Raw genomic sequence first — 70,537 nt, 5'->3', positions numbered from 1 at the left:
TCTGGTCCCCCTATTCCTGCACAGCCAGGCAACATGCATTTTTGACTCCCATTCAAAGACAAGAAAACAGTCCAAGAACTTGTTTCTGTTGTTTTATTGGGGAAAACAACTTGGATAGGGTATGGGATTTATGATGCCCAACTTGACTTGATCAATAACGATGAGGGCAACTTCCTTCTCTATGGAATCCAAAAACTTAACATACACTTGACTATATTCCCTCTGGAACCACAACAGTGTCTAAGAACTTGCTTAGTGAAATGTCCCAGAACAAGAGATTAGGTCATAGCTTGCTAGCAAAGCCCCAGAAAGCTTGCTTGATATTACATCTGGCAGCTTTAACCCTTTCTGGCCTTGGGAAAATCAGGAGTATTCACATTGTCCTTGGAAATCCTGTTACCCAGAACAGACGACTGTTCGGGCCTTCTACTGTACAGGTCCTTCTCCGCAAGCCAGGGTGTCGCCCAACCAAGACCATGGGATAGTGCGGATCCCTCAGTACTTCCTCCTCTCTCAGCTGCCAGCCTAGAGGCAGAGTCCCCCTCAGCCTGGAGTCCCCACCTAGGCCACACGACACAACTTCCTCACTCCATCTTCCACCCGATATATATATATACACACTGCATCCAGTGTAGCCTATATCTGACTGCAGGCCATTGGTATACTTTTTCTAATATACTTCTGGTGGTGTACACAGTACACAATACAGTGCACCCCTAGTGCAGTTGCTATTACTTTTCTGGTGGTGTACACAGTACACAATACAGTGCAGCCCTAGTTGCTATTACACTTCCGGTGGTGTACACAATAACGTGCAACCATAGTGCAGTTTCTACTACTTTTCTGATGGTGTATACAATACAGTGCAGTGTGGTTTTGCTAAACAAAATTTACATCATGTCCGGAAGGTCACCAAGGAGAGGCAAACACTCACAGGCCACTAAAAGAGGGCAAGCAGGCTCTGTGTCTACAGTCAACAGTGCTGGTCGTGGACACGGTGCATCCTCTGCACGTGGCCGTGAGGCACGCTTGTCCTTTTTTTCTGTAGCTGGCCGTGTTATTGAGTCACAACATGCAGAAGAGTTGGTGGAATGAATAACAAAGCCATCCTCATCCTCTGTCACCCAGGCTCAGAGTAGTTTGCCTGCCAATGCAGTTACCAAAGTGGCCTATTCCATCGGCTCCTTGTCAAAAGTCAGTCCTTCCCTAGCCCCACCATCATGCACAGAAGAGTCCCCCGAATTATTCGACCACCACCAAAGGCCCAATTTTTCTGCCCCTGTTTAATAGGGGTGTGTAATTACAATTTTTGTTCTAATATTTCACAGCAGGGCCCGTTCCTGTGCCCACCAAGAGTAACTGTGAGGCTTTACAGTGTTGTGTCACCACCACCACCTAAGACCCAATTTTTCTGCCCCTGTTTAACAGTGACATGTAATTAAAATTTTTGGTCTAATATTTCACAGCAGGGCACATCCCTGCACCCACCAAGAGTAACGATGAGGCTTTACAGTGTTGTGCCACCACCACCACTGCCTAAGGCACAATTTTTCTGCCCCTGTTTAACAGGGGTGTGTAATTACAATTTTTAATTTAATATTTCACAGCAGGGGCCGTTCCTGCACTCAACAAGAATATCTGTGAGGGTTTACAGTGTTGTGGCACCACCACCACTGCCTAAGACCCAATTCTTCTGCCCCTGTTTAACAGGGGCATGTAATTATGTTTTTTGATCTAATAGTTCTGAGCAGGGCCTATTCCAGTGCCCACCAAGAGTAACTGTGAGGGCTTACAGTGTTCTGGTACCACCAACACCTAAGGCAACATTTTCTGCAGAGTATATAGGGCAGGCCATATAGTATATACAGGCAGTCCCCTACTTTCATACCTCCGGCTTACAAACGACTCCTACTTATAAACGGAGGGAGACAACAGAAAGTGAGAGAAAATGTACCCGTAGGAAGGGAAATTCTCTTCTGTAGGGGTTAGTATGGGAAAAATGTATCTCCACTCATGTTTTATCATCAATCCTTGTTTCCCTGATAACCCAAAATTTTCAAAATCAAATTGTCATTGTGACAGAAAGCGAGGTGAAATCTTCTGAGCAGGGGCACAGACAGCAAAACAAATGTTACCGGGATGATAACCCTTCCCTATGCTATCCAAAAAGCATTAAAATACATTTTTTGGCTGGAGCTACACTTAAAAAATGTACCTGTTCCAAATTACAAGCATATTCAACCTAAGAGCAAACCTAAAGTCTCTATCTTGTTTGTAACCCGGGGACCGCCTGTATACTGCTATTCAGAGTATATAGGGCCTGGGGGCCCCACGCCTTTTTTTTTTAAACAGGTAATTTTTGTCCACCATTGATGTACGCTGATAAGGTGGCACTGATGGGCACCGATGGGTGGCAGTGATGGGCACTGATCGGTTACATTGATAGGTGGTACTTGTGGGCATCGATAGGTGGCACTTGTGGGCACTGTTACTGTTATAAATGAGGCAGAATTGCCTCCTCCTTTTCGAGACTGATGTCCCTTTAAGATAAGCCGGTGATTGGCTTTTTTTTTCCTCCTCCGCTGTCAGCATGAGAAAAAAAAACGATCACCGAGCTTTTGTTTACATCATGTGATCAGCTGTCATTGGCTGACAGCTGATCACATGGTAAGGGGCCGGGACCGGCCCCTTACTCGGATCGGTGATCACCTGAGTCTCAGTGACTCGGTGATCACAGCGCGCTCCGCGCGTGCCCTGCATGGGGCGTGTGCAGTGGAGGCTGTCATATGACGGCCTCCCGGAAATTCACATCCGCTCTGTGGCCGTCATTCGCCCATAGCGCGCATGCCAGGAGGTTAAACTTGCTTGCGGCTGTAATGTATTGTCGACTCCCGGCAATACAGATTGGTGGGATTCTTTGGTAGAGACAAGGGCCTCTTCCCGACAACCCTGGCCTGCAGGTGGGGCGCTTATGGGAATCTGGAAGCCCACTTTAACAAGGGGACCCCCAGATACTGGCCCCCCTATGTGAATGGGTATCGGGTACTTCGTATCCCTACCCATTTACCAAAAAATGCCAGAGACAGTTTTTGACAAATCCTTTATTAAAAAAAAAAAGTGTCCCTCAATGTAAATCCACTGTCAATCACGACGCCCGGCGGACCCGAAAAATAGAAAACTGTCAAAAATGCTCCGCCTCCATAGGAGGCTGCCCGCCATAAGTGCTCTTTGAGCTTTGACGGCTCTTATACAGGGAAGGGTGGGGCCACCCAGTTACGTCACACGGTGGCCCCGCCCCCCTGACAGCAAGTGATGTCATGTGGCCAATGTACCCGATAACCATTCACATGGTAGGGGGCCCGACAACCACAGCCCGGTTAGTCGGTAAGAGGGCTTTGTTCCCATCAACATGAGGACAAGGTGCTTTGGGGTGGGGTGGCACAGAGCCCCCCTGCCCCAAAGCACCCACCCCCCCATGTTGAGGGCATATGGCCTGTTATTGTTCAGGGGGGCGGTGCTCGATTGCCCCTCCTTTCTTGGCTTTTCAGGCTGCATGCTCGGATAAGGGTCTGGTATGGATTTTGGGGAGGACTCCATAACATTTTCCCCCTTAAAATCCATACCAGACCCTATGCCGTTTTTTTCAAATCTGTATTACCTAAAGCCAGGAATACATTACAGCTGCAAGCAAGTCTGGATTCAATTTTTTCGTTTAGGAATGTCACTATTGCTGCGGCAATGTTCTACACATCGCACAGATGCGCCACTTTACAGGCAGACTAAGGAGACCCACCACGCACTGTATTTAAAGGAATTTTTCATTTTTATTGTTTCATTTTAAGGAAAAAATATAAATTGTTTCACTTTAAGCATAAAATATATTTCCTGACAGACTCCATGGCAGCCTACGTATGGGGTTTAGTCCCGCCTCCATTACCCTATAGGACGACACTCCCATAAATCTTTGCTCCCTGCCACAGGCTGTGTTCTTTTTTTGTCCTCCTCCATAGGACTTAACATGTGTCTTTTTACCCTGAAGACTTACTTTTTTCTGCATTACGGACCGGCCGTGCGACTTGGAAGTCGCAAATTTCCAATAAGCTCTAGCTACTAGCGGAGTATGGAAAAGGGGCATATGGAAGAGGCGCTGAAGAGGTGTATGCCTAGTCACTGACAGGTGAAACCGCGTTTGAAGTCGTGAACCTTGCTACTAGCAGGTGACTGTTTGCCCCATCTTCCCCTCCTCCTCCTCTCAGAAGTCCGGCATGTGTGGGGACCTACCTCGGCTGGTGTCCGTCTACTGGAGTGGTGAGCCGTTTTCTTTCCATGGCAGCCTGTATTTGTTTCGTTTGCTTTCTTTTTGTGTGCAGTGTCCCTTCGGTTTTTCTTTCCCCATACAGCGCCGTGCATTGTATCTGGCTTGTTTGGGCGGCTGGTTTCCGTGCGTTCCAGCCACCCAGTTACTTCCTCGTTCCGCCGCTCGTTCGTTCTGCGCATGCGCGGGACCGGAGCGGGGACGAGGCTTGGTTCGCGCATGCGAGATGCGGGCTTCGCGCATGCGTACTAGCGTTTTAGTGACGAAAATCGTTACGTCATTATGGCGGCAAATTTAAAAACGGAAAACAGCTGGTAGTATCCCTGGGATGTTTGTGAAGCCTGCAGCATCATCCCTGAGCTTTGATTCTTCTGTTTCAAGGTATGTGTCTTTATGGGATCAGTTTGTTCTCTGCCTCCTTGCTGTTTTTCTGTATTTAAATTAGGCTGTTTTTTCTCCAGCCCTGATGGATCCTGTGGATGCCTCACCGCCTGCTAGTGGCCAGCCCCCTCGGAGAAGGTACTTCTGTTTGGGGTTACCTGCCGGGGGGGGGGGGGGGAAGCAGTGGAACATTAGGGAATGTTCCACTAACACTGCTGGTTTGTTCTACAGCCCTTCTAGGTCTACTCAACGACGAAGTGATTCGTCTAAATCCCACCGCCGGCATTCCTCTTCCAGGTCCAGACGACATGATTCTCCTGCGAGAACCAGTCTCCGTAGCCGGGAATCTTCCCGCCCTTCAACAGCTCGCCCAAGACTCGGAGCTGAAGGTGTATGCTGGGGGTGCAAGACGCAGGTTCCTGCTGACAAGTCCCTTTGTGATGACTGTTATATCAAAGCGACAGGTGAAAGGAGCGACTCTGACCAACAGCTAAGGTCTATGGTGGAAAGATTGGTTAAGGACAGTCTTAAGAAGTTTGAAGCCCCCCAGTTGTCTCCCATAGAGTCTCCAAGGTCTCCGGGGAGGGAGGCTCAGGCCCAGGACACTTGGGATTCCTCGTTGCCTAGCCATCCATCTGCTGTCCTTTCAGAAAGTGAATCTGAGGAGGAAGAGTCTGGTTCAGGTTTTGACTTTGCCCTGCTCCCTCCCTTGGTCAAAGCCATTAAGGAAACACTGAACTGGGAAGAGCCGGTAGTGGACCCAGCAAAACAAAGAAAATTTTTCAGACAATTGAGGAAAGAGCGTATTAGCTTCCCCTTCCTCTCAGAACTGGGAGAAGTGATTTCAGACGAATGGAGTAAGGTAGAGAAAAAGAATTCTCTTCTTTCTAAAATTCAGAGACTTTATCCTTTCAAGGAAGATGAGGTTAAGAATTTGGAGTCTCCCCCTCTAGTGGACGCAGCGGTAATGCGATTGGGCAGGCATGTGACCCTTCCCCTGGAAGACACAGTCTCCTTTAAGGACGCTCTGGACAGGAGAATTGATTCCGACCTAAAGCGAATCTACCTTACGGCTGGCATGGCCTGTAAGCCGGCTTTGGCCTTAGCGGCTCTGTCTAGAGCAATGGAGGTTTGGTCCAATAATGTTGATGATTCACTCAGGAATTTTTCTGAAGATCTGGCCAGGAGTTCTCCCATTCAGGAGATGAGATTGGCTTCGGCTTTCCTGGGAGAAGCCTCGATCGACATTATCCGTCTGGTGGCTCGAGTTATGCTCTCATCTGTAACTGCCAAGCGTGCCCTTTGGCTCCGTCCTTGGTTGGCCGATCCTGCCTCTAAGCAGGTTTGGTGTCGTATTCCTTTTGACGGTTCTTCCCTTTTCGGCAATAAGCTGGATAGTGCCATAACTCGAGCCACTGGGGGAAAGTCGGGGTTTCTTCCCCAGGATAGACGCCTGCAGAGTCAAAGAAGATCGTTCCCTAGGAAGGAGGTTCAAGATCGTGCTAGGGAGGCACGCACTTACAGGCCTGGACGAGAATTTTCCAGATCTTGGAGGTCCAGGCAGACATCTCTCAAGAAGTCTGCGAAAAGCAGTTCAATGGGGGAGAAGGAGCCGACTAAGTCCTTTTGAGATCAAGCCCGTCCAGGCTGTCCGGGTAGGAGCACGTTTGTTCCACTTTCGGCACGTTTGGGAGGCCTTGATCCAGGATTTTTGGACCGTCAAGACGGTTTCCTCCGGACACACGTGGACGTTCAGCAGTATACCCAAACTCAAATGTGTTCCCACATCCATTCCAAAATCGGAAGAAAAAAGACAAATTCTTTTAGCTTACATAAAATCTTTATTGGATCAAGGCGCCGCTATTCCTGTTCTAGATGTCCAGCGCGGCAGGGGAATGTATTCACCTCTTTTCCTGGTCCAGAAGAAGAACGGTACATGGAGACCCGTAATAGACCTGACGCATCTAAATCGCTACATAAAAAAGGAAAAGTTCAAGATGGAAACACTTTCCACAATTCAACATTCAGTTCAGCCAGGGGACTGGCTTGTCTCAATAGACCTCAAAGACGCCTATTTTCACGTCCCAGTGGCCACAGAGTTCCAACAGTTCCTTCGTTTTTCCATTGGTCAGTTCTATTTACAGTTTACTTGCCTTCCTTTTGGACTGTCAACCTCCCCTCGCACTTTCTCGAAAGTCCTTCTGGCAGTTGTAGCCTTGTTGAGAATCAGAAAGATCTGGATTCATCATTTTCTAGACGATCTGCTTCTTCTCGCTCAGGACAAGGATTGTCTCTTGAGCCACAGGGATCAAGTCATTGCAACCCTCAAAGAATTCGGTTGGCTCCTAAATTTAGAGAAGAGCCAGTTGGTTCCTACACAGTCTCTCGTGTTCCTCGGCACTCTGTTCAACACGGCAAGAGGTACCATCTCTTTACCCGAGGAGAAGATTGCAGTAATACGAGACAGGATCCACCTAGCTCTCTCCTCATCTCGTCTCAGTGCTCTTCATTGCCTAAAGATCATTGGCACCATGGTGTCTACTATACCGATGGTGAAGTGGGCACAATGGAGGATGCGCCCCTTTCAGGTGGGGTTTCTCCGTCAATGGTCGGGAGAGAAGGCCCAGTCCATCGAAGTTACTCAGACCATGAGAGGTTCCCTCCTTTGGTGGCTTCGTCGGGAGAATCTACTGAATTGTCATTCTCTTCTGCCAATCAAATGGATCTCAGTGACATCAGATGCCAGCAACAAAGGCTGGGGGGCACATTGTCTGTCGGAAGTGGCTCAGGGCATTTGGGACTTTCCCTCTCGGGGAATAGTGTCGAATGTGTTGGAACTACGAGCAGCCTTCCTAGCGCTGTTGGCATTTCCGCATCTGATAGTGGGTGCATCCGTAGTCCTCAGGCTGGACAATACGACTGCGGTCGCATATGTGAGGAAGCAAGGGGGCACCAGAAGTCGGTCTTTGCTGAAGGAAGTGGATCCAATAATGCGTTGGGCCCAGAGGAATCTGTCCAACCTAACAGCAGCCTATGTACCCGGAGTCCTCAATGTCCAGGCGGACTTTCTTTCACGAGTCCACTTGGACAACAACGAGTGGACCCTTCACGAAGAAGTGTTCCAGTGGGTTCTATCCCTGGGAATGTCTCCAGAAGTGGATCTATTCGCCTCTCGTTTCAACAAGAAGCTAACAAGGTTCTATTCAAGGTTCAAGGATCCGCAGGCCTACGGGATAGATGCCCTAACAGAACAATGGCGATTCCACAAGGCATATGCCTTCCCTCCAACACCAATCATCTTCCAATTTCTGAAGAGACTCAGATGGGAAGGAGTAGAAGTATTGGCAATAATTCCGTACTGGCCCAACAGGCCCTGGTTTCCTCTCCTGTCCCTGCTCAGCTTTCGGGACCGGGTTCCTCTTCTGTCCAGGCGGGACCTTCTCTCCCAAGGGTCGGTTCTCCATCCATGTCCGGCTCAGCTCCGGTTGAAGGTCTGGTTCTTGAGAGGGGATGGCTGGAAGCTCTAGGGTGTCCTAAGGAAGCCATTCCCACTCTCCTAAGTGCAAGGAGAAGAAGCACTAATAAAGTGTATGAACGAATCGGGGCCAAGTTCGTTTATTATATGTCCTCCAGAACCAGTTCCTATGTTTCACCCACAGTTCATAATGTGTTGGGGTTCCTGCAATCAGGTCTGGACTTACCGTTATCAGTTAGCTCCCTTCGGGTTCAAGTTTCAGCTATTTCTGCTTTTACAGGGGTTCAGTGGGCCAGCCACGCTCTTATTCAGCAGTTTTTTAAGGGTGCTGTAAGATTGAGACCCCAAAGAAAACCCAGGTTCCCTAAATGGGATCTACCCCTAGTCTTGGACTTCTTTTCTCTGCTCAGTAAGGATCTCTCCATCCGAGAACTTACCTTGAAAACCGCGTTCCTGGTGGCGGTCACCTCAGCGAAACGAGTTTCGGAAATTCAAGCTCTGGGAGTCAAGGAGCCTTTCCTAACCTTTTTTCCGGACAGAGTGGTCCTAGTTCCAATGTTGGGGTCAAACCCTAAGGTCACTTCGGTTTTTCATGATAATCAAGAAATCTCTCTACCCTTATTCAGATCCTCGGATTCCTCAGATATTCATCCTCTTGACGTTGGACGCTCTTTAAAGCTCTACTTGGAAGCTACAGCTCTGTTCCGACAGTCGGACTTCCTGTTCGTTCTGTTCTGTGGGAAGAACAAGGGCACTAGAGCATCAGTCAGGGCAATTGCAGCATGGATAGTTCAAGCGATCCAGTGGGCATACAGAGAAAAGGGCTTGGCTCCTCCTCAGGCGGTGACGGCACATTCGACCAGAAGTCTTTCTACCTCGTGGGCAGCTTCTCGCCATGTGGCTCCTGACGTGATTTGCAGGGCAGCCTCATGGTCTTCCATTCACACCTTTATGTCTCATTATTGTGTTGAGCCAGCGGCTTTATCCTCAGTTGATTTTGGAGTTAAAGTTTTGTCAGTTGACGGTGTCAAATAAATCTTTGTTAAGCAGCATTTCTTGCCCACCCGGGTGTGTCTTGGCGAGTTATTTCCCACACGTAGGCTGCCATGGAGTCTGTCAGGAAAACGGAAAATTTATGTCAAATACTTACCGTAATTTTCCTTTCCTGATGGACTCCATGGCAGCAGGAGTTCCCTCCCAAATGGCTGGAGAAGGATAGTTACCGAACACAGCCTGTGGCAGGAAGCAAAGATTTATGGGAGTGTCGTCCTATAGGGTAATGGAGGCGGGACTAAACCCCACACGTAGGCTGCCATGGAGTCCATCAGGAAAGGAAAATTACGGTAAGTATTTGACATAAATTTTCCGTTTTTTTTATAAAAAAAAAAAAATGTATTCATACATGTCCCCCAGGGCAGTACCCAGACCCCCATACCTTTTTTATGGCCTATTAGTTGCATATAAGCCTTCAAAATGGGTACTTCATTTGGGTTCGCTGTTCGGGTAAGAACACTTGCCCTGTTTGAAGTTCTTCTGCGAACTGAACGGGAGGTGTTTGGTCCATCCCTGCTCCCCATCACTAAACAAGGTCTATTTTCTTATTAGTCCCCTTTTTCATAAGATTCCCTTAGTGAAGAAAATAATGTTTGTTACAAAAAGGCCAAGACCAACTAATCACTTATGTTACCAAATTGACCAAAGTCTTTTTCTTTTTCACAGAAATCAAAGCTCACCCAGCAAGACCCTGCAGCTGATCCAAAGACGCATGGACTTCAGCCTGAAGACTGAGTTATGGTAGGAAAAAAAAAACAGAACCCCAAGAACTCATCTTCTCAAGTGGAAAGAGCCATACCAGATGCTCATTGTCACATCCACTGTGTCCAAGCTTGCTAGCAAAGGTTTCTGGATAAATGGTATCCGCTAAAAGTGATTGTGATAGAGCCAAAGGACAACCCCTCTGCCCTTAAAGAGCTACCCCACCAAACTTAGGAGCATTAGAAAGAAACGCTCTATGCAACTAGCTCACCACAACATTTCCAGAAAAGTTTCTTGGATATGTATCAATATACAATCAAGAGGATGCATCACCCTCTATATATTTAACTCAGAATAAATAGTAGTTCCAAAGTAGGCCGCCAGCTGTTCAATGGGACATGGATCTAATTAAAGGGAAGAGGAGGAAGATATCATCATCAGAAGAGATCATTGGACTGGATCCCATAGAAGAAGAAATAGCTTTAGAAAAATTGGAATTTTGCACTGAGAATACTTTTAGAGCAGTTAACTTGCCCAGTGAGGTCACACTGTATAATGGAGAACTGGTGCCATTAAATTATAATAACTACAATATCCACCTAGACGATGACATAGATATATGTTCAAACTTTTTGATTGGTCAATGCTTTCAGGGTTTGTTGTGCCCAAAGCACCACACTGCATGGCCCTATGTATGGCAGCTGAGGTATAAAGCCACAGTGGGTTGGTTTAACATTGACCTAGGAGCTCAACTGGTCCTGGAGAGGCTATACAGTGACCCAGCTACGTGCCAAGTCACCGGATTCCACCAGTAAGTAGGAGAAGCAAAGAAAAGCAATACATTTTTACATTAATACTGCAAACTTTATTGTCAATTCTACGTAAAGAACCTAGTACAGTGTTTTCTTATCCAGATCTCAAGTGTTTGTGCCAAAAGCCTTTTTAAAATACTGATAGTCTTTACACTGGTACAACATACGCTCTGACTTTGGGAGCACATGACGTGTATAAATGAATGGTTCCCTACGAGAGCCGTCTTAACTGGTCTGACACAAGTCGGTCCGACGTTAAAAAAAGATTCCTGCACTTCTTTGGTCCAACTTCAGCCCATTCAATATCATTGAAGTCAGATCATCATCCTAACTTATCTGACTTTGGCAAACGACTTGTGCGCTGAGGATCTTAAAGGGGGACATCACGCCAAAATTAAATTAAAAAAACGTTGTTCAGCCCCTCCTCTCCAATTCCATACAAGGCCCTTTGGGTCTAGTATGGATCTTGAGGGGAAACCCCACGCCAAAATAAAAAAAAAAAATTGCGTGTGGCCCACACCAAAATCGATTTTAGACCCATATCTGAGCATCCAGCCCGGCAGGTCAGGAAAGGGGGGGGGGGAGGAGGAGCGAGCGTCCCACCTTCCTGTACCCTACCAGGCCACATGCCCTCAACATGGGGTGGTGGGTGCTTTGGGGCAGGGGGGCTTTGCGCACCACACCCACCCCCAAAGCACCGTGTCCCCATGTGGATGGGGACAAGGGCTCTTCCTGAAAAACCCTGGGTGGTGTTTAGATACAGTGCCAATGTATAAGCAGTAAAAAGGGAGTACATACATCCTATCAAAATGGAAAGGTTTGTATTTGAGGCTGACTGAGTGAGGTTGACCAAATCTCAATTATGCTGACATGCTCGACATGTTATGTGGAAATCCACCGCTTCTTCAGGAGCTTTCGTTTGCATTATACGCTGTCTCTGTTCCTTTAATACATTATTATGCAAACAAAAGTTCCTGAAGAAGCAGTGAATTTCCTCAAAACATGTCGAGCTTGTCAGCATAATTGAGATTTGGTAAACTGGAATTACCACCTCTTTCAGTTGCACCTCTTCTGTTTAGATAGACAGAGCTGCTCTCTTAAATTTGTTTGTTTTAAATTTGTTGATGTAAATTCAATAAAACAATATTTGTTTATATACGTGTATCGTAATTGTTACAGCACCATTAAAGTCCACCAGCCTTAAATACAAACTTTTCCAACCTTGGGTGGTGGTTGTGGGGGTCTACGTGCGGGTGGCTTATTGGAATCTGAAAGCCCCTTTAACAAGGGCTCCCCCATATCCCGGCCCTCTCACCCTATGTGAAAGAGTATGGGGTACATAGTACCCCTACTCATTCACCCCAAAAAAAAAAGTGTCAGAAATAAATCAAACCAGTACACAGGTTTTTGACAAAGTCCTTTATTAAAGTAACTCCAACGTGTCTTCTCCCTCCGATCATGTCTTCATCCTTTAGTTCTTCTCGCTGCGCTGCTGTCTTCTTCCGCTGTTTTTTCCTCTGGTGCTTCTCTCTCCGCAGTCTTCTTCCTCGGCGGAGCTAACACTACAGCGGGAGCTAGTGTTGGGAGAAGAACTGGAGGAAGAACCGCAGAGGAAGAAGACAGCGGAGAGAGAAGAACCAGGAGGAAGAACCAATGGAAGAAGACATCAGTGCAGCAAGAAAGAACTGGGGGAAGAATCAGAGGAAGAAGACATCAGTGCAGTGAGAAGACCTGGAGGATGAAGACATCACCGGAGAGAGAAGAACTGGAAGGATAATTAATCGGAGGGAGAGACACATTGGAGCTACTTTAATAAAGGACCTTGTGTACTGGTTTTATTTATTATTGACACATTTTTGGCACCCAACAATGTTGAGGGCATGTGACCTGGTATTGTCCAGGAGGAGGGCGCTTGTCCATGTTGGATCAGTGTGAACCCAGCCTTAAACCGTTGAGATGACTACAATTTAAAAACAAGAAACACAAACACAGACTAATGGGCATAACACATCATGCATTTGAGACTGTCCTTGCCAATTCAGTTTAACTACCTTCCGACCACACACAGTAAATATACTGCGAGTAGGCAGCAGGTACAGGCACCAGGTCTGCTGTTAGAAATTTTGGAGCCCCATGATTTCTAACATACATTTGGTGGAGGGGGGGATTATGGGTTGGGGTTGTTTTTCAAGGGTTGGCCTTGGCCCCTTTGTTCCAGTGAAGGGAACTCTTAAAGTATGTCAGCATACCAAGCCATTTTGGACTATTTCATGCTCCCAACTTTGTGGGAACGGTTTGGGGATGGCCCCTTCCTGTTTCAACATGACTGCGCACCAGTGCACAAAGCAAAGTCCATAAAGACATGGATGAGCGAGTTTGGGGTGGAGCAACTTGACTGGCCTGCACAGAGTCCTAACTTCAACCTGATAGAACACCTTTGGGATGAATTAGAGAGGAGACTGCGAGCCAGGCCTTCTTGTCCACATTAGTGTCTGAACTCAAAAATACGCTTCTGGAAGAATGGCCAAACATTCCCATAGACACACTCCTAAACCTTGTGGACAGCCTTCCCAGAAGAGTTGAAACTGTTATAGCTGCAAAGGGTGGGCCAACTCAATTTTGAACCCTACGGACGCCATTAAAGTTCATATGCGTGTAAAGGCAGGCATCCCAATATTTTTGACAATACAGTATACCAGGGGTGGCCAACCAGACAAAGACCAAGAGCCACATTTTTTACCGAGTTACCGCAGAGAGCCACATCATACGCATGGGCACACATGAACATCACCCCATCCCTTCCTCATACAAACATACTTTTGCTCAGCTGGATTTATTGTAAATGTCACACACTGTTTTAACACTACAAAGACCACAGGCCAGTCATTTTCCTCAAGTCAGTAATCTTCCTTTGAAAGTACATCCATGTGACAGAAGACAGCAGCTCATCTAATTTCCAAAATACAAATTGTCTTATGCCGCGTACACACGGGCGGACTGTATGGCCTACTTAGTCCGTCGAAACACATTTCAGCGGACAGTCCGCTCGTGTGTGGGCTTCAGCGGACTTTTTCAGCGTGCAGTCTGGCGTACTAAGTATTTCGGATTTTTCGAAATTCTGTCCGTCATACTTTGGTTTCAGCGGACAATCCACTCGTCAGTAGGCTAGTTCGACGGACTAAGAATGGCGCATGCTCAGAAAGGATTTACACGGCGGAAGGGTGCATTGCTGTGTATTGGACTTCCTATTTCTAGTCCCGTCGTACGTGCTGTACACGTCATCGCACAAGCTTTCGACGGACTGTTTGTGCATCCGTGTGTGGTCAAGTCCGTTCATTCGAAAGTATGACGGACTGTCCGTCGGATTGTATGACGGACTAAGTAGGCCATACAGTCCGCCCGTGTGTACGCGGCTTTACAAACAGTGAACTGGTCAGGATAACAATAAACAGTTAATGGGTCTTCTAGCCTGAACTAGCAGTAAATTCTTCAAAAAAACATCACAGAAAGCATGCAGCACACACAGAGCGTAGCGTTTTCAAGCAGAAAATCACGCGATTTTGCTGCGTTTTTTACCGCGATTCGTTTTTTGTGCAGGGCAAAAGGTCAATGTTAAAAGAAGAAAAACGCCCAAATCTGCTCAATTCGAGCGACAAAAAAGGGTACGGAACTTGTCTGAGCGTCAGGCGTTTGGCTTCAGGCGACATGGAGTGGAGATGTGAACCATCTCCATTGAGAATACATTTTTTCCCCTCCAGCGTTTTGTAGCTTCAGGCTTCAAGCTACAAAACGCTCAGGTGTGAATGGGGTCTAAGAGCCACATGGAAATGGGCAAAGAGCCGCATGCGGCTCGAGAGCCACGGGTTGGCCACCCCTGCAGTATACACTTATTGTGATTTTTTTTTTTTTTTACCAAAAACATGTAACAGAATACATTTTTGCCTTAATGTATAAATAAATTAGATGTTTTTATTTTATTGGATATGTTTTATAACAGAATGTAGAAAATATCCTTTTTTTTTTTCAAGATCTTTGGTCTTTTTTCCTTTATATGATAAAAGAATAAAACAGTGATCAAATTTCCACAAAAGAAAGCTCTATCTGTGTGAACAAAATGATAAGATCGATTTGGGTACAGTGTTGCATAAAAAAGAAAATAAGCTGCGCTAAAGTGCACTATATAACAAGGCAAAAGCCTACTATGTGAATATGAATAGTGTAACAATACAAACGATTCTATTGTATCTCCAACCAAATGGAAAAAATAAACCAAAATGCATAAACAAATAATGTAAAATTCTTTCTATCCTACCCTTAAGTGGGCAGGAGACCACCTAAGTGAAGAGTGATACAAACAGCGTGTTTTAATTAATTCAATTGGGAAAACACCCCGTGAAACACAAAAAAGTCTCTATAAAAAAATTGATAAACAGAAAAATTGATGAATAGAAAAAAAGTCCTGCTGTAATAGATTACACAAAATCCTCCATAGATGAACAATATTCAATCCACCACCATATGTCTGAATTCACTTCTTACCAGAAATTAATGACCCCCCCAATACAGAGGGTCACAATGAGCATCTAGGTATGTGATTGTCCCCCACTCCAAAGGAATACTTTATTGATCGTCTGGATCACCATTTTCAGGTATAAAAGGCTGGATACATTATCTGCACCCACTTCTCGGCCTTTTGGCTAAGATCAAGTGTAGTATCTGTTCTTATCAGTTACCGGGAGGTGGCGCTTGCTTCCGTCCCTGTCTCTACGGCGAGGTGGAGCAGGGTTGGCGGTTGCTATGCAAAGCCTGCTGGTGTAAAGGTGACCTGGAGCGGTTCGTAGCCGAAAGGGAAGCCTTCTGATGGGGACGGAGAACCGCTTGGTCGAAGCCAGGGGAGGGGACCCTGGCCTTTTGGCCTGGATTGTGGCAGCTTTAGCTCCGGTCAGTCTTTCGGGATTGGAACGTTTGTTCCCCTCTAGAGGGGGGGGGGGAGCGGCCAGTACGTCCCGAATATAATTAGGGGGAGTGATGTGCGACCTGAAGTATCCGGGTCTCACTAAGCTCCTGGATCTCCATATCTTCCTGACTAGGGTGGGGGCTGTTGTGGTCTGGGTTGGGGGCCAGGGACGCTTCTGTGAGAAAGCCCATGGTGATGTGCCCCTGGAGTGGCAGTCCAGGGGTGCCTTCTTTCACTGTGCGTCCTGCACTTTGATTTAGGCACCTAGGTCACGTCACCAGATACACGCTTTTTTACACCTGCCTCTAGGGCCCGGCCTTTTGGCTAGGACCAGAGGAATTTTTGATTCCTGGCCGGAGGGCCGGTCATTGTATTACACAATGGCCACCTTTTTCACTCACTCCTTCACTATCCCTTTCCTCACTTTTTTTTTGATTGTATGTATTGTCACTGTTTGTCACTGCACGTTTGATGAGTAGGGTGTCGGTCCTCGGACCAATCCTGAAAGTCTCTGGGAGAGCGGACATAGGCCTTTTGGCTTGGTCCAATCTCCATGAGGGGGGGTCTTCCTTCGGCGAAGCCCCCACAGTACCAAGTACCTAGGAGGTTCTGTTTCGGCAGTCCTCCCGGGGAAAGGAGGGCTTCCGGTTTTGTCCGGGGCCCACATGTTGAGTCTGGTACCTCAGTCCCTGTCTGGAGCCTAACGCTCCGGGGGATCAGGGTATGGTCCTTCTTTTGGAGGACATCAGACACCCGTCTGCACTTTTTAGTGTGTCACTCTTTATGTGTGTGCACTTTTTTTATGCACCGGGTGGAAGTTTTTTGGGTGTGTTTGCACGCCATGGGCTTTTTGAATAGAAAAAAAAAATCTGCACCCACTTCCAGCGTAAATTTTGCAGAAGGTACGCCCCTTTCCGCAGAATCTACGCCCCTTTCCGAAAGTCCCCCGCTGCCTGCTGGGAAACACACGGATCCCAGAGACAGCGGGGACCATCCTTATTGCGCAGCGCGACTCGCGCATGCGCAGTAGGGAACCGGGAAATGACCACTTCCTGATTCCCATACCCAAGATGGCGGCGGCAGCACCCGAGAGACGATTGAGAGATCGGCTTCGGGTGCTGACATCGCGGGCGTGCTGGGTGGGTAAGTGTCACTATTTTAAAAGTCAGCAGCTGCAGTATTTGTAGCTGCTGGCTTTTAAAAAAAAAAAAAAAAACGGCGGAACTCCCGGCGGACTCCCGCTTTAAGGGTTTTTTACATTATTTGTTTATGCATTTTGGTTTATTTTTTCCATTTGGTTGGAGATACAATAGAATCGTTTGTATTGTTACACTATTCATATTCACATAGTAGGCTTTTGCCTTATTATTGAGGTCTCTGGTCTTCTGATGACTCTGCTGTGCCCCCTCTTTTTCTTCCTCCTCATCCTCCTCTCCTTGTTTCTTAGCAATTTCGTTTATACCACTGGTTTTCCCACTTTTAGATTTCTTACTATTTGAGGTCTCATTGCTGCCTTTCTTTGTACTGCCTTTAGGGCAACCACCTGGACGTTTTGTGTGGTGGTGGAAAAACCACTTGGCTCTTGCATTAGTTTGTGCTTGTGGCCTCTTCCATAGACGACCTCTACCGTACTTCTCAGTCTCCTCTGTGGAAGCCCTCTTTGCTGCTGCCTTATCTTTTGAGTCACTCATATTGAAATAACCCCTCATTTTTTTCCTGTAGGAATGGACAATTACCCCCTTCCCTTTCCCGCTGCTATATTTTTACTACCAGCCCAGGCTAAAGGCTTGGGGGGGCGTATTTGTATTCCACAGATGTCATCTGGTGGGAGGGGACTACAATTAATAGGGAACAAAGGCGTGGCCACTTAACCCTTCCAGCCCAGCATATTGTTAGCGCCCTGTTCTCCCTTTCCGTGAGCTACATCCAGGGCTGGTGCAAGAATTTTTGGCACCCTAATCGAAAACCTAATTTTGCCGCCCCCCCCCCCACTGGCTCCACCCCTGACTCCACTCTCTTTGACCTGCCCATGTATACCCCACCTTTTTAATGAAGTGCACATCAAATTCAGCCTCACCAGTGCCCATCAAATGCAGCCTCACCAGCACCCCTCAATTCAGCCTCACCAGTGTCCATCAAATGCAGCCTACCAGCGTTCCTCAATGCAGTCTCACCAGTGTCCATCAAATGCAGCCTCACCAGCACACATCAAATGCAGCCTACCAGCGCCCCTCAATTCAGCATCACCAGTGTCCATAAAATGCAGCCTCACCAGCACCCCTTAATGCAGCCTGCCAGCGCCCCTCAATGCAGCCTCACCAGTTTCCATCAAATGCAGCCTCACCAACACACATCAAATGCAGCCTACCAGCGCCCCTCAATGCAGCCTCAACAGTGTTCATCAAATGCAGCCTCACCAGTGCCCATCAAATGCAGTCTCGCCAGCGCCCATCAATGCAGCCTCACCAACACCCATCAATGAATGTTTGCTGGCTTCCATTCATTTAGGAGTCGGGACCCAGACACAGTCCTCCGCTGCGCCTCTGACACTATGTGTGAATGGAGCGGCGGCTGCCTGCTGATGCAGAGACTTAGTTGCTTGCTGCAGAGAGTAGAGAGTAGGAACACCAGTGTCCGGGCACCCTAGGCAGCACCTAGGGTCTCGTGGAAGCACCGGCCCTGGCTACATCCTCCTATGATAGAGGCCAGACTGCTTGCAATTTCTTTTTAATGCTGTTTGTGTATATCTACTGGGGAGATTTACCTTCACTTCCTGACTTATTGACCACCATCAGTGGGACAGAAAGTGAGGGTCATTCAATAGGGGCATAGAAGATAAACTAAAAAAAATTTTTTTATTGCGGCCTGTGTCCTTGTTGGGATGATGCACAAGGACACAGGCCTAAAATAAAAAAAATAAAAAATTTGCTCATTGAGGGAGGGGAATGAAAGCACGGAAGGCAAAAAAAGAAGCAGATTAAATTTCAGTTTTATAGCTTTTATATGATTATACGATTGGGATCACATCTACTTTTTACTTTGATTTAATTTTTGTCTGCTCTCTTGTCAATCTCACGCTGATCTTCTTTCTCCTAGCAGTGGGTTTGAAATGCCAATTCTAAGTGACGTCACCACCATGTCCATCCAAAACAGCCAAGCGTTTGATCGTATCCGACGTCTCTCTACCTCAGCCTGTCCCACACCGAGTTCCACACTAACTACAAATATTACTATGAAGAAGGAGAGAACAAATGGGTGGAATATAGTCCGGTAAGGGAGACTGGAAAATGGTTAAAAATGGTTGTAAAGGCTGAATGTTTTTTTACCTACATGCATTCTATATACCTTCTGTGTGTAGCATCAACCCCAGACTCCCCCAATACTTACCTGAGACCCATCTCTATCCAGGAATGTACACAAGAGCAATTTCTCTCCTGGATCTCTTCCTCCTAATTGGCTGAGACACAGCAGTGGGTGCCATTGGCTTTTGCTACTGTCAATTGTGGCCAGTGAGAAGGGAGTGGGGACGCTCTTTGTGTGTCTTATGGACTCCCAGAGCCCGTTCTATAGTGAGCTGCACACATGAGTGCTCCCATAGCAAGCAGCTTGCTATGGGGCCACTCGGTAACAAGGAGGGGCCAGGAGCGCCTGCGGGGGACACGAGAAGAGGAGGATTGGGGCTGCTCTGTGCAAAAACCATTACAAAGAGCAGGTGAGTATAACATTTTTGTTAACCCCCAGCACTGATGTCAGTGGATACAGTAATAATAACCCCCAGCACTGATGTCAGTGGATACAGTAATAATAACCCCCAGCACTGATGTCAGTGGATACAGTAATAATAACCCCCAGCACTGATGTCAGTGGATACAGTAATAATAACCCCCAGCACTGATGTCAGTGGATACACTAATAATAACCCTCAGCACTGATGTCAGTGGATACAGTAATAATAACACTCAGCACTGATGTCAGTGGATACAGTAATAATAACACTCAGAACTGATGTCAGTGGATACAGTAATAATAACACTCAGAACTGATGTCAGTGGATACAGTAATAATAACCCCCAGCACTGATGTCAGTGGATACAGTAATAATAACCCCCAGCACCGATGTCAGTGGATACAGTAATAATAACCCCCAGCACCGATGTCAGTGGATACAGTAATAATAACCCCCAGCACTGATGTCAGTGGATACAGTAATAATAACCCCCAGCATTGGTGTCAGTACTAATAAAATGACCACACATTGGTTGTCAGTGGCAGTGAAAGGTACACCCCTCATCCCTATCCTGCATTGGTGGTCAGTGACAGTGAAATTTAACCACACTCACCCTAAATTGATAGTCAATGGCAGTGAAAGTTAAGCCTCCCCCACACTGGTGGTCATGGCAGTTAACTCTCCCATTCCCCCTATATTTTTGGTCATGGCGGTCAAAATGTTAACCCCCCCCGTATTGGTGGTCGTGACAGTGAAAGTGTTAACCCCCCTCTCCCATCCTCCCTGTATTCATGTTCAAGACAGTAATATTTTACCACCTGTACTTTGGTGGTCCTGGCAGGGTAAGTTAACCCCCCCATTTTGATGGGCATGCCAGTGACAGTGTTACCACTCCCCATCCTCTATTATGGCAGTCATGGCAATTAAAGTGTTAACCCCTCCATCCCTTCCCAGTATTGGTGGCCATGGCAGTGAAAGTGTTAACCCCACCTCCCATCTCTGTATTGGTGGTCATGGCAGTATAGGTGTTAACAACCACCCCCATATTGGTGGTCATGGCAGAAAAAGGTGTTAACCCCCCCCCCCCCCCTCCTGTATTGTTGAAAATGTTAACGCCTACTCCATTGGTGATCAGTTAGCCCTCACATGCTCCCATGCCACTATCTCTCCCTCTTCCCAGGACGGGGCTTTACCCGGCTTCATATGCATCGCTGTATTGTTCTAAGATGTACTCCATCGGCACCCCCAGAACTGGGGCCAAGCTGTCACCTTTAACTCACAGTTAACTTTTGATGATGGGAAGCTGGTAGCAATAGGCTCCCGATGACATCAGCACTCTTCAGCCAATAACAGTCCTGCATGATCAGAAGCCCCTGCTAACGGCCTCTGGCATTACAGCCCAATTAAAGGCCCACGATTTTTGAAACCTTCTATTAATGAGTTTCCAAGTTTACCCTGTTGCTGCCTGTGTAACACATATGTGCAGCAGAAAAGGGGCCGGCTTTAATGTCCAAACGCCAAAAGGTGGCTGATGTTTCTGTGCTGTGAATGCGTTTAAAAGCTGATGGCCCCACTAAAGATTAGTAGCCAGTGTCAGAAATATTGAGACACTTGCCTTTACACATACACATGAACTTTAATGGCATCCCAGTCTTAGTCCGTAGGGTTCAATATTGAGTTGGCCCACACTTTGCAGCTAAAACAGCTTCAACTCTTCTGGGAAGGCTTTCCACAAGGTTTAGGAGTATCTATGGGAATGTTTGACCATTCTTCCAGAACCGCATTTGTGAAGTCAGGCACTGATGTGGACAAGAAGGCCTGGCTCGCAGTCTCCACTCTAATTCATCCCAAAGATGTTCTATCGGGTTGAGGTTAGGACTCTGTGCAGGCCAGTCAAGTTTCACCACTCCAAACCCGCTCATCCATGTCTTTATGAACCTTGCTTTGTGCACTGGTGCGCAGTCATGTTTGAACAGGAAGGGGCCGTCCCCAAACTGTTACCACAAGGTTGGGAGCATGAAATTGTCCAAAAATGTCTTGGTATGCTGACGTCTTAAGAGTTCCTTTCACTGGAACTAAGGGGTCAAGCCCAACTCCTGAAAAAACAACCCCACACCATAATCCCCCCACTCCACCAAATGTTTTGGACCAGTGCACAAAGCAAAACCTTGTGGGCAGCCTTCCCAGAAGAGTTGAAGCTGTTATAGCTGTAAAGGGTGGGCCAACTCAATATTGAACCCTATGGACTAAGACTGGAATACCATTAAAGTTCATGTTTGTGTAAAGGCAGGCGTCACAATACTTTTGGTAATCTAGTGTATATACAATGCTGCATTGTTCTAGAATGTGCTCCATCAGCACTCCTAGAACCATGACCAACTTGTCTCCAACTTACAGACAACTTTCAACAATGGGGAGGACACAGGATGGGCTACTGATGATGTCAGCACTAATCAAAAGACCCTGCTACTGGCCTTGGGCATCACAACAAACTTAAATGCCCAGCTTCAGACGTCTACAACTGGTTAAGGCGGCTAATGTTTAATGCTTACATTTTGGTACAGCAAATCGTTAAATAAGAAGTGCAACTGTGAAAATTAAAAATATTATTAAAAGATTATATTAAATAAAAGAATGAAAAGCTCATTTAAATATCGTGAACATAAAAAAATTACTGGGATTTGGTTGAGCGTTTTTTTTTTTTTTCACTGTTTCCATGCAGGAGTTTGTGAAATGCATAGAAGAAGGCCTCCGGGAGCATCAAGAAGAGGTCTTTTGCAAAAACGCCCAGTTTGTTTATTCCCTTCACCTGGTCAACATGGTGCAAACTAACATGGATACCAAAACCAAGAGGAGGATGAGAAAACGGCCAGTGTTCCAATCTCCCATCGTAATCGGTCATAAGCTGCGGTAAGAGGATCACACATGATGTAGCAGACTTCACTAAAGTATATAGTGGTGATGAACAACAAAGAGAAATATTAAATTCTCAATAGCATTGCCAGCTAGGGATGAGCCAAACACCCTCCCGGTTCGGTTCGCACCAGAACTTTTGTGCGAACTTTAGAACCCCATTGAAGTCTATGGGACTCAAACGTTCAAAATAAAAAGTGCTAATTTTAATGGCTAATATGCAAAATATTGTCCTAAAAAGTGTTTGCAGACCTGGCTCCTGCCCCAGGGGACATGGGTCAATGCCTAAATTTTTTTTAAATGGCTGTTTTTTCAGGAGCACTGATTTTAATGACGATTAAAGTGAAAAAAAAGTGAAATATTCCTTTAAATGTCATGCCTGGGGGGTGTCTATAGTATGCCTGTGAAGTGCCATATGTTTCCCATGTTTATTTCACAAAATGACATTTAGCGTAAAAAAATAATTTAAAACTGCTTGCGGTTTTAATGTAATATCTGGTTCCGGCAATACAGATGAAAATCATTGAGAAAAATGGCATGGGTAGCCCCCCTGCCAATTACCAGCCCCTTTGGGTCTTGTACGGATATTAAGGGGAACCCCGTACCCAAATAAAAAAAAAGAAAGGGGTGGGGCTCCCAGGCCCTATATACTCAGAACAGCAGTATACAGGCGTTGCAAACAAGACAGGGACTGTGTAGGTTTGTTGTGTTAAGTAGAATCTGTTTGTAATTTTGAACTGGTACATTTTTAAAGTGTAGCTCCAGTCAAAAAATCTATTTTTAAGCTTTTTTTAACCCGTCCATAGGGACGGGTTATCATCCCTGTATAATGTTTTTGGCCGTCCGCCTTTTTTCATCTCACTTCCTGTTGTCTCCTTCCGTTTGCAAGTAGGATTTTGTAAAAAACAGTGTAGCGCTTATTTGTTTTTACCACATTACAATGTGACCAATGTAATCAATATATGTATTGGACTGTGCAAAAAAAAAATAAAAAAAAAAAAAAAAAAAACATTTAAACACTCATTGCTAAGTATGTAAAGCTAGAATGTCCAAACAAATATATGAAAAAATATATCCAAAAATGGAAAAACAGCATGGAAACAAGTGAAGAGTTCTCCAAATTTTCAGATTTTCTGTGTGTGATACGATGAAGTGAAAAATAGTCCTACACCTTCTCCAAGGAATGATCACACAATCACCGCGTGAACCCTCCACCACATAAAATGGGGGCTTACCAGATTTAATAGATCCTACTCAAAATTATATTTGGAGGATCATATATGCTTGTAGATATACATAGGCTATTTTTGGGGTGTTGTCCTTTTCTGGAAGACTTTCAAGTGTGGCTATTTCCTCTGCGGTGTGTCTCCATCCACATAAATCATCATAGGTAATGGGATAGATATAGAGGAAGAAAGCAGGGACCACAATAGTGTAACTCCATTTTTCGTTTCAAGTAATTTAATAAAAAATTATCAAACTCACGTGTACAAAGAACATAAGCGCTTTTTCAATAAAATCTCAGGCTGCAGTGAAGTCCCGACGCGTTTCGTCTTAAGCAGACATCATCTGGGGTACAACTTCAAGGCAGCCCTCCAGTTTATATAGCCAGACCCCTATTCAGGCCTGGATTTCCTCCATCAGTGTCACCACACATCACTTCCGGTATCCAACATGGCAGCCGGCGTGCGTTTCACGCCTCTTTTTAATAATGTGAAGGGTCTAGTCAAACAACTGGTACGTCCCATACTCTTATGTATATTGGACGAATCGCTTCCGTGTATCTAAACAACAAAAGCGAACGTCCTAACGTACGCCAGCAACGTCCAAATGGAACGCAGGCATAAACACTGAAATGTTCAGCCGATCTTTTAACCTCAGCGGAAGTAAAATAAACGTGACCCCCCCGCGTATCTCACGAACGGAAGTGGTCAGCCTGGAACGCACCAACCTTATCCAATGGAGTGCGAACATGGGTCAACATCCCGGCGCCATAACGTCACTTCCGTGTCCCCGTACTCAAAACATAAATAGACGTGTAAAAAAACGCCATCTCTAAGGTGATATACAGATCGGTGCAAAAACAAATCTCTTATATATATTAAATAGGGAAAATATAGAGTATATACTCTGAGCTGAGGGATATATCTAGTAGGAAAAATTGGTAAAAAATAGATAAAAAATATATATAAATGAAAAACATTAAACATTCGGACGCTGCATCCAATAGGAACACAGTGCCTATAATCGCATATTAGCTTGTATAGCCATATTTCACAGGAAAAGTAAATTAAGAAGGCAAATTTCGAAGAAAATGTTTTTTCCAGTAATTTTACCCAAAGAAGTTGTTAAAATCTACCTAAAGGTATTACCGGAAAAATGAATAGAAAAATATGACCGAATCCAATCGGATAGGCGATTATTACATCGTAACACTCTTATATAAACGATGGCCTACGCAAAAAAGGGGTTTTTTAATCGAATTTTAAAAATTGAAAAAAAGTTAAAAATATATAAAAACTAGTAAAATTAAATATAGTCATAAGTTTTGAGGTGTATATATATATGCTCAAATATGGCGCTCTATTGATATAATGGCCTAATCAAAAGGAGACCGAAAGTAATATGTGCTGACATATTAGGTGGACCAAACCCAAGTCACCTTTAACCATCTACGAGTACGCACAAAGTACATTTTCCCCACATATTTCTACCGTATATACCAAAAAAGGAGGAGAAAAATAAAATAAAATAAAGATATAGATAAAAGAGATGGACAAACCTCAACTATCATCAATGAATGCATCCATATTGCACACCAAGTCCAAACCAAACGGGGAGTGGGACCCAACGCCATGCATCAACCATGGTCGATGAATGCATTGATGTCCCACTCCACGTTTAGACCAAACGGGGAGTAGGACTTGATAGTGTATATCCAATACGTCTCTAACTTGGATACGCCCCTGGTCATGGCACCCCCCCTCCAGGGTGGCGTATACTTATCAATAATCAAAAACTCTGTTCCTGTAGGATCACTGTTGTGACACTGCTTATAGTGTCTAGGGACAGTGTGTTTTGAATCTTTACTTTTGATAAGAGATATATGTTCGCCTACCCTGATTGCAAATGTCCTGATTGTCCTTCCTACATATTGCTTGCCACATGGGCAGGTGATTAAATATACCACATACTTGGTATCACAGGTGCAAAAGGGCTTAATACTGTGTGTCTTATTAGTGGTTGTAGAAGTAAATTCAGTGGCCTTACGTCTCCCCAAGGTATTGTATCTACATACACTGCACTTTTTACAAGGGTAGAAACCCGTCATGTTGTGGAAAAAGGATGGATGATTAGGTGGATCTAGGATATTGGGGGCTATACTATTCTGTAGGGATGGAACTCCCCTGAAAAGTATCTTGGCTTGTTCGGGTAGCTTGGGGCCCAACACAGAATCACTTTTTAGTATACTCCAATGTTTGTTTATAATAGACTTGATCTGTCTATGCTGTGATGAAAACGTTGTTAACATAGACCATCTATAAGTATCATCAGGTACATTTTGTGTTTTCTCAGCAATGAGGTCCTCTCTATTGATTTCCGCAGCTTTACATATTTCCCTATCCAAAATTGCTCTATCATACCCCTTATCTTCAAATTTCTGCCTAAGGTTTTTAGCTTGTATTCTGAATGTCTCTAGATCTGTACAGTTCCTCCGAAGACGTAGAAACTGGCTTCGTGGAACGGAATTAAGCCACGCTCTGTGGTGGCAGCTATCTAGGGGAATGAAGCTGTTCCGATCTGTTTCCTTGAAATGTGTTTTGAACACAAATTTATTGTTTACTATTTCAATTTCTAGATCCAAAAAGTTGATCTTAGAGGTACTCATCTCTAATGATAATAAAATACCCCTATCATTGTGGTTCAAAATATCAAAAAATTCTCTTAGCGATTCAGGTGTGCCATTCCATAGGAGGAGGATGTCGTCTATGTATCTTGCCCATAAAGCCAACGAAGGGTTATGGTGGGCATAGACGACATCCTCCTCCCACTTTGCCATAAATAAATTGGCAAGACTGGGGGCAAATTTGGCCCCCATTGCTACACCTCTCTGCTGTGAGTAGTAATTCCCATTAAACCAAAAATAATTATGCTCGGTTGCAAACTCGAGCAGTTCAATAAGGTAGTCACGTTGAAATGACGCTAGAGAATCTTCTTGATCCAAAAAATAGCGGACAGCTTCTATACCCCTTCTATGTGGAATGCAAGTATATAAAGAAGCCACATCTGCTGTGGCGATAATGCATTCATCCTGGGGAGTTATATTTGCCAATTTCCTAATTGTCGCTCCTGTATCCTTAAGATACGAAGGAGTTTTTTTCAATAAAGGTTGCAGGTCAAAATCTATATATCGACCTATACGTGAGGTGATAGAATTGATACCACTCACTATAGGCCTGCCGGGGGGGTTAATCGCATCTTTATGAATCTTTGGCAGATAATATATAGTGGGAATTCTTGGAGCAATAGGGATCAAAAACGATTTTTCTTTCTTATTCAAAATTTTCGAGTCATATCCCTTCTCGACAAGGCTCTTAAGTTGTCTTTTGTAAAGACTTGTGGGATTGTTAGGGAGTAATTTATATGTCCCCGGTTCTTCTAGTATCCTGCACATTTCAGCCTTATACTGTTCTTTGTCCAGAATAACAATCCCACCCCCTTTGTCAGCAGGGCGCACGACTACCTCCTTTTGTTCACACAAAGAATTAAAACCGGCCTGTGAGAGGGTGGACCTATTCACATGTTTAATAGGAAGTTTCTCCAGGTCACCGAGTACAAGGTCCTTAAAATTTTTTACCGCCGGAGCTATAGGTACAGGGGGTACAAATAAAGACGGGTTAGATAATCCTGAATGTACAGTGCCAAACGTGGCTACTGTATACCCTGTTCTAAATGGATTGGTTGTCAGATATCTTTGAACATTAATTTTCCTAATAAATTTGTGTACATCTATGAAGGTGTTAAATTTATTAAGACGTTTGGGGGGTGCATATTTTAATCCCTTATCCAATACAGATAACTCTGCTTGAGAAAAAGTTTTTTTACTTAGATTGAAAACACCCTTTCCTATCAAACTCGCCTTCTTTTTCCTCCGTTGTAGTCGTTTCCCCCCTCTGCACCCTCTCTTAGATCCTGGCCTCTTTTTTTGGTATATGGATCCTCGCAAAAATCCTGATTTCTAAAATTACTATTGGGTGGATTGTATGTGGATGGTGTATAGGCATTGTTTCTAATTTCATTGTCTCTCTGATCTCTTAGTGGAGAAAACCTGTTATATGTAGAAATTGGAGCTACATTATGATTTTGAGACCCCACATAATACGAATTCGGGGGGGCACGTCTAGGTGACGGAGAGTAATATGATGTCTCATTGTAATCTCTAAGATGGTAATCGTCGCGGTTGAAGGGACGTCCTCGATTGGACCCCCTTCCACCTCTTTTCCCCCGATGATTACCTCTCCCCCTCTGTGGCCTATTGGGAGTATGGGGATTAAAATGTTGTACTGTGTACTGAGAGGGTGGTAAGCCCTCATCATACGTTTGCAAGTAGGAGACATTTGTAAGTTGGATGTTTGAAAGTAGGGGCCTGCCCTATATGCTCTGCAGAAATGGGGGCCTAAGGTGTTGGTGTTGCAACAACACTGTAAGCCCTCAAAGTGACTCTTGGTGGGTGCTGGAGCGCCCTGCTGTGAACGATTATATCAAGAATTGTAATTACATGCCATTGTTGAACAGTGGTAGAAAAATTGGGCCTTTGGTGGTTGCGGTGTTGGTGCCACAACACTATAAGTCCTCACAGTTACTCTCGGTGGGGGCGCAGGAACGGGCCCTGCTGTGAAATATTATACCAAGAATTGTAATTATATGCCCCTGTGAAATAGGGTCAGAAAAATTGGGCTTTAGGCGCTGGTGCCACGACACTGCAACCTCTCCCATATACTCTAGTTGGAGTGCAGGAATAAGCCCTGCTGAAAAGCATTGCATCAAAAATTGTATTACATGCCCCTGATAAACAAGGGCTGAACAATTGGGCCTTAGGCACTGGTGCTGGTGCCATAAAACTGCAACCTCTCCCATATACTCTAGTTGGAGTGCAGGAATGAGCCCTGCTGCATAGCATTGCATCAAAAATTTTAATTACATGCCCTTGTTAAACAGGGGCTGAAAAATTGGACTGGTGGCATCACCCAGAACCAAAAGTGTTCTTCCAAGATATCAGCAGGATCATTGAGGAGGAAGAGGATAACAAAAAATAACAGGACAGTCATTTAACATCAGCATAGGCAGTCTTGAAGGGATGTGACATTTCAAAAAAAATTATTCGGTTACATCAGCTTCAGGTGCTTGGTAGCTGGTGGTGATCCAAGACTGATTCATCTTTATGAAGGTCAGTCGATCAACCGAGGCGGTGGACAGACGCACCAGCAGCACTGAAGGTGCGTTCCCATAGAATGCTGGATGCAGGACAGGCTGGTAGCTCGATTGCATACTGTGCAAGCTCTGGTCAGTGATCCATCCTCAAGACCCAGTAAGCCAGAGGATTTTCGGTGGGAAAGGTGTCCAAGTCTGACCTTGTCCCTAGGTATTCCTGCACCATGTAAATCAGACGCTGGCGATGGTTGCTGGAACCAATCATACCTTGGGGCTGTGGAGTAAAAAATTGTCTGAACGCATCGGTCAGACGGCCACCTTCTCCATCGCTCCTTCTCTGACTGACCGAAGTCTCAGCAAAATGTTGTCCAGGACAAGGAGTTTGTAACCTCCCAGTCTCTGGGAAAACATTGCACAGACCTTTCTGCAAGGCCTCCCGGAGATGTCTCATCATCTGCTCCCTCTGCGGTGGCAAGATAAGGTCCGCAACCTTACCCTTGTACCGTGGATCAAGGAGAGTGGCCAGCCAGTAATGGTCCCTCTCCTTGATCCGAAGAATATGAGGATCCTTCCGCAGGCTTTGCAGGATCAGGGAGGCCATGCAGCGTAGGTTAGCTGAGGCATTCGGTCCGGAGTCCTCTGGGTCACTAAGGACAACATGATCCGCAGCCACCTCCTCCCAGCCACGTACAAGTCCACATGTTTCTTGGGACTGTAAATCATCCCTAAAAGACTGCTGCTGCTGATGATGAGTGCCAGGCTCCACCTCCATGCTGACACAAGCCTCCTCCTCCTCTTCCTGTGTGATTGGTGGGACAGAAGGAACACTGTCTGGATAAAGGGGGCCTTGAGAGGCAAGGAAGTCCTCCTCTTCCTGCCTCTGTTCTGCCTCAGGTGCCCTGTCCATTATTTCATGCAGTGTATGCTCCAAGAGGTGGACAAGAGGTACAGTGTCACTGATGCATGCACTGTCACTGCTCACCATCCTCGTGGCCTCCTCAAATGGTGACAATACAGTGCATGCATCCCTGATCATGCCCCACTGGCGTGGTGAAAAAAAAAACAAGCTCCCTTGACCCTGCCCTGGTGCTATAGTCGCACAAGAAAACATTGATGGCCCTCTGCTGCATGTGCAGCCGCTGCAGCATGGCCAACGTAGAGTTCCACCTGGTGGGCATGTCACATATAAGGCTCCACCTCCATGCTGACGCAAGCCTCCTCCTCCTCCTCCTCCTCGTCCTCTTCCTGTGTGATGGGTGGGACAGCAGGAACACTGTCTGGATAAAGGGGACCTTGAGAGGCAAGGAAGTCCTCCTCTTCCTGCCTCTGGTGCCCTGTCCATTATTCCACGCAGCGTATACTCCAACAGGTGGACAAGAGGTACAGTGTCACTGATGCATGCACTGTCACTGCTCACCATCCTCGTGGCCTCCTCAAATGGTGACAATACAGTGCATGCATCCCTGATCATGCCCCACTGGCGTGGGGAAAAAACTGAGCTCCCCTGACCTTGTCCTGGTGATGTAGTCGCACAGGTACTCATTGATGGCCCTCTGCTGCATGTGCAGCCGCTGCAGCATGGCTAACGTTGAGTTCCACCTGGTGGGCATGTCACATATAAGGCGGTTCTTGGGCAGGTTCAACTCCTTTTGGAGCTCAGCCAGCCGAGCACAAAAATCAAATGATCGGCAGAAATGCACAGACTTTTCTGGCCTGCCTCAGGACATCCTGTAAGCCCGGGTACCTGCCCAAGAACTGCTGCAACACCAGGTTAAGGACGTGAACAACACAGGGCACATGAGTCAGTTGTCCCTGTCGGAGGGCGGAGAGGAGGTTGGTGCCATTGTCGCAAACCACCATTCCTGGCTTAGGCTGGCATGGGGTCAACCACCTCTTGGCCTGCCCCTGCAGAGCTGACAAAATATCTGCCCCAGTGTGGCTCCTGTCCCCCAAACAAACTAGCGCAAGCACGGCATGTCATCTTTTTGCCTGCATACTTGCATAGCCCCTTGAACGCCTACGAAGCACCTCTGGTTCCGAGGACAGAGCACTGGAAAAGGCCATGGAGGTAGAAGAAGGGGAGGGGGTGGAGGAGAGAGGTGTGTCATAACCAGCAGTAGCACTTTGGAGGCGTGGTGGCGGAACAACCTCCAACACTACTGCACCTTGTCCTGCATCCTTCCCAGCTGCGAGAAGAGTGACCCAATGAGCCGTGAAAGGTAGGTAAGTTCCCTGTCCATGCCTGCTGGACCATGAGTCAGCAGTAATATGCACCTTAGCGCTGACTGACCTGTCCGGCGAAGCAAAGACATTGCCTTCCACATGCCGGTAGAGAGCCAGAATCGCCTTCCGTGAGATAAAGGAATTTGGGGACCTGCCACTGAGGAACCGCACATTGCACAAACTCACGGAAGGGGGCCGAGTCTACCAACTGAAAAGGCAGCAGTTGAAGTGCTAGCCATTTAGCCAAGCTAGCATTCAACCGCTGGGCATGTGGATTGCTGGCAGTGAACTTCTTTCAATGGTCCAGCAGCTTGGGCAGGGAAATTTGCCTGCTACAATCGGACGTGGGTGTACTGCTAGCAGAGTGCCCACAAGTACTTGGCTGTGACACACCTAATTCTACACCTTCATTCCTCTCAGTGCAGGTTTCAGAGAGGACTGAAGTTCTAGTGGGGTGGAGATCCCAGCTGATGAGGAGCAAGGAGAGGTCCGCTCTGTTCTTTGGTGTGGGTCTTTAAAGGTACGCTTGCCAACGAGCTGCATGGCAGGTCAACATATGTCTGGTCAAGCATGTGGTGTCCAAGCGGCTGATATTTTGGCCACATGAGATACGCTTGAGACATATGTTGCAAATAGCAATGTGCGATCTGATGCACTGGTCTCAAAAAAGGCCCACACCAAAGAACTTTTGGAATAACAAGCAGAGGCAGCGCCCTGCACAGGCAGAGCTCTGTGGTGTGATTCAGTCGGTGTGCTGCCCCTAGGCTGGCCCCCGGAGGGCATCCTGCCTAGTTGGAGATGTGCCTCCTCCTCCTCTCTCCTATCAGGCACCCATGTGGAGTCAGTGACCTCATCATCCGCTCCCTCTTCATCACTGGAGAAAACCTGGCAGTATGATGCAGCTGGTGGAACATGACTTCCAGACTGCTGTCCTTCTTGAGCATCCCCTCTCTCTGCACTCACGCTACTGCTTTCCTCTAGCTGGGTATCATCATCAGAGCCTTCAAAATGCTGGGCATCCTATCCTCCTGGAGCATGAACCCAACACTGTGCTCAAACAGTTTGGGGGACTCCTCAGGAGGACATGGTGGGTCTAGGGAAGGAGTGACTGATGACATTGAGACGAGGGAAGAGGACGCGTTGGCAGCTGCTTTGCTAGTACCCTGAGCCTGGGTGAGAGAGGATGAGGAGGGCTTGGTCATCCACTCTACCAAGTCTTCAGCATGATGCGGCTCAACATGTCCAGCTGCCGAAAATAAGGACAAGCGTGTCCCATGGCCACGTGCTGATGACGATGCACCGCGTCCACGACCAGCACTGTTTTCTCTAGACACAGAGCCCGCTTGCCCTCTTTTATTGGCTCATGACTGTCTGCCTCTCCTTGTTGGCCTTCCAGACATAGTAATGGCCTTCAGGGAGATAGGAAAACCAGCAATTGGGTAGTGTATATTGTGCTGGAGGCACACAACACCCACTGTAAAGGCTGCAGATGCCTGTATTAGAGAACACCAGCAAAAAAGGGTAGATACAGGTGTATACTGTGCTGGAGGCACACAACACCCACTAACTCCTGAAGATGCCTGTATTAGAGAACACCAGCAATAAAGGGTAGCTACAGGTGTATACTGTGCTGGAGGCACACAACACCCACTTTAACTCCTGCAGATGCCTGTATTAGAGAACACCAGCAATAAAGGGTAGATACAGGTGTATACTTTGCTTTGCTGGAGGCACACAACACCCACTAACTCCTGCAGATGCCTGTATTAGAGAACACAAGCAATAAAGGTTAGATGCAGGTGTATACTGTGCTGTGCTGGAGGCACACAACACCCACTAACTCCTGCAGATGCCTATATTAGAGAACACCAGCAATAAAGGGTAGCTACAGGTGTATACTGTGCTAGAGGCACACAACACCCACTTTAACTCCTGCAGATGCCTGTATTAGAGAACACCAGCAATAAAGGGTAGATACAGGTGTATACTGTGCTGTGCTGGAGGCACACAACACCCACTAACTCCTGCAGAAGCCTGTATTAGAGAACACCAGCAATAAAGGGTAGATACAGGTGTATACTGTGCTGTGCTGGAGGCACAGAACACCCACTAACTCCTGCAGATGCCTGTATTAGAGAACACCAGCAATAAAGGGTAGATACAGGTGTACACTGTGTTGTGCTAGAGGCACACAACACCCACTAACTCCCGCAGATGCCTGCATTAGAGAACCCCAGCAATAAAGGGTAGATACAGGTGTATACTGTGCCAGAGGCACACAACACCCACTTTAACTCCTGCAGATGCCTGTATTAGAGAACACCAGAAATAAAGGGTAGATACAGGTGTATACTGTGCTGTGCTGGAGGCACACAACACCCACTAACTCCTGCAGATGCCTGTATTAGCGAACACCAGAAATAAATGGTAGATACAGGTGTACAATGTGTTGTGCTAGAGGCACACAACACCCACTAACTCCCGCAGATGCCTGCATTAGAGAACCCCAGCAATAAAGGGTAGATACAGGTGTATACTGTGCCAGAGGCACACAACACCCACTTTAACTCCTGCAGATGCCTGTAATAGAGAACACCAGCAATAAAGGGTAGATACAGGTGTATACTGTGCTGTGCTGGAGGTACACAACACCCACTAACTCCTGCAGATGCCTGTATTAGCGAACACCAGAAATAAAGGGTAGATACAGGTGTATGCTGTGCTGGAGGCGCACAACACCCACTTAAACTCCTGCAGATGCCTGTATTAGAGAACACCAGCAAAAAAAGGGTACATACAGGTGTATACTGTGCTGTGCTGGAGGCACACAACACCCACTAACTCCTGCAGATGCTTGTATTAGAGAACACAAGCAATAAAGGGTAGATACAGGTGTATACTGTGCTGTGCTGAAGGCACACAACACCCACTAACTCCTGCAGATGCCTGTATTAGAGAACACCAGCAATAAAGGGTAGATACAGGTGTACACTGTGCTGTGCTGGAGGCACACAACACACACTAACTCTTGCAGATGCCTGTATTAGAGAACACCAGCAATAAATGGTAGCTACAGGTGTATACTGTGCTGGAGGAACACAACGCCCACTTTAACACCTGCAGATGCCTGTATTAGAGAACACCAGCAATAAAGGGTAGATACAGGTGTATCTCCTCCTAGCATAAAACTTCTACCCTTAACATGTCCCCTCCTAGGACATATCTTCTCCCCCACTTCAAATCCCCCCTCCTAGCACAAATCTTCTTTCTCCCATCATCCTTTCCTTTTCCTACAACAATACATACCCCCTGTTGCCCCTAAAATCTCCCTCCCAGCACAATCCCCCCAATCTCCTTGTGGCACCTCCCCTCCTTATATGATACTACAGTGCCCAGGGCAGCCACCCCTCCTGCCCCCCCCATCTCGGCCCTGAGAAAAAGTACTGTATGTAGGCATAGGATAGGACACATCCCTTGCCACGGCCCCTTAAAGGGGAATAATACAAATAAAAATTCTTAGTTATACCCACAAATGTATTTTTTTTACCACTGCTATTCCTTTATACTGGGTTTTACAAATGCAACAATTTAGAAATTAAATGAAAGGTTTAGCACTGGGAAACCCTTTTTGAAAGATAAAAAGTGCATTTTATATACTTTCATATACAACTATATAGATCAGACCAAAATGAGGGTCAAATGAAGAGGAAAGAGGGACTTTGTTCCAAACCAGGGACAGTCCCTCGAAATCAGGGACAGTTGGGAGCTATGTGTGATATCATAACATCACGCTGGCCCCCGAAGGTCATAGAGACTGCCGGGCACCATCTGGTCCTCAGTCTTTTCTATGGTAAACGGCCCCTGCCAGCTGATTCATTTTCCGGCTCACCGATTGCACAGTCGAGATGGTAGAAGCACTGGAGGGTGGTGGTAGGGGGGAGTCCCCTCCCGCCGCCTGTAAAAACAAGCACCCGGCTAAACAGCTACTATGATTGTTTTTACCGTGTAGGGAATCGCCGGCAGAAAAAAGAAGATATCTGTATGATGCCTACAGCTGCACCCATCATACCGATATCTCCACTCAAATTACCAAACATCATATGATGGCCTTGGGTGGGAAGTTGTCAATGCGTGTTAAAGTTGAAGCAAGTGTAAATGAGCCCTTAGGGTGAAAACACACATCAAAACAATTTTTTCCTTGATAGTGTCTCCTTTTGTAACATACAAACTTCACAATGTACAGTGAAACCTTGGTTAATGAGTAATGCGGTTAACAAGCATTTTGAAAGACGAGCAACTTTTTTTTTTTAATTCTGACTCAGTTTGCGAGTGTTGTTTTGCAAAACGAGCAGAATTTAAGCTAATGTGGTGTGCAGTTATGCATTTGGCCAGAGGTGCGGGGACGGTTCGGAGCCGTTCGGAAATGCTCCATTCCCGAGTGTTTCCGAGCCTTTCCGAGGGTTTCCGAGTTCAGCCGAGCTGTCCCCGAGTATTTCCGAGGCTCTCTGATTCCCCCCCCACCTCTGGCCACATGTGGTATTGCATGCAATAGAAGTCAATGCGGAACGTTTCCATTGACTTCTATGGGGAAACTTGCTTTGATATGTGAGTGCTTTGGATTACAAGCATTCTCCTGGAATGGATTATGCTCGTAATCCAAGGTTCCACTATATGTAAACGCTAAAAAAAGAGCTTCCCTTATTGGCTTCCTTTTGGTCTGTTAAATATACCACTGAAAGCATTTTGTTATGTTTGTTTAATAAATGCAAAAAAATACCTGTTGATCCTGCCCGACATCTTGTCAGCTAATAACCTCCTGTACTGACCGTTATTGGCTACAATGTACTCAGTGCTAGGACAAGGTCATCTAGAGCCCAGGGAGAACATGTGAAACTGCCACCCCCCTCAAGATGTATGGGCATTATACCTCCTCCAAGGACAAATCCGCCCCCATGCTGAAATCCCCCCTCTCAGCGAAAATCCCCCCCCCCATCCCCGCTTCCAGCTTAAATCTTCTCTCTCCTCAAATCCCCCAGCACAAATTTCACCCCCCCTCCAAAAAAAATCACTCCTTCTAGCACGAACTCCAAATCCCCCAGCACAAATTTCCCCCCATCCTCCTTCCTAGCACAAATCCTCCCCCACCCCCCAGCACAAATTTCCCCCATCCTCCTTCCTAGCCTCTACCACATCTCCTCTTCGAGCACAACACCCCCCCCCCCCCAAGTGATAGAAAAGGTAGTTGGGGGGATGAGCTGATGGAGAAAATGAAAGTACAGTTGTTAGGTGAAGGCAGAATAGGCTGAATAGAGGGGTTTTGAGGGATCGTCTAATAGTAAACAGAGTAGGAAATAGTCTGACAGACTGGGGTAGGGAGTTCCATAGGATAGGAGAGGCTCTGGAGAAGTCTTGGAGGCGGGCATGGCAGGTGGTGATAAGGGGAACTAGAGAGCAGAAGGTCTTGGGAGAAACAAAAAGAACAAGTAGGTTGATATTTTGAGACACGGTTAGTGTTGTAGCTGGGGGCCGAGTTGTGGATGGCTTAGTAAGTTGTTGTTAGTGTTAAACACATTTTCAGGGATTTCTAAAATATAAAATATAATATATAAAATATAAACCTGAACCCAGCGCACCTATGGGTTCAGCTGAACTTGCAAACTCTAAACAATTAGCACCATAAGGTGCTCTCTCCTCTTTAGTGCTTAGCAGATGTTATAAATACAAAGACAATACTATACAATGTGGTTGGCCCTACGAATCAAACACTAACAGCGCTCCATTACACAATCCGAGTGGTTACTCAGATCTCTAAAAGAGCTTACAACTAAAAAAACTCTTGTTATACCAATATACATCACATGCCAAACATGATTATCATATTTCAATTAAAAAGAGTCCTTCTAGCGGAAAGTAATATAAATAGAGCAACGTCTTTCCCCGTGAGATTATATTTCAGAAGTGGTAGATGACTGTCCTACGCCATCACCGTTTCCACCAGCGTGCGTTCCCACATAGATGGCCACTTACCAGAACACCTCTGCAAATGGACCTGTATATACTGGGTCTTTCAGCATAATCTCCTCATTACTCGTGAGCATGTAGAAATACAAGGGGACTAGTATAGTGTTATTATTCACTATGTGTTGGCCTATCACATAAAATCCCAATAAGGCTGGGTTCACACTGCAGCGATGCGGGAACGCCACGAATCCGCGGCGGGTTCCCGCATCGCATACCTCCCGGCGGCAGATCACACTGCCCTATGCGAACTGCTGGGAGTGTCAGTGAAACGTTAATGACACCCCCAGATCAGTTCACATATCGCAGTGCGATCTGCAAACTCGGACAGGAATCGGATTGCATGGTGTGAACACCCACGCGATCCGATTCTGCTGCGAACCAAAAAAAGGGTCCTGTGCGAGTTTGGGGGCGGGTGCGATGCGAATTCAGCCATACTATCTGTATGGCTGAACTTGCATCGCACAGAGATCGCATGTGATTTGCAGTGCGGTGCGAATCACATCCAGTTCTCGTAGCCGCAGCAGTGTGAACCCAGCCTAAAATACATTTACGTTTTTGGTGGTAATATGACAAAATGTGGAAAATATCAAGGGTATGAATACTTTTTTTAAGGCACTGTATATTGCTCATAAAAAGATCATTCAGGTTGGTTTATTTTTTTGGTCCTACAATATGACCAGCTGAACGAAGAAGAAAACAGGTATTTCCATGTCTCAGCACGTTTTTTTATTGTTCTTTTATAGAAACTTATCTCATTCTCTCTGGCCTCGAAATCCGCTGGAAATGTTTAGAAGCCATCCTGATGAAGCTAATGATTACCCCAAGACCTGGATCATTACCAATCGAAACATTATCTACGAAAAGAGCCTTGTAACCTACACAGATAGTGAGTACGCATACATCTACACCTACTTCCACAAGACAATGGCAGAATCCAAGTACATCATCCTGGAGGTCTTCCGAATACAGAACTACTTCCAGTGGATAAAATACTCACAGTATGTCCGTCTTATCATTTCTTATCAGTCTGTGAAGATGCTTGGTCACTATACAAGGAGAACTATTATGCCCTGTGCACATGGTCGGACATTCCGATGACAAAATCCGTCTGATTTTTTCCTACGGATTTTGGCCCAAACTGATCGTTCAGAACAAGGTGACGTAAACCAAGTATGTTGAGACTATAAACAGGCCAGTAGCCAATAGCTTTCGTCTCGTAATTTATTCTGAGCATGCGTGGCCCTTTGTCCGTCGGAATTGTCTACACACGATCGGAATTTAAACGATTGGATTTTGTTGTCAGACAATTTTAGATCCAGCTCTTAAACTTTGTGTGTCAGAAATTCCGACAGAAAAAGTCAGATGGAGCCCACACACGATCGGATTTTCCGACAACACGATCCGATCGCACAACGAATAGAATAGTGCTGCGCTATATGGGAAAATAGGGTGTGGGAGTGGGTAAAGGAGGTATTGGACTATTTAACAAGAGGCAATAGTGCACATAAATAGAATTGACTGCAGTGTTTCATGAAATAAATATGAATAAAAGAGGTCACGGTCTGTGTGAAAGAACCTCTTATAGATAATGTATAGGTACGTGATTTTGCCTGTAGGAGCTGCCGCCCCACAGTACATATGCATGGGGTGGTCGGCAAGCAGTTTTTTTCTTATTTTTTTCTTAAATTGTTCCTTTGTTTAACCCCTTATTAACACTTAATTTACTTGAATTAGCCGAATTAACTCCTTATTCTCCTTCTCCATTTAATTATTATTTTGCTGCTGATTTATTTTTTGTTCACTTCTATTTCATAAACTATTAATAATTAATAATAATGTATTTTTTTGTTTGCTTTGTTAATATTTTTTAACCTTTAAAGTGGCTGTAAACCCTATTTTTAATCTTTATGCTACAGGTAAACCTATAATAAGGCTTACCTGTAGCTAACCAGGATATCTCCTACACCTGCACGGTTTAGGAGATGTCCCCTACATGTGCCGATGACATCGGCACATGCGCACTAGAGCAAAGTTACACAATGGCACCTATGTGCCGCTGCATCAGTCTGCGTGCCGTTACCTGTGTCTCCCACACGCATGTGCAGGAGTGACATCATTGTGGCTCCGGCGCTGTGATTAGCCAGAAGTAACTCCGGGGTGACATGTCAGCAGCGGGAGGGGGAGACGAGGACAGCTTCGGGGGCTTCAATCTGAGGTAAGTAATACATAATGAGCTAATATGCTATGCATACTAGCTCATTATGTTTTTGTTGTCTTTACTTACTTCCTTTTTAACATATATTTACATGTTTCACATGTAAAAAGTGCAAAATTAACAAAAAAATTAAATTTATTTAATTTGCAAATAAGTTTTCAACGCTTTTCTCCATTGTTGACAGCTGAAGTGTAAACAAAAAAGTGTCGGTAGGTATCGGTAATTGGTATTATTTAACCACTTCAGCCCCGGAAAGATTTGCCCCCTTAATGGCCAGGCCATTTTTTGCAGTTCAGCACTGCGTCGCTTTAACTGACAATTGCGCATTCGTGCAGCGCTGTACCCAAACAAAACTGATGTACTTTTTTTTCCCCCACATATAGAGCTTTCTTTTGGTGGTATTTGATCACCTCTGCGGTTTTTATTTTTTGCGCTATAAACAAGCAAATACTTTTTCTTTCCTTTTTGCTATAATACACATCTAAAAAAAACAAATAAAAAAACAAATGTATTCATCAGTTTATGCCGATATTAATTCTTCTACATATTTATGGTAAAAAAAAATTGCAATAGGTGTATATTGCGGCGATTTTCACAGGAGTGCCGGCCTGCTGCCGTATAACGAACGCTATACGGCGGCTGGTTGGCAAGCGGCTAATCATGTTAGGGAGTCTTCAATCTAGACCTTTCAGATGAGACAGTGAGTACAAATTGATAACAAGAAAAAGGTTCTTTTTATTCCATACACTGCAGTGGAGAAAATAGTACACAAAACACAGTTAACTCAGCTAATGAAGTGAGCAAAAGTGAAAGTGCTTCTCTATCGGCAGGAAGACAAAGATAGCAATTTAAAACCTTACCACCAGAAACAACACTAACATAGAAATGTCTGCCGTAATTAAAATCCACAGCATCTACCAAAAACTGAAATGTAGTTTTTGGGCAGTTTCGTTAGAGAATACATTGTTTGTAAAATTCATTAATACAAACAGTCATATGTTTATCTTTTTAAATTTTACAGGAAGAAAAAATTCATGCAAAGCATGCTTAGAGAAACCAAAGACGATTGCTTGGAGCGCTACCTGTTCCACGGCACAAAATCAAACCACATAGAGGCCATTTTTAATCAGAACTTCGATCCACGTGTGTCAGGCAAGAACGGAACCCTTTACGGTAAAGGGAGCTACTTTGCCAAGGATGCCAGTTACTCTCACACTTATGCTCCCGCCTCCCCCGAAGGTCACCACTTTATGTTTCTTGCCAAGGTATTGGTGGGGCGTACAACATTGGGTAATAACTCTTACACCCGACCACCACCGTTAGATGAAGAGTGTGCTTCAAGCCTTCTCTATGACTCTTGCGTGAACAAAGCTAAAGACCCAACAATATTCATTATTTTTGACAATGACCAGTTCTACCCATATTTTATCATTAAATACCAGAAGTTGCATGATGTAATCCTTCTGGATTAAAGAAGACCTTAACACGAATACTTCTTTTCTGTAGACTCATAGTGAATTACAGGACTCGGCTTGTCAACTTTTATGGAAGAGCTGTGAAAATGTGTACAGTTTGAGGTCTTATCCAGGACAGACTGGTTCTTACCTTTCATGGATGAGCTGTAGTATGAATAAAACCTAAAGTATTGTCTGAAAATAGTTCCTAGTGAAAATCACCAGCACTATACGTAACTCATTATTTTTGACAATGACCAGGGGGTACTAATATTTAATTGTCTTATATCTAAAAGTGCAAAACGTGTTTTTAGAATTATAAAGGCCTCAATGTAATTACTTATTTTCTTTCCATTTACACACTGCGGTTTACGGAGGTGGTTCTCAACTTCAGTCCTCAAGCACCCCCAAGTTTTGGGAACTTCCCTTAGATAAAATAGCTCTTATCAATACCATGTCATTGATATTGATTTAAAGCAGCTGTGCAAAGTAAAGAAATACCTGAAAACATGGCCCGTTGGGGGTACTTGAGAACTGAGGTTGCAAACCACTGGTTTATGGGACTTAGCTCCTCAACCTTTATGAAAGAGCTATGGAAATGTTTAAAGTTTGAGGCTTTATCTGAGACAAACTGGTTATTAGAGAAGGTATGGCCTTGATGCTCATTGAACTGAATAGGCAGTCCGGGAGATATCCCCCAATGTTTTTTTTTTCTCAGCACAGTTTATTCTAGAGATGAGTTTAGACTTCAAAATAGCAAGAGGAAAAAATGTGCCAATGGGACTTTTTAGAGTTGCGCCTAGGAAAAAAAAAAGTTAATACCACTTTCCATAAAATTCTAAATATTCAAATATTCAAGTTAAAAATTGACACAATGAACATAACATATGTCATGATATTAAACATTTTTACTTTGGGCTGCTGACACACTATTCTGATGTCACTTCTCAATTGTTACTTGTACTACAGGCTCTTACACAGCCCTTTACCTACTTCAGTCCTGTCTTCTTGGGTCCCCCTTTGCGCCCGGACTGGCTGGCCCACCCTATCTTCAACACCCAAACTGAGCGTGTCCTTGGGTGCCCCTCTATGCCTCTGCCCTATCTGGGAACAATCCTATGGATCTTGTTTCCCCCTTGATTCCTATGTTGGTGTATATACTGGATTTGACTATCTCCTGAAGAAGTGAACATTGCTTTACGAAATGTGTTGAAATATAGTCCAACCCGCTTATATCTGAAATGCTGCTTATATTTTAAAATATACATCCAAGTTTATATGTACATTTTTCACCACTTGCTTACTGGGCGCTTAAAGCTCCCTCCTGTCCAGACCAATTTTCAGCTTTCAGCGCTGATGCATTTTAAATGACAATTACGCGATCATGCTAAACTGTACCCAAATTAAAATTTTTATAACTTTTTTCCCACAAATAGAGCTTTCTTTTGGTGCGGTATTTGATCACCTCTGCGGTTTTTCTTTTTTGTTAAAAAATTTAAATCATTGAATTTAAAAAAATAAAATATATATATATATATATATATATATATATATATATATTTTATATTTTGTTATAAAATTTTCCTCCTTCATTAATGTATGCTGATGAGACGGCACTGATGGGCACCGATAGGTGGCAGTGATGGGCACTGATGGGTGGCAGTGATGGGCACTGATCGATTACACTGATAGGCAGGACTGGTGGGCATTGATAGGTGGAACTTGTGGGCACTGATAGGTGGGACTCATGGGAATTGATAGGTGGCACTGGTGGGCACTGTGGGCACTGGCAGGTGGCAATGGCAGGTGGCACTGGCAGGGGGTAGTGATGGACACATCATATGCTGGTGATCTGCTTTTTTTTTCTCCTCACTGAGTTCCGCCAACTTCTCTGCACTTTCGGAGTCTTAGTTTAGGAGTTTGGACTTCACACAGGTCTTTTATGAAAGTTAAAGAGCTGATTATCACCGAACAAAGCTCCTTTCCCTCTTTGAGTTATTGGAAAAGCTAAAGAAAGATAATTACATTTTTCAGAAATCTTCAGATCTTTCAGAAATCTTCAGAAATTTTTTTCAGTTTCAGAAAATAAAAACAGTTTAAAAGAGATGAAAAGTTCAAAGGGAATTTTGGTGCTTAAGCTGAAGCATCAAAATTCACTCATCACTACTGCTGAGGTGACACTGCTGTTTTCATTGTGATGCCTTGCGGCATCCTGTGTCACCTCTTCATCTTCGGTAGCAGCTAGCCATTTTCTATTTGTTGTTCGATGGGCTAGGTGACAAAGAAAATTGGTTATCTGCCTGAAGTTCTGCTTGAGGGCTAAATTCTGGTGGGTGGTGGCTCTTTCTTTTTTTTTTCTATTAGTTCTTGGTAGATCTACTTTACATTTTTAGTTCTTTTGTGAAGTAAGTAGAGGGTTTACAACTTGACCTTTGTCATGCTGATTCCCCCCCACTTCATTTTGGCATTATAGAGCTTGCTAAACTTCTAAAACCGACTTCTTGGATTGTTCAACGTTGGTGGCCATATGAGAGGTCAACCCCGTTCCATCCCAAGCCGTTGCTGCATATTTCTGTCTGCCTCCAAAGGCATTGTCCTTCAATTATGGCAGCTCCACAACAAACGTTTTCAAAGGAACTCATAGGTTTTGGGGGAAGGGATGGGGCACAAGGGACATTAATATAATTTAACCGCCTGAGCCTTTTTCTCTCTGTAATCTACCAAGCATTTTTTATTTGGGAGACATTTTGGTTCTGAATAATACAATGGGTCCAGGATTGTTTAGTGGGACGTCAATGGGGGCTGAATCAATTCTGGCCATTTTCAAGTGCCAAAAGGGATATGTGCCAATGCAATAAAAAAAAACATTCCGTTCAACAGGATGAAGGGGTTTTAATAATGTTTCAAGTGAAACATTAACCACTTGCCGCCCGCCCTATAGGGAATTGACGGTGGCAAAGTGGTTTCATAATCCTGATCGGACGTCATATGACGTGATCAGGATTATGAGCCGCTGCGCACCCCCGGGGGCGCGCATCGCGGCGATCGTTGTTGCAGGGTGTCAGTCTGACACCCGTCAACTACGATCTCGGTAAAGAGTCTCCAACGGAGACTCTTTACCACGTGATCAGCCGTGTCCAATCACGGCTGATCACAGTGTAAATGGGAAGAGCCGGTGATCGGCTTTTCCTCACTCGCGTCTGTCAGACGCGAGTAGAGGAGAGCCGATCGGCTGCTCCTCTGACAGGGGGGGGTCTGTGCTGATCGATTATCAGCACAGACCCCCGAGGATGCCCACACTGGACCACCAGGGATGACACCAGACCACCAGGGAAAAGGTAATCCTCCCTAGACCACCAGGGATGCCAGTCAGCACAATGGATGCCAATCAGTGCCCATAATGGATGCCAATCAGTGCCCACAATGGGCATCACTGATTGGCATGCATTATTGTTTGGCATTAATTGGCATCCATTAGTACAGTATAACACCAATGCCGCCTATGAGTGCCCACCTGTGCCGCCTATGAGTGCCCATCTGTGCCGCCTATCAGTGCCCACCCATGCCCATCTGTGCCACCTATCCATGCCCATCTGTGCTGCCTATCCATGCCCATCTGTGCCGCCTATCCATGCCCATCTGTGCCGCCCATCCATGCCAATCCGTGCCGCCCATCCATGCCAACCCGTGCCAGCTATCAGTGCCAATTTGTGCCACCTATCAGTGTCCATCCGTGTCGCCCATCCGTGTCGTCCATCCGTGTCGCCCATCAGTGCCGCCTATCAGTGCCGCCTATCAGTGCCACATATCATTGTCCATCAATGCCACCTCATCAGTGCCACTTCATTGGTGCCACATCATTGGTGCCCATCAGTGCCGCCTTATCAGTGCCCATCAGTGTAGCCCCATTAGTGCCCATCAGTGAAGGAGAAAACGTACTTATTTACAAAGTTTTGAAACTGAAACAAAAAAAAACATTTTTTTTTTCAAAATTTTTGGTATTTTTTTAAGGGCTAAAGTCGAGGTGACACTTGATAATGGCCAAAAGGCCGAGAAGCGATAATGCTGAAATGGAAAAAGAAGTTAGTAGGGTGGATCTCAGTCTCGTTCCATGTGGGAACTAAGCCTATAACCCAATAGCAGTAAGTAGATGAAGCCGAATTTAATCGACGATCCTACAAGGCTGAGGATACCCCAGAGGGACCCAGTGGCTTGGGCAAATCAAAATGCCTATCACCGTCCCAGCTGGGAAAAAGTCAACGTGACACTTGATCATGGCCAAAAGGTTGAGAAGCGATAATGCTGAAATGGAGAAAGATTTAAGTAGGGTGGATCACAGTCTCGTTCCATGTGCGGAATAAGCCTCTAACCCAATAGCAGCAAGTAGGTGAAGCCAAAATGAATCGACGATCCTACAAGGCCGAACAGAGGGTACCCCACAGGGACCAAGTGGCTGGGTAAATCAAAATGCCTATCAACGTCCCAGCTGGGAAACAGGGACACCCCTAAGAGCTAAAGTCGATGTGACACTTGATCATGGTCAAAAGGCCGAGAAGCGATAATGCTGAAATGGATAAAGATGTTAGTAGGGTGGATCGCAGTCTCGTTCCATGTGCGGACTAAGCCTCTAACCCAATAGCAGCAAGTAGGTGAATACTAATTAAATCGACGATCCTACAAGGCCGAGCAGAGGGTACCCCACAGGGACAAAGTGGCTTGGGAAGATCAAAATGCCTATCAACGTCCCAGCTGGGAAACAGGGACACCCCTAAGGGCTAAAGTCAGGGCTGAACTGGGACAAAAATTTGGCCCTGGGCTTCATCCAGACCAGCCCACTTTAATTTTTCAAACAAGCGCAAAAACTTTATATAAAACTATACGCTATTGTGCAAAATAACATAAGTAGCATAACATAAGGAGTCCTCACTAACCTCTTATATTATTTCACTTATTCTCCTCTGTATTTTTCTCATCTTTCTCACATCACTGCGTGAAGTTGAGGGCGAGCCGCGCAGCCATTACTTTGTCATTGAAACCGGCCCACTGAGCCATCGGCCCACCGGGAAACTCCCTGTAGTCCCAATGGCCAGTACATGCCTGGCTAAAGTCGACGTGACACTTGATCATGGCCAAAAGGCCGAGAAGCAATAATGCTGAAATGGAAAAAGAAGTTAGTAGGGTGGATCTCAGTCTCGTTCCATGTGGGGACTAAGCCTATAACACAATAGCAGCAAGTAGATGAACCCGAATTTAATCGAGCATCCTACAAGGCTGAGGGTACCCCAGAGGGACCAAGTGGCTTGGGTAGATCAAAATGCCTATCAACATCCAAGCTGGGAAACAGGGACACCCCTAAGGGCTAAAGACAAAGTGACACTTGATCATGGTCAAAAGGCTGAGAAGCAATAATTCTGAAATGGAAAAAGAATTAAGTAGGGTGGATCGCATTCTCGTTCCATGTGGGGACTAAGCCTCTAACCCAATAGCAGCAAGTAGGTGAAGCCGAAATGAATCGACGATCCTACAAGGCCGAGAAGAGGGTACCCCACAGGGACCAAGTGACTTGGGTAGATCAAAATGCCTATCAACGTCCGAGCTGGGAAACAGAGACACCCCTAAGGGCTAAAGTCGATGTGAGACTTGATCATGGTCAAAAGGCCGAGAAGCAATAATGCTGAAATGGAAAAAGATTTAAGTAGGGTGGATCGCATTCTCGTTCCATGTGGGGACTAAGCCTCTAACCCAATAGCAGCAAGTAGGTGAAGCCGAAATGAATCGACGATCCTACAAGGCCGAGAAGAGGGTACCCCACAGGGACCAAGTGACTTGGGTAGATCAAAATGCCTATCAACGTCCGAGCTGGGAAACAAAGACACCCCTAAGGGCTAAAGTCGATGTGAGACTTGATCATGGTCAAAAGGCAGAGAAGCAATAATGCTGAAATGGAAAAAGATTTAAGTAGGGTGGATCGCATTCTCGTTCCATGTGGGGACTGAGCCTCTAACCCAATAGCAGCAAGTAGGTGAAGCCGAAATGAATCGACGATCCTACAAGGCCGAGAAGAGGGTACCCCACAGGGACCAAGTGACTTGGGTAGATCAAAATGCCTATCAACGTCCGAGCTGGGAAACAGAGACACCCCTAAGGGCGAAAGTCGATGTGACACTTGATCATGGTCAAAAGGCCGAGAAGCAATAATGCTGAAATGGAAAAAGATTTAAGTAGGGTGGATCGCATTCTCCTTCCATGTGGGGACTGAGCCTCTAACCCAATAGCAGCAAGTAGGTGAAGCCGAAATGAATCGACGATCCTACAAGGCCGAGAAGAGGGTACCCCACAGGGACCAAGTGACTTGGGTAGATCAAAATGCCTATCAACGTCCAAGCTGAGAAACAGAGACACCCCTAAGGGCGAAAGTCAATGTGACACTTGATCATGGTCAAAAGGCCGAGAAGCAATAATGCTGAAATGGAAAAAGATTTAAGTAGGGTGGATCGCATTCTCGTTCCATGTGGGGACTGAGCCTCTAACCCAATAGCAGCAAGTAGGTGAAGCCGAATTGAATCGACGATCCTACAAGGCCGAGCAGAGGGTACCCCACAGGGACCAAGTGGCTTGGGTAGATCAAAATGCCTATCAACGTCCCAGCTGGGAAACAGGGACACCCCTAAGGGCTAAAGGCGATGTGACACTTGATCATGGTCAAAAGGCAGAGAAGCAATAATGCTGAAATGGAAAAAGATTTAAGTAGGGTGGATCGCATTCTCGTTCCATATGGGGACTAAGCCTCTAACCCAATAGCAGCAAGTAGGTGAAGCCGAATTGAATCGACAATCCTACAAGGCCGAGCAGAGGGTACCACACAGGGACCAAGTGACTTGGGCAGATCAAAATGCCTATCAACGTCCCAGCTGGGAAATAGGGACACCCCTAAGGGCTAAAGTCGATGTGACACTTGATCATAGTCAAAAGGCCGAGAAGCAATAATGCTGAAATGGAAAAAGATTTAAGTAGGGTGGATCGCATTCTCGTTCCATATGGGGACTAAGCCTCTAACCCAATAGCAGCAAGTAGGTGAAGCCGAATTGAATCGACGATCCTACAAGGCCGAGCAGAGGGTACCCCACAGGGACCAAGTGGCTTGGGTAGATCAAAATGCCTATCAACGTCCCAGCTGGGAAACAGGGACACCCCTAAGGGCTAAAGACAAAGTGACACTTGATCATGGTCAAAAGGCTGAGAAGCAATAATGCTGAAATGGAAAAAGAATTAAGTAGGGTGGATCGCATTCTCGTTCCATGTGGGGACTAAGCCTCTAACCCAATAGCAGCAAGTAGGTGAAGCCGAAATGAATCGACGATCCTACAAGGCCGAGAAGAGGGTACCCCACAGGGACCAAGTGACTTGGGTAGATCAAAATGCCTATCAACGTCCGAGCTGGGAAACAGAGACACCCCTAAGGGCTAAAGTCGATGTGAGACTTGATCATGGTCAAAAGGCCGAGAAGCAATAATGCTGAAATGGAAAAAGATTTAAGTAGGGTGGATCGCATTCTCGTTCCATGTGGGGACTAAGCCTCTAACCCAATAGCAGCAAGTAGGTGAAGCCGAAATGAATCGACGATCCTACAAGGCCGAGAAGAGGGTACCCCACAGGGACCAAGTGACTTGGGTAGATCAAAATGCCTATCAACGTCCGAGCTGGGAAACAGAGACACCCCTAAGGGCTAAAGTCGATGTGAGACTTGATCATGGTCAAAAGGCAGAGAAGCAATAATGCTGAAATGGAAAAAGATTTAAGTAGGGTGGATCGCATTCTCGTTCCATGTGGGGACTGAGCCTCTAACCCAATAGCAGCAAGTAGGTGAAGCCGAAATGAATCGACGATCCTACAAGGCCGAGAAGAGGGTACCCCACAGGGACCAAGTGACTTGGGTAGATCAAAATGCCTATCAACGTCCGAGCTGAGAAACAGAGACACCCCTAAGGGCGAAAGTCAATGTGACACTTGATCATGGTCAAAAGGCCGAGAAGCAATAATGCTGAAATGGAAAAAGATTTAAGTAGGGTGGATCGCATTCTCGTTCCATGTGGGGACTGAGCCTCTAACCCAATAGCAGCAAGTAGGTGAAGCCGAAATGAATCGACGATCCTACAAGGCCGAGAAGAGGGTACCCCACAGGGACCAAGTGACTTGGGTAGATCAAAATGCCTATCAACGTCCGAGCTGAGAAACAGAGACACCCCTAAGGGCGAAAGTCAATGTGACACTTGATCATGGTCAAAAGGCCGAGAAGCAATAATGCTGAAATGGAAAAAGATTTAAGTAGGGTGGATCGCATTCTCGTTCCATGTGGGGACTGAGCCTCTAACCCAATAGCAGCAAGTAGGTGAAGCCGAATTGAATCGACGATCCTACAAGGCCGAGCAGAGGGTACCCCACAGGGACCAAGTGGCTTGGGTAGATCAAAATGCCTATCAACGTCCCAGCTGGGAAACAGGGACACCCCTAAGGGCTAAAGGCGATGTGACACTTGATCATGGTCAAAAGGCAGAGAAGCAATAATGCTGAAATGGAAAAAGATTTAAGTAGGGTGGATCGCATTCTCGTTCCATATGGGGACTAAGCCTCTAACCCAATAGCAGCAAGTAGGTGAAGCCGAATTGAATCGACAATCCTACAAGGCCGAGCAGAGGGTACCACACAGGGACCAAGTGACTTGGGCAGATCAAAATGCCTATCAACGTCCCAGCTGGGAAATAGGGACACCCCTAAGGGCTAAAGTCGATGTGACACTTGATCATAGTCAAAAGGCCGAGAAGCAATAATGCTGAAATGGAAAAAGATTTAAGTAGGGTGGATCGCATTCTCGTTCCATATGGGGACTAAGCCTCTAACCCAATAGCAGCAAGTAGGTGAAGCCGAATTGAATCGACGATCCTACAAGGCCGAGCAGAGGGTACCCCACAGGGACCAAGTGGCTTGGGTAGATCAAAATGCCTATCAACGTCCCAGCTGGGAAACAGGGACACCCCTAAGGGCTAAAGACAAAGTGACACTTGATCATGGTCAAAAGGCTGAGAAGCAATAATGCTGAAATGGAAAAAGAATTAAGTAGGGTGGATCGCATTCTCGTTCCATGTGGGGACTAAGCCTCTAACCCAATAGCAGCAAGTAGGTGAAGCCGAAATGAATCGACGATCCTACAAGGCCGAGAAGAGGGTACCCCACAGGGACCAAGTGACTTGGGTAGATCAAAATGCCTATCAACGTCCGAGCTGGGAAACAGAGACACCCCTAAGGGCTAAAGTCGATGTGAGACTTGATCATGGTCAAAAGGCCGAGAAGCAATAATGCTGAAATGGAAAAAGATTTAAGTAGGGTGGATCGCATTCTCGTTCCATGTGGGGACTAAGCCTCTAACCCAATAGCAGCAAGTAGGTGAAGCCGAAATGAATCGACGATCCTACAAGGCCGAGAAGAGGGTACCCCACAGGGACCAAGTGACTTGGGTAGATCAAAATGCCTATCAACGTCCGAGCTGGGAAACAGAGACACCCCTAAGGGCTAAAGTCGATGTGAGACTTGATCATGGTCAAAAGGCAGAGAAGCAGTAATGCTGAAATGGAAAAAGATTTAAGTAGGGTGGATCGCATTCTCGTTCCATGTGGGGACTGAGCCTCTAACCCAATAGCAGCAAGTAGGTGAAGCCGAAATGAATCGACGATCCTACAAGGCCGAGAAGAGGGTACCCCACAGGGACCAAGTGACTTGGGTAGATCAAAATGCCTATCAACGTCCGAGCTGAGAAACAGAGACACCCCTAAGGGCGAAAGTCAATGTGACACTTGATCATGGTCAAAAGGCCGAGAAGCAATAATGCTGAAATGGAAAAAGATTTAAGTAGGGTGGATCGCATTCTCGTTCCATGTGGGGACTGAGCCTCTAACCCAATAGCAGCAAGTAGGTGAAGCCGAATTGAATCGACGATCCTACAAGGCCGAGCAGAGGGTACCCCACAGGGACCAAGTGGCTTGGGTAGATCAAAATGCCTATCAACGTCCCAGCTGGGAAACAGGGACACCCCTAAGGGCTAAAGACAAAGTGACACTTGATCATGGTCAAAAGGCTAGAAGCAATAATGCTGAAATGGAAAAAGAATTAAGTAGGGTGGATCGCATTCTCGTTCCATGTGGGGACTAAGCCTCTAACCCAATAGCAGCAAGTAGGTGAAGCCGAAATGAATCGACGATCCTACAAGGCCGAGAAGAGGGTACCCCACAGGGACCAAGTGACTTGGGTAGATCAAAATGCCTATCAACGTCCGAGCTGGGAAACAGAGACACCCCTAAGGGCTAAAGTCGATGTGAGACTTGATCATGGTCAAAAGGCAGAGAAGCAATAATGCTGAAATGGAAAAAGATTTAAGTAGGGTGGATCGCATTCTCGTTCCATGTGGGGACTGAGCCTCTAACCCAATAGCAGCAAGTAGGTGAAGCCGAAATGAATCGACGATCCTACAAGGCCGAGAAGAGGGTACCCCACAGGGACCAAGTGACTTGGGTAGATCAAAATGCCTATCAACGTCCGAGCTGAGAAACAGAGACACCCCTAAGGGCGAAAGTCAATGTGACACTTGATCATGGTCAAAAGGCCGAGAAGCAATAATGCTGAAATGGAAAAAGATTTAAGTAGGGTGGATCGCATTCTCCTTCCATGTGGGGACTAAGCCTCTAACCCAATAGCAGCAAGTAGGTGAAGCCGAATTGAATCGACGATCCTACAAGGCCGAGCAGAGGGTACCCCACAGGGACCAAGTGACTTGGGTAGATCAAAATGCCTATCAACATCCAAGCTGGGAAACAGGGACACCCCTAAGGGCTAAAGACAAAGTGACACTTGATCATGGTCAAAAGGCTGAGAAGCAATAATGCTGAAATGGAAAAAGAATTAAGTAGGGTGGATCGCATTCTCGTTCCATGTGGGGACTAAGCCTCTAACCCAATAGCAGCAAGTAGGTGAAGACGAATTGAATCGACGATCCTACAAGGCTGAGTAGAGGGTACCCCACAGGGACCAAGTGACTTGGGTAGATCAAAATGCCTATCAACGTCCCAGCTGGGAAACAGGGACACCCCTAAGGGCTAAAGGCGATGTGACACTTGATCATGGTCAAAAGGCCGAGAAGCAATAATGCTGAAATGGAAAAAGATTTAAGTAGGGTGGATCGCATTCTCGTTCCATATGGGGACTAAGCCTCTAACCCAATAGCAGCAAGTAGGTGAAGCCGAATTGAATCGACAATCCTACAAGGCCGAGCAGAGGGTACCCCACAGGGACCAAGTGACTTGGGTAGATCAAAATGCCTATCAACGTCCCAGCTGGGAAACAGGGACACCCCTAAGGGCTAAAGTCGATGTGACACTTGATCATAGTCAAAAGGCCGAGAAGCAATAATGCTGAAATGGAAAAAGATTTAAGTAGGGTGGATCGCATTCTCGTTCCATATGGGGACTAAGCCTCTAACCCAATAGCAGCAAGTAGGTGAAGCCGAATTGAATCGACGATCCTACAAGGCCGAGCAGAGGGTACCCCACAGGGACCAAGTGGCTTGGGAGATCAAAATGCCTATCAACGTCCCAGCTGGGAAACAGGGACACCCCTAAGGGCTAAAGTCGATGTGACACTTGATCATGGTCAAAAGGCCGAGAAGCAATAATGCTGAAATGGAAAAAGATTTAAGTAGGGTGGATCGCATTCTCGTTCCATGTGGGGACTAAGCCTCTAACCCAATAGCAGCAAGTAGGTGAAGACGAATTGAATCGACGATCCTACAAGGCTGAGTAGAGGGTACCCCACAGGGACCAAGTGACTTGGGTAGATCAAAATGCCTATCAACGTCCCAGCTGGGAAACAGGGACACCCCTAAGGGCTAAAGGCGATGTGACACTTGATCATGGTCAAAAGGCCGAGAAGCAATAATGCTGAAATGGAAAAAGATTTAAGTAGGGTGGATCGCATTCTCGTTCCATATGGGGACTAAGCCTCTAACCCAATAGCAGCAAGTAGGTGAAGCCGAATTGAATCGACAATCCTACAAGGACGAGCAGAGGGTACCCCACAGGGACCAAGTGACTTGGGTAGATCAAAATGCCTATCAACGTCCCAGCTGGGAAATAGGGACACCCCTAAGGGCTAAAGTCGATGTGACACTTGATCATAGTCAAAAGGCCGAGAAGCAATAATGCTGAAATGGAAAAAGATTTAAGTAGGGTGGATCGCATTCTCGTTCCATATGGGGACTAAGCCTCTAACCCAATAGCAGCAAGTAGGTGAAGCCGAATTGAATCGACGATCCTACAAGGCCGAGCAGAGGGTACCCCACAGGGACCAAGTGGCTTGGGTAGATCAAAATGCCTATCAACATCCCAGCTGGGAAACAGGGACACCCCTAAGGGCTAAAGTCGATGTGACACTTGATCATGGTGAAAAGGCCGAGAAGCAATAATGCTGAAATGGAAAAAGATGTAAGTAGAGTGGATCGCATTCTCGTTCCATGTGGGGACTAAGCCTCTAACCCAATAGCAGCAAGTAGGTGAAGCCGAATTGAATCGACGATCCCATAAGGCCGAGCAGAGGGTAACCCACAGGGACCAAGTGACTTAGGTAGATCAAAATGCCTATCAACGTCCCAGCTGGGAAACAGGGACACCCCTAAGGGCTAAAGTCGATGTGAGACTTGATCATGGTCAAAAGGCCGAGAAGCAATAATGCTGAAATGGAAAAAGATTTAAGTAGGGTGGATCGCATTCTCATTCCATGTGGGGACTAAGCCTCTAACCCAATAGCAGCAAGTAGGTGAAGCCGAAATGAATCGACGATCCTACAAGGCCGAGAAGAGGGTACCCCACAGGGACCAAGTGACTTGGGTAGATCAAAATGCCTATCAACGTCCCAGATGGGAAACAGGGACACCCCTAAGGGCTAAAGTCGATGTGACACTTGATCATGGTCAAAAAGCCGAGAAGCAATAATGCTGAAATGGAAAAAGATTTAAGTAGGGTGGATCGCATTCTCGTTCCATGTGGGGACTAAGCCTCTAACCCAATAGCAGCAAGTAGGTGAAGCCGAATTGAATCGACGATCCTACAAGACCGAGCAGAGGGTACCCCACAGGGACCAAGTGACTTGGGTAGATCAAAATGCCTATCAACGTCCCAGATGGGAAACAGGGACACCCCTAAGGGCTAAAGTCGATGTGACACTTGATCATGGTCAAAAGGCCGAGAAGCAATAATGCTGAAATGGAAAAAGATTTAAGTAGGGTGGATCGCATTCTCGTTCCATGTGGGGACTAAGCCTCTAACCCAATAGCAGCAAGTAGGTGAAGCCGAAATGAATCGACGATCCTACAAGGCCGAGCAGAGGGTATCCCACAGGGACCAAGTGACTTGGGTAGATCAAAATGCCTATCAACGTCCCAGATGGGAAACAGGGACACCCCTAAGGGCTAAAGTCGATGTGACACTTGATCATGGTCAAAAGGCCGAGAAGCAATAATGCTGAAATGGAAAAAGATGTAAGTAGGGTGGATCGCATTCTCGTTCCATGTGGGGACTAAGCCTCTAACCCAATAGCAGCAAGTAGGTGAAGCCGAAATGAATCGACGATCCTACAAGGCCGAGCAGAGGGTACCCCACAGGGACCAAGTGACTTGGGTAGATCAAAATGCCTATCAACGTCCCAGATGTTAAACAGGGACACCCCTAAGGGCTAAAGTCGATGTGACACTTGATCATGGTCAAAAGGCCGAGAAGCAATAATGCTGAAATGGAAAAAGATTTAAGTAGGGTGGATCGCATTCTCGTTCCATGTGGGGACTAAGCCTCTAACCCAATAGCAGCAAGTAGGTGAAGCCGAATTGAATCGACGATCCTACAATGCCGAGCAGAGGGTACCCAACAGGGACCAAGTGACTTGGGTAGATAAAAATGCCTATCAACGTCCCAGCTGGGAAACAGGGACACCCCTAAGGGCTAAAGTCGATGTGACACTTGATCATGGTCAAAAGGCCGAGAAGCAATAATGCTGAAATGGAAAAAGATGTAAGTAGGGTGGATCGCATTCTCGTTCCATGTGGGGACTAAGCCTCTAACCCAATAGCAGCAAGTAGGTGAAGCCGAATTGAATCGACGATCCCATAAGGCCGAGCAGAGGGTAACCCACAGGGACCAAGTGACTTAGGTAGATCAAAATGCCTATCAACGTCCCAGCTGGGAAACAGGGACACCCCTAAGGGCTAAAGTCGATGTGAGACTTGATCATGGTCAAAAGGCCGAGAAGCAATAATGCTGAAATGGAAAAAGATTTAAGTAGGGTGGATCGCATTCTTATTCCATGTGGGGACTATGCCTCTAACCCAATAGCAGCAAGTAGGTGAAGCCGAAATGAATCGACGATCCTACAAGGCCAAGAAGAGGGTACCCCACAGGGACCAAGTGACTTGGGTAGATCAAAATGCCTATCAACGTCCCAGATGGGAAACAGGGACACCCCTAAGGGCTAAAGTCGATGTGACACTTGATCATGGTCAAAAGGCCGAGAAGCAATAATGCTGAAATGGAAAAAGATTTAAGTAGGGTGGATCGCATTCTCGTTCCATGTGGGGACTAAGCCTCTAACCCAATAGCAGCAAGTAGGTGAAGCCGAATTGAATCGACGATCCTACAAGACCGAGCAGAGGGTACCCCACAGGGACCAAGTGACTTGGGTAGATCAAAATGCCTATCAACGTCCCAGATGGGAAACAGGGACACCCCTAAGGGCTAAAGTCGATGTGACACTTGATCATGGTCAAAAGGCCGAGAAGCAATAATGCTGAAATGGAAAAAGATTTAAGTAGGGTGGATCGCATTCTCGTTCCATGTGGGGACTAAGCCTCTAACCCAATAGCAGCAAGTAGGTGAAGCCGAAATGAATCGACGATCCTACAAGGCCGAGCAGAGGGTACCCCACAGGGACCAAGTGACTTGGGTAGATCAAAATGCCTATCAACGTCCCAGATGGGAAACAAGGACACCCCTAAGGGCTAAAGTCGATGTGACACTTGATCATGGTCAAAAGGCCGAGAAGCAATAATGCTGAAATGGAAAAAGATGTAAGTAGGGTGGATCGCATTCTCGTTCCATGTGGGGACTAAGCCTCTAACCCAATAGCAGCAAGTAGGTGAAGCCGAAATGAATCGACGATCCTACAAGGCCGAGCAGAGGGTACCCCACAGGGACCAAGTGACTTGGGTAGATCAAAATGCCTATCAACGTCCCAGATGTTAAACAGGGACACCCCTAAGGGCTAAAGTCGATGTGACACTTGATCATGGTCAAAAGGCCGAGAAGCAATAATGCTGAAATGGAAAAAGATTTAAGTAGGGTGGATCGCATTCTCGTTCCATGTGGGGACTAAGCCTCTAACCCAATAGCAGCAAGTAGGTGAAGCCGAATTGAATCGACGATCCCATAAGGCCGAGCAGAGGGTACCCCACAGGGACCAAGTGACTTGGGTAGATCAAAATGCCTATCAACGTCCCAGCTGGGAAACAGGGACACCCCTAAGGGTTAAAGTCGATGTGACACTTGATCATGGTCAAAAGGCCGAGAAGCAATAATGCTGAAATGGAAAAAGATTTAAGTAGGGTGGATCGCATTCTCGTTCCATGTGGGGACTAAGCCTCTAACCCAATAGCAGCAAGTAGGTAAAGCCGAATTGAATCGACGATCCAATAAGGCCGAGCAGAGGGTACCCCACAGGGACCAAGTGACTTGGGTAGATCAAAATGCCTATCAACGTCCCAGCTGGGAAACAGGGACACCCCTAAGGGCTAAAGTCGATGTGACACTTGATCATGGTAAAAAAGCCGAGAAGCAATAATGCTGAAATGGAAAAAGATTTAAGTAGGGTGGATCGCATTCTCGTTCCATGTGGGGACTAAGCCTCTAACCCAATAGCAGCAAGTAGGTGAAGCAGAAATGAATCGACGATCCTACAAGGCCGAGCGGAGGGTACCCCACAGGGACCAAGTGACTTGGGTAGATCAAAATGCCTATCAACGTCCCAGATGGGAAACAGGGACACCCCTAAGGGCTAAAGTCGATGTGACACTTGATCATGGTCAAAAGGCCGAGAAGCAATAATGCTGAAATGGAAAAAGATGTAAGTAGGGTGGATCGCATTCTCGTTCCATGTGGGGACTAAGCCTCTAACCCAATAGCAGCAAGTAGGTGAAGCCGAAATGAATCGACGATCCTACAAGGCCGAGCAGAGGGTACCCCACAGGGACCAAGTGACTTGGGTAGATCAAAATGCCTATCAACGTCCCAGATGTTAAACAGGGACACCCCTAAGGGCTAAAGTCGATGTGACACTTGATCATGGTCAAAAGGCCGAGAAGCAATAATGCTGAAATGGAAAAAGATTTAAGTAGGGTGGATCGCATTCTCGTTCCATGTGGGGACTAAGCCTCTAACCCAATAGCAGCAAGTAGGTGAAGCCGAATTGAATCGACGATCCTACAATGCCGAGCAGAGGGTACCCAACAGGGACCAAGTGACTTGGGTAGATAAAAATGCCTATCAACGTCCCAGCTGGGAAACAGGGACACCCCTAAGGGCTAAAGTCGATGTGACACTTGATCATGGTCAAAAGGCCGAGAAGCAATAATGCTGAAATGGAAAAAGATGTAAGTAGGGTGGATCGCATTCTCGTTCCATGTGGGGACTAAGCCTCTAACCCAATAGCAGCAAGTAGGTGAAGCCGAATTGAATCGACGATCCCATAAGGCCGAGCAGAGGGTAACCCACAGGGACCAAGTGACTTAGGTAGATCAAAATGCCTATCAACGTCCCAGCTGGGAAACAGGGACACCCCTAAGGGCTAAAGTCGATGTGAGACTTGATCATGGTCAAAAGGCCGAGAAGCAATAATGCTGAAATGGAAAAAGATTTAAGTAGGGTGGATCGCATTCTTATTCCATGTGGGGACTATGCCTCTAACCCAATAGCAGCAAGTAGGTGAAGCCGAATTGAATCAACGATCCTACAAGGCCGAGCAGAGGGTACCCCACAGGGACCAAGTGACTTGGGTAGATCAAAATGCCTATCAACGTCCCAGATGTTAAACAGGGACACCCCTAAGGGCTAAAGTCGATGTGACACTTGATCATGGTCAAAAGGCCGAGAAGCAATAATGCTGAAATGGAAAAAGATTTAAGTAGGGTGGATCGCATTCTCGTTCCATGTGGGGACTAAGCCTCTAACCCAATAGCAGCAAGTAGGTGAAGCCGAATTGAATCGACGATCCCATAAGGCCGAGCAGAGGGTACCCCACAGGGACCAAGTGACTTGGGTAGATCAAAATGCCTATCAACGTCCCAGCTGGGAAACAGGGACACCCCTAAGGGTTAAAGTCGATGTGACACTTGATCATGGTCAAAAGGCCGAGAAGCAATAATGCTGAAATGGAAAAAGATTTAAGTAGGGTGGATCGCATTCTCGTTCCATGTGGGGACTAAGCCTCTAACCCAATAGCAGCAAGTAGGTAAAGCCGAATTGAATCGACGATCCAATAAGGCCGAGCAGAGGGTACCCCACAGGGACCAAGTGACTTGGGTAGATCAAAATGCCTATCAACGTCCCAGCTGGGAAACAGGGACACCCCTAAGGGCTAAAGTCGATGTGACACTTGATCATGGTAAAAAAGCCGAGAAGCAATAATGCTGAAATGGAAAAAGATTTAAGTAGGGTGGATCGCATTCTCGTTCCATGTGGGGACTAAGCCTCTAACCCAATAGCAGCAAGTAGGTGAAGCAGAAATGAATCGACGATCCTACAAGGCCGAGCGGAGGGTACCCCACAGGGACCAAGTGACTTGGGTAGATCAAAATGCCTATCAACGTCCCAGATGGGAAACAGGGACACCCCTAAGGGCTAAAGTCGATGTGACACTTGATCATGGTCAAAAGGCCGAGAAGCAATAATGCTGAAATGGAAAAAGATGTAAGTAGGGTGGATCGCATTCTCGTTCCATGTGGGGACTAAGCCTCTAACCCAATAGCAGCAAGTAGGTGAAGCCGAAATGAATCGACGATCCTACAAGGCCGAGCAGAGGGTACCCCACAGGGACCAAGTGACTTGGGTAGATCAAAATGCCTATCAACGTCCCAGATGTTAAACAGGGACACCCCTAAGGGCTAAAGTCGATGTGACACTTGATCATGGTCAAAAGGCCGAGAAGCAATAATGCTGAAATGGAAAAAGATTTAAGTAGGGTGGATCGCATTCTCGTTCCATGTGGGGACTAAGCCTCTAACCCAATAGCAGCAAGTAGGTGAAGCCGAATTGAATCGACGATCCTACAATGCCGAGCAGAGGGTACCCAACAGGGACCAAGTGACTTGGGTAGATAAAAATGCCTATCAACGTCCCAGCTGGGAAACAGGGACACCCCTAAGGGCTAAAGTCGATGTGACACTTGATCATGGTCAAAAGGCCGAGAAGCAATAATGCTGAAATGGAAAAAGATGTAAGTAGGGTGGATCGCATTCTCGTTCCATGTGGGGACTAAGCCTCTAACCCAATAGCAGCAAGTAGGTGAAGCCGAATTGAATCGACGATCCCATAAGGCCGAGCAGAGGGTAACCCACAGGGACCAAGTGACTTAGGTAGATCAAAATGCCTATCAACGTCCCAGCTGGGAAACAGGGACACCCCTAAGGGCTAAAGTCGATGTGAGACTTGATCATGGTCAAAAGGCCGAGAAGCAATAATGCTGAAATGGAAAAAGATTTAAGTAGGGTGGATCGCATTCTTATTCCATGTGGGGACTATGCCTCTAACCCAATAGCAGCAAGTAGGTGAAGCCGAAATGAATCGACGATCCTACAAGGCCAAGAAGAGGGTACCCCACAGGGACCAAGTGACTTGGGTAGATCAAAATGCCTATCAACGTCCCAGATGGGAAACAGGGACACCCCTAAGGGCTAAAGTCGATGTGACACTTGATCATGGTAAAAAAGCCGAGAAGCAATAATGCTGAAATGGAAAAAGATTTAAGTAGGGTGGATCGCATTCTCGTTCCATGTGGGGACTAAGCCTCTAACCCAATAGCAGCAAGTAGGTGAAGCAGAAATGAATCGACGATCCTACAAGGCCGAGCGGAGGGTACCCCACAGGGACCAAGTGACTTGGGTAGATCAAAATGCCTATCAACGTCCCAGATGGGAAACAGGGACACCCCTAAGGGCTAAAGTCGATGTGACACTTGATCATGGTCAAAAGGCCGAGAAGCAATAATGCTGAAATGGAAAAAGATGTAAGTAGGGTGGATCGCATTCTCGTTCCATGTGGGGACTAAGCCTCTAACCCAATAGCAGCAAGTAGGTGAAGCCGAAATGAATCGACGATCCTACAAGGCCGAGCAGAGGGTACCCCACAGGGACCAAGTGACTTGGGTAGATCAAAATGCCTATCAACGTCCCAGATGTTAAACAGGGACACCCCTAAGGGCTAAAGTCGATGTGACACTTGATCATGGTCAAAAGGCCGAGAAGCAATAATGCTGAAATGGAAAAAGATTTAAGTAGGGTGGATCGCATTCTCGTTCCATGTGGGGACTAAGCCTCTAACCCAATAGCAGCAAGTAGGTGAAGCCGAATTGAATCGACGATCCTACAATGCCGAGCAGAGGGTACCCAACAGGGACCAAGTGACTTGGGTAGATAAAAATGCCTATCAACGTCCCAGCTGGGAAACAGGGACACCCCTAAGGGCTAAAGTCGATGTGACACTTGATCATGGTCAAAAGGCCGAGAAGCAATAATGCTGAAATGGAAAAAGATGTAAGTAGGGTGGATCGCATTCTCGTTCCATGTGGGGACTAAGCCTCTAACCCAATAGCAGCAAGTAGGTGAAGCCGAATTGAATCGACGATCCCATAAGGCCGAGCAGAGGGTAACCCACAGGGACCAAGTGACTTAGGTAGATCAAAATGCCTATCAACGTCCCAGCTGGGAAACAGGGACACCCCTAAGGGCTAAAGTCGATGTGAGACTTGATCATGGTCAAAAGGCCGAGAAGCAATAATGCTGAAATGGAAAAAGATTTAAGTAGGGTGGATCGCATTCTTATTCCATGTGGGGACTATGCCTCTAACCCAATAGCAGCAAGTAGGTGAAGCCGAAATGAATCGACGATCCTACAAGGCCAAGAAGAGGGTACCCCACAGGGACCAAGTGACTTGGGTAGATCAAAATGCCTATCAACGTCCCAGATGGGAAACAGGGACACCCCTAAGGGCTAAAGTCGATGTGACACTTGATCATGGTCAAAAGGCCGAGAAGCAATAATGCTGAAATGGAAAAAGATTTAAGTAGGGTGGATCGCATTCTCGTTCCATGTGGGGACTAAGCCTCTAACCCAATAGCAGCAAGTAGGTGAAGCCGAATTGAATCGACGATCCTACAAGACCGAGCAGAGGGTACCCCACAGGGACCAAGTGACTTGGGTAGATCAAAATGCCTATCAACGTCCCAGATGGGAAACAGGGACACCCCTAAGGGCTAAAGTCGATGTGACACTTGATCATGGTCAAAAGGCCGAGAAGCAATAATGCTGAAATGGAAAAAGATTTAAGTAGGGTGGATCGCATTCTCGTTCCATGTGGGGACTAAGCCTCTAACCCAATAGCAGCAAGTAGGTGAAGCCGAAATGAATCGACGATCCTACAAGGCCGAGCAGAGGGTACCCCACAGGGACCAAGTGACTTGGGTAGATCAAAATGCCTATCAACGTCCCAGATGGGAAACAAGGACACCCCTAAGGGCTAAAGTCGATGTGACACTTGATCATGGTCAAAAGGCCGAGAAGCAATAATGCTGAAATGGAAAAAGATGTAAGTAGGGTGGATCGCATTCTCGTTCCATGTGGGGACTAAGCCTCTAACCCAATAGCAGCAAGTAGGTGAAGCCGAAATGAATCGACGATCCTACAAGGCCGAGCAGAGGGTACCCCACAGGGACCAAGTGACTTGGGTAGATCAAAATGCCTATCAACGTCCCAGATGTTAAACAGGGACACCCCTAAGGGCTAAAGTCGATGTGACACTTGATCATGGTCAAAAGGCCGAGAAGCAATAATGCTGAAATGGAAAAAGATTTAAGTAGGGTGGATCGCATTCTCGTTCCATGTGGGGACTAAGCCTCTAACCCAATAGCAGCAAGTAGGTGAAGCCGAATTGAATCGACGATCCCATAAGGCCGAGCAGAGGGTACCCCACAGGGACCAAGTGACTTGGGTAGATCAAAATGCCTATCAACGTCCCAGCTGGGAAACAGGGACACCCCTAAGGGTTAAAGTCGATGTGACACTTGATCATGGTCAAAAGGCCGAGAAGCAATAATGCTGAAATGGAAAAAGATTTAAGTAGGGTGGATCGCATTCTCGTTCCATGTGGGGACTAAGCCTCTAACCCAATAGCAGCAAGTAGGTAAAGCCGAATTGAATCGACGATCCAATAAGGCCGAGCAGAGGGTACCCCACAGGGACCAAGTGACTTGGGTAGATCAAAATGCCTATCAACGTCCCAGCTGGGAAACAGGGACACCCCTAAGGGCTAAAGTCGATGTGACACTTGATCATGGTAAAAAAGCCGAGAAGCAATAATGCTGAAATGGAAAAAGATTTAAGTAGGGTGGATCACATTCTCGTTCCATGTGGGGACTAAGCCTCTAACCCAATAGCAGCAAGTAGGTGAAGCAGAAATGAATCGACGATCCTACAAGGCCGAGCGGAGGGTACCCCACAGGGACCAAGTGACTTGGGTAGATCAAAATGCCTATCAACGTCCCAGATGGGAAACAGGGACACCCCTAAGGGCTAAAGTCGATGTGACACTTGATCATGGTCAAAAGGCCGAGAAGCAATAATGCTGAAATGGAAAAAGATTTAAGTAGGGTGGATCGCATTCTCGTTCCATGTGGGGACTAAGCCTCTAACCCAATAGCAGCAAGTAGGTGAAGCCGAATTGAATCGACGATCCAATAAGGCCGAGCAGAGGGTACCCCACAGGGACCAAGTGACTTGGGTAGATCAAAATGCCTATCAACGTCCCAGCTGGGAAACAGGGACACCCCTAAGGGCTAAAGTCGATGTGACACTTGATCATGGTCAAAAGGCCGAGAAGCAATAATGCTGAAATGGAAAAAGATTTAAGTAGGGTGGATCGCATTCTCGTTCCATGTGGGGACTAAGCCTCTAACCCAATAGCAGCAAGTAGGTGAAGCCCAAATGAATCGACGATCCTACAAGGCCGAGCAGAGGGTACCCCACAGGGACCAAGTGACTTGGGTAGATCAAAATGCCTATTAACGTCCCAGATGGGAAACAGGGACACCCCTAAGGGCTAAAGTCGATGTGACACTTGATCATGGTCAAAAGGCCGAGAAGCAATAATGCTGAAATGGAAAAAGATTTACGTAGGGTGGATCGCATTCTCGTTCCATGTGGGGACTAAGCCTCTAACCCAATAGCAGCAAGTAGGTGAAGCCGAATTGAATCGACGATCCTACAATGCCGAGCAGAGGGTACCCAACAGGGACCAAGTGACTTGGGTAGATCAAAATGCCTATCAACGTCCCAGCTGGGAAACAGGGACACCCCTAAGGGCTAAAGTCGATGTGACACTTGATCATGGTCAAAAGGCCGAGAAGCAATAATGCTGAAATGGAAAAAGATTTAAGTAGGGTGGATCGCATTCTCGTTCCATGTGGGAACTAAGCCTCTAACCCAATAGCAGCAAGTAGGTGAAGCCCAAATGAATCGACGATCCTACAAGGCCGAGCAGAGGGTACCCCACAGGGACCAAGTGACTTGGGTAGATCAAAATGCCTATTAACGTCCCAGATGGGAAACAGGGACACCCCTAAGGGCTAAAGTCGATGTGACACTTGATCATGGTCAAAAGGCCGAGAAGCAATAATGCTGAAATGGAAAAAGATTTAAGTAGGGTGGATCGCATTCTCGTTCCATGTGGGGACTAAGCCTCTAACCCAATAGCAGCAAGTAGGTGAAGCCGAATTGAATCGACGATCCAATAAGGCCGAGCAGAGGGTACCCCACAGGGACCAAGTGACTTGGGTAGATCAAAATGCCTATCAACGTCCCAGATGGGAAACAGGGACACCCTTAAGGGCTAAAGTCGATGTGACACTTGATCATGGTCAAAAGGCCGAGAAGCAATAATGCTGAAATGGAAAAAGATTTAAGTAGGGTGGATCGCATTCTCGTTCCATGTGGGGACTAAGCCTCTAACCCAATAGCAGCAAGTAGGTGAAGCCGAAATGAATCGACGATCCTACAAGGCCGAGCAGAGGGTACCCCACAGGGACCAAGTGACTTGGGTAGATCAAAATGCCTATCAACGTCCCAGATGGGAAACAGGGACACCCTTAAGGGCTAAAGTCGATGTGACACTTGATCATGGTCAAAAGGCCGAGAAGCAATAATGCTGAAATGGAAAAAGATGTAAGTAGGGTGGATCGCATTCTCGTTCCATGTGGGACTAAGCCTCTAACCCAATAGCAGCAAGTAGGTGAAGCCGAATTGAATTGACGATCCTACAAGGCCGAGCAGAGGGTACCCCACAGGGACCAAGTGACTTGGGTAGATCAAAATGTCTATCAACGTCCTAGCTGGGAAACAGGGACACCCCTAAGGGCTAAAGTCGATGTGACACTTGATCATGGTCAAAAGGCCGAGAAGCAATAATGCTGAAATGGAAAAAGATTTAAGTAGGGTGGATCGCATTCTCGTTCCATGTGGGGACTAAGCCTCTAACCCAATAGCAGCAAGTAGGTTAAGCCGAATTGAATCGACGATCCTACAAAAATGAGCAGAGGGTACCCCACAGGGACCAAGTGACTTGGGTAGATCAAAATGCCTATCAACGTCCCAGCTGGGAAACAGGGACACCCCTCAGGGCTAAAGTCGATGTGACACTTGATCATGGTCAAAAGGCCGAGAAGCAATAATGCTGAAATGGAAAAAGATGTAAGTAGGGTGGATCGCATTCTCGTTCCATGTGGGGACTAAGCCTCTAACCCAATAGCAGCAAGTAGGTGAAGCCGAATTGAATCGACGATCCTACAAGGCCGAGCAGAGGGTACCCCACAGGGACCAAGTGACTTGGGTAGATCAAAATGCCTATCAACGTCCCAGCTGGGAAACAGGGACAACCCTAAGGGCTAAAGTCGATGTGACACTTGATCATGGTCAAAAGGCCGAGAAGCAATAATGCTGAAATGGAAAAAGATGTAAGTAGGGTGGATCGCATTCTCGTTCCATGTGGGGACTAAGCCTCTAACCCAATAGCAGCAAGTAGGTGAAGCTGAATTGAATCGACGATCCTACAAGGCCGAGCAGAGGGTACCCCACAGGGACCAAGTGACTTGGGTAGATCAAAATGCCTATCAACGTCCCAGCTGGGAAACAGGGACACCCCTAAGGGCTAAAGTCGATGTGACACTTGATCATGGTCAAAAGGCCGAGAAGCAATGATGCTGAAATGGAAAAAGATTTAAGTAGGGTGGATCGCATTCTCGTTCCATGTGGGGACTAAGCCTCTAACCCAATAGCAGCAAGTAGGTGAAGCCGAATTGAATCGACGATCCTACAAGGCCGAGCAGAGGGTACCCCACAGGGACCAAGTGACTTGGGTAGATCAAAATGCCTATCAACGTCCCAGCTGGGAAACAGGAACACCCCTAAGGGCTAAAGTCGATGTGACACTTGATCATGGTCAAAAGGCCGAGAAGCAATAATGCTGAAATGGAAAATGATGTAAGTAGGGTGGATCGCATTCTCGTTCCATGTGGGGACTAAGCTTCTAACCCAATAGCAGCAAGTAGGTGAAGCCGAATTGAATCGACGATCCTACAAGGCCGTGCAGAGGGTACCCCACAGGGACCAAGTGACTTGGGTAGATCAAAATGCCTATCAACGTCCCAGCTGGGAAACAGGGACACCCCTAAGGGCTAAAGTCGATGTGACACTTGATCATGGTCAAAAGGCAGAGAAGCAATAATGCTGAAATGGAAAAAGATTTAAGTAGGGTGTATTGCATTCTCGTTCCATATGGGGACTAAGCCTCTAACCCAATAGCAGCAAGTAGGTGAAGCCGAATTGAATCGACGATCCTACAACGCCGAGCAGAGTGTACCCCACAGGGACCAAGTGGCTTGGGTAGATCAAAATGCCTATCAACGTCCCAGATGGGAAAGAGGGACACCCCTAAGGGCTAAAGTCGATGTGACACTTGATCATGGTCAAAAGGCAGAGAAGCAATAATGCTGAAATGGAAAAAGATTTAAGTAGGGTGGATTGCATTCTCGTTCCATATGGGGACTAAGCCTCTAACCCAATAGCAGCAAGTAGGTGAAGCCGAATTGAATCGACGATCCTACAACGCCGAGCAGAGTGTACCCCACAGGGACCAAGTGGCTTGGGTAGATCAAAATGCCTATCAACGTCCCAGATGGGAAAGAGGGACACCCCTAAGGGCTAAAGTCGATGTGACACTTGATCATGGTAAAAAAGCCGAGAAGCAATAATGCTGAAATGGAAAAAGATTTAAGTAGGGTGGATCGCATTCTCGTTCCATGTGGGGACTAAGCCTCTAACCCAATAGCAGCAAGTAGGTGAAGCAGAAATGAATCGACGATCCTACAAGGCCGAGCGGAGGGTACCCCACAGGGACCAAGTGACTTGGGTAGATCAAAATGCCTATCAACGTCCCAGATGGGAAACAGGGACACCCCTAAGGGCTAAAGTCGATGTGACACTTGATCATGGTCAAAAGGCCGAGAAGCAATAATGCTGAAATGGAAAAAGATTTAAGTAGGGTGGATCGCATTCTCGTTCCATGTGGGGACTAAGCCTCTAACCCAATAGCAGCAAGTAGGTGAAGCCGAATTGAATCGACGATCCAATAAGGCCGAGCAGAGGGTACCCCACAGGGACCAAGTGACTTGGGTAGATCAAAATGCCTATCAACGTCCCAGCTGGGAAACAGGGACACCCCTAAGGGCTAAAGTCGATGTGACACTTGATCATGGTCAAAAGGCCGAGAAGCAATAATGCTGAAATGGAAAAAGATTTAAGTAGGGTGGATCGCATTCTCGTTCCATGTGGGGACTAAGCCTCTAACCCAATAGCAGCAAGTAGGTGAAGCCCAAATGAATCGACGATCCTACAAGGCCGAGCAGAGGGTACCCCACAGGGACCAAGTGACTTGGGTAGATCAAAATGCCTATTAACGTCCCAGATGGGAAACAGGGACACCCCTAAGGGCTAAAGTCGATGTGACACTTGATCATGGTCAAAAGGCCGAGAAGCAATAATGCTGAAATGGAAAAAGATTTATGTAGGGTGGATCGCATTCTCGTTCCATGTGGGGACTAAGCCTCTAACCCAATAGCAGCAAGTAGGTGAAGCCGAATTGAATCGACGATCCTACAATGCCGAGCAGAGGGTACCCAACAGGGACCAAGTGACTTGGGTAGATCAAAATGCCTATCAACGTCCCAGCTGGGAAACAGGGACACCCCTAAGGGCTAAAGTCGATGTGACACTTGATCATGGTCAAAAGGCCGAGAAGCAATAATGCTGAAATGGAAAAAGATTTAAGTAGGGTGGATCGCATTCTCGTTCCATGTGGGAACTAAGCCTCTAACCCAATAGCAGCAAGTAGGTGAAGCCCAAATGAATCGACGATCCTACAAGGCCGAGCAGAGGGTACCCCACAGGGACCAAGTGACTTGGGTAGATCAAAATGCCTATTAACGTCCCAGATGGGAAACAGGGACACCCCTAAGGGCTAAAGTCGATGTGACACTTGATCATGGTCAAAAGGCCGAGAAGCAATAATGCTGAAATGGAAAAAGATTTAAGTAGGGTGGATCGCATTCTCGTTCCATGTGGGGACTAAGCCTCTAACCCAATAGCAGCAAGTAGGTGAAGCCGAATTGAATCGACGATCCAATAAGGCTGAGCAGAGGGTAGCCCACAGGGACCAAGTGACTTGGGTAGATCAAAATGCCTATCAACGTCCCAGATGGGAAACAGGGACACCCTTAAGGGCTAAAGTCGATGTGACACTTGATCATGGTCAAAAGGCCGAGAAGCAATAATGCTGAAATGGAAAAAGATTTAAGTAGGGTGGATCGCATTCTCGTTCCATGTGGGGACTAAGCCTCTAACCCAATAGCAGCAAGTAGGTGAAGCCGAAATGAATCGACGATCCTACAAGGCCGAGCAGAGGGTACCCCACAGGGACCAAGTGACTTGGGTAGATCAAAATGCCTATCAACGTCCCAGATGGGAAACAGGGACACCCTTAAGGGCTAAAGTCGATGTGACACTTGATCATGGTCAAAAGGCCGAGAAGCAATAATGCTGAAATGGAAAAAGATGTAAGTAGGGTGGATCGCATTCTCGTTCCATGTGGGACTAAGCCTCTAACCCAATAGCAGCAAGTAGGTGAAGCCGAATTGAATTGACGATCCTACAAGGCCGAGCAGAGGGTACCCCACAGGGACCAAGTGACTTGGGTAGATCAAAATGTCTATCAACGTCCTAGCTGGGAAACAGGGACACCCCTAAGGGCTAAAGTCGATGTGACACTTGATCATGGTCAAAAGGCCGAGAAGCAATAATGCTGAAATGGAAAAAGATTTAAGTAGGGTGGATCGCATTCTCGTTCCATGTGGGGACTAAGCCTCTAACCCAATAGCAGCAAGTAGGTTAAGCCGAATTGAATCGACGATCCTACAAAAATGAGCAGAGGGTACCCCACAGGGACCAAGTGACTTGGGTAGATCAAAATGCCTATCAACGTCCCAGCTGGGAAACAGGGACAACCCTAAGGGCTAAAGTCGATGTGACACTTGATCATGGTCAAAAGGCCGAGAAGCAATAATGCTGAAATGGAAAAAGATGTAAGTAGGGTGGATCGCATTCTCGTTCCATGTGGGGACTAAGCCTCTAAGCCAATAGCAGCAAGTAGGTGAAGCTGAATTGAATCGACGATCCTACAAGGCCGAGCAGAGGGTACCCCACAGGGACCAAGTGACTTGGGTAGATCAAAATGCCTATCAACGTCCCAGCTGGGAAACAGGGACACCCCTAAGGGCTAAAGTCGATGTGACACTTGATCATGGTCAAAAGGCCGAGAAGCAATGATGCTGAAATGGAAAAAGATTTAAGTAGGGTGGATCGCATTCTCGTTCCATGTGGGGACTAAGCCTCTAACCCAATAGCAGCAAGTAGGTGAAGCCGAATTGAATCGACGATCCTACAAGGCCGAGCAGAGGGTACCCCACAGGGACCAAGTGACTTGGGTAGATCAAAATGTCTATCAACGTCCTAGCTGGGAAACAGGGACACCCCTAAGGGCTAAAGTCGATGTGACACTTGATCATGGTCAAAAGGCCGAGAAGCAATAATGCTGAAATGGAAAAAGATTTAAGTAGGGTGGATCGCATTCTCGTTCCATGTGGGGACTAAGCCTCTAACCCAATAGCAGCAAGTAGGTTAAGCCGAATTGAATCGACGATCCTACAAAAATGAGCAGAGGGTACCCCACAGGGACCAAGTGACTTGGGTAGATCAAAATGCCTATCAACGTCCCAGCTGGGAAACAGGGACAACCCTAAGGGCTAAAGTCGATGTGACACTTGATCATGGTCAAAAGGCCGAGAAGCAATAATGCTGAAATGGAAAAAGATGTAAGTAGGGTGGATCGCATTCTCGTTCCATGTGGGGACTAAGCCTCTAAGCCAATAGCAGCAAGTAGGTGAAGCTGAATTGAATCGACGATCCTACAAGGCCGAGCAGAGGGTACCCCACAGGGACCAAGTGACTTGGGTAGATCAAAATGCCTATCAACGTCCCAGCTGGGAAACAGGGACACCCCTAAGGGCTAAAGTCGATGTGACACTTGATCATGGTCAAAAGGCCGAGAAGCAATGATGCTGAAATGGAAAAAGATTTAAGTAGGGTGGATCGCATTCTCGTTCCATGTGGGGACTAAGCCTCTAACCCAATAGCAGCAAGTAGGTGAAGCCGAATTGAATCGACGATCCTACAAGGCCGAGCAGAGGGTACCCCACAGGGACCAAGTGACTTGGGTAGATCAAAATGCCTATCAACGTCCCAGCTGGGAAACAGGAACACCCCTAAGGGCTAAAGTCGATGTGACACTTGATCATGGTCAAAAGGCCGAGAAGCAATAATGCTGAAATGGAAAATGATGTAAGTAGGGTGGATCGCATTCTCGTTCCATGTGGGGACTAAGCTTCTAACCCAATAGCAGCAAGTAGGTGAAGCCGAATTGAATCGACGATCCTACAAGGCCGTGCAGAGGGTACCCCACAGGGACCAAGTGACTTGGGTAGATCAAAATGCCTATCAACGTCCCAGCTGGGAAACAGGGACACCCCTAAGGGCTAAAGTCGATGTGACACTTGATCATGGTCAAAAGGCAGAGAAGCAATAATGCTGAAATGGAAAAAGATTTAAGTAGGGTGGATTGCATTCTCGTTCCATATGGGGACTAAGCCTCTAACCCAATAGCAGCAAGTAGGTGAAGCCGAATTGAATCGACGATCCTACAACGCCGAGCAGAGTGTACCCCACAGGGACCAAGTGGCTTGGGTAGATCAAAATGCCTATCAACGTCCCAGATGGGAAAGAGGGACACCCCTAAGGGCTAAAGTCGATGTGACACTTGATCATGGTCAAAAGGCAGAGAA

The 70,537-nt window shown here is 46.4% G+C and overlaps 1 protein-coding gene and 1 pseudogene across 1 annotated transcript; both read left to right on the top strand.

Moving 5' to 3' along the window:
- The first annotated feature begins 9,972 nt into the window (after positions 1-9,972).
- LOC143961392 (protein mono-ADP-ribosyltransferase TIPARP-like) lies at positions 9,973-41,450 on the top strand. The gene is given in 6 exon segments (XM_077470660.1): positions 9,973-10,737; positions 18,795-18,892; positions 18,895-18,965; positions 22,145-22,332; positions 37,755-38,009; positions 40,248-41,450. Coding segments are annotated over 6 exon segments (1,476 nt in total). The 5' UTR covers positions 9,973-10,324; the 3' UTR covers positions 40,699-41,450.
- Positions 15,416-15,506, top strand: LOC143964638 (U2 spliceosomal RNA; annotated as a pseudogene).
- Positions 41,451-70,537: the final 29,087 nt, after the last annotated feature.

The sequence above is a fragment of the Lithobates pipiens genome, unplaced genomic scaffold (assembly GCF_037356315.1).
Source record: "Lithobates pipiens isolate NorthernLeopardFrog02 unplaced genomic scaffold, aLitPip1_a1.2 Scaffold_8, whole genome shotgun sequence".
Lineage (NCBI taxonomy): Eukaryota > Metazoa > Chordata > Amphibia > Anura > Ranidae > Lithobates > Lithobates pipiens.
This window is presented reverse-complemented; position numbering and strand designations above follow the sequence as displayed.